Source organism: Aythya ferina (genome assembly GCF_964211825.1).
Source record: "Aythya ferina genome assembly, chromosome: Z".
Lineage (NCBI taxonomy): Eukaryota > Metazoa > Chordata > Aves > Anseriformes > Anatidae > Aythya > Aythya ferina.
Window position 1 is genome coordinate 33,992,239 of NC_140299.1, and position 72,089 is coordinate 34,064,327.

Here is a 72,089-nt window from a genome sequence, read left to right on the forward strand (position 1 = left end):
TGACCTTACTGGCCTTGGACATGCCCTTGTATCCCCGTTTCTTATTTTCCCATTCACAAATTTAGGATAATAACTCCTTTGTAAAAAAGTTTGATTGACTGATTAAATGTGCTATGTAGGATATTATTATTGTTCATTTAAATAATAAACAAAACCAAAACTGAACACCCCGCAAACACTGGGGGAAGACTGGAACCATATCTGTAATTGTGGTTCTGACTCAGCTGTAATTTATAAATTATAGTTGACATTGAACAGAGAAAGTACACAGTACAATGGTATATTCCACACATCATCCAAATTGAAAAATATAAGTGTTTTCTTTGAACTTCGCAGCTCTTCCCTCAAAAAGAGACAAAGCAGTGTTTTTGGATTCTTTGCTCTTCTCAGATAAATAAAAGGACACTGACCTGTTGAAATAACAAAGTTTGCAATCCCATATGTTCTCTCTGTGGAACAGTGCCCCACTGAAATTTAAAATTAAATTGAAAAAATGAGAAATAACTGTTTCAATTACAGTGACTGAGTAGAAGAATTAAGCATGAGCTTTCTAGTGAAAGACAAAAGATATCCAGGCACTCAACTTGCTAACTCTTGTGGAAGTCAGTGCTTAAAGCCTCCTGCAACTTTAAAAGTCTTCCCATAAGTGTGTCCATATTTTAAGCTCTGCCAATTTAATCCTGCTAATGACAGTTGTCTGACCCACAGGTCATGAGAACTAGGAAGCAGATCTGCAGCTGCTGAGTGCCCTCACTTCCAATTGACTTCAGTGTAAATTGCACAGTCCACCTTGGGTTGTACTCTGACAAGTCAGGGTGATCAGAAAAGCATTAAAGAACCCTAGTGATGGTTAGAAACAGATTCCCAGCAATGCTAGGGAACAAACTTGTCTTTTGTACAGTAGGCAAAAAAAATCTTTGCCAATTTGCCTGTGAAATAATTAATCATTCCTGACAGTTGATCAGTTTTGGTAGGAAGCAATTATTGCTGACAAGTAATAGAGGTGTATAATTCCTTCATGTTTGCTTTGGGCTGAACTTTGTTTCTAGTGAGAGTGAGACCCCAGTTAGCTTTACCTCCATTTCAGGACAGTCCCTGTGAGTTCTAGTTTCCATCTCAATACAATACAATACAATATAATAAGTAAAATAAGATGTTCAGGACATCAGGGCCAAGGCATCACTTTGTTATGAAAATTCATGAAAATAATGATATGTCATAGTGAGATGTATTATTATAATAAAATACAATAAAACAATGCATGTAATACAATATATATGCATCTACTAGAATATAAGTGCACATGAAACAAGTTTGAGAGGCTGTAAATCAAACAGTATCCTGGGTTGCATTAGGACAAGTGTTGCCAGTAGGTCAAGGGAAGTGGTCCTTCCCTTCTGCTTAGTACTGGTGAGGAGTTCTGTGTCCTGTTCTGGGCTCCCCATACAAGAGAAACATTGACATACTGGAGTGAGTCCAGCAAAGGACCATGAAGATGATGAAGGGACTGCAGTATCCCTCCAATAAGGAAATGCTGAGAGAGCTGGAACTGTACAGCCTGGAGAAGAGAATGTTCTGTTCGGGGGGATCTTATCAGTGTGCACAAATACCTGAAGGGAAGGTGCAAAGAGGACAGAGCCAAGCTCTTTTCGGTGGTGCCCAGTGCCAGGACAAGATGCACACACTGAAACATAGGAAGTTCCTCTTGAACTCTTCTTTACTACAGGAGTGAAGTAGCACTGGCACAAGTTGCCCAGACATAATAGAGTCTCCATCCTTCGAGCTATTCAAAAGCTGTCTGTCAAATGATCCTGGGGAACTAGGAGTGCCTGCCTGAGCAGGGCAGTTGGACCAGATGGCCTCCAAAGGCCCCTTCTTGCTTCAGTCAATCAACAATTCCGTAAATAATATATAATATATATAAAATAAATAATATAAAATGCAATATAAAATTAAAAAATAACATTAACATGAATGTGTAAAGAAATAAGATAAATCATGTATTTTTCCCAGTACACACAAGGAAGAAGGGAATACCTATGTAAAGGGCTTACACATAAATCCTATGGATAATTTAAGTCTCTTTTAGCAGGAAGAAGCAGTTAAATACTGCCTTGGTTTTGAGCAGCTCTCTGCAGAGGTCCTCTTCACCCTACAATGTTTTGAATTTCTCTCATACAGTAAATTATCTAGAAACTCTTCCAGTTGTTTTTAGAGTTGCTCCTGATATTCTGATATTCTGACTCTTCTTTATGTAAAAGCTTTTTTTTTTTTTTTATTTCCACACAGACACAACTACAAAATGTGCTCATAACATAGGTGAAAAGAATTATTTTCTGTGGCTTAAGCAGTACATTCAGACTAAATTTCTGGAAGAAGAAGCTGTACAACAAGCTGAAATAAACTACTGTTTTGCCAAGAAAGGAACAAATATTGGTGGACATAGAAAGTGGTGGTGAAGAAAGGAGGAGGAGAGGATGTGGAGAAGAAATTGAGCTTAAAAACTGCATACCACATGGGGTAAAAAAATAAAAATGTTCTCTATGTGAATTTCCTTTGGGATAGTGGTCCACCAGCCAATGTGAGCAATAAATGGTGGCCTGTTTGAGCCCTACTTCAAGAATTTATAGGAGAAGGTGTGATTGTACAGGGGCAACCCCTTTTTTTTCTTATCTACATTTCATTCTTCTTGGCTACAACACCTGTCGGGTGCAATTACTAAAACCCATCCATGCCTAAGAGAATCAACATCAAATATCTAGACAAGTGTATACAGTATTAATGTACATTATTTTTTGGGTTTCATTTATGCACAGTAAAGAGTTATGAAACCTTTTCATTTCAGTTATCTCTTTAACTAATGTAACAATATGGAGTAGTATGATTTATTTAATTTTGGCTTTCCCCTAGCCATCTTGGCTAACAGCAATTCTGGCTTTGCAGTTTTTATGTCCTGTTTGTGTTCTTTCATTTTCTTGCCAAACTTACTGTTTTCTTATATTGGACACCCTCTTCCATTCTCCATCTCATAACTACATGAAATATGGCAATTACCAGGTGCTGATGAAAAACAGCTTTGAAAAACAAATACTACATTTTAATACTGTAAAAGTTACACAAATGACTGTAGGAGAATATATAACTAATAAATCAGAGAGATGATGCTGCCCAAAATGTACAGAATTAGAGCATTTTTGATAGATCGCAAGTGTAAAGAAAAGCAATATATTGTAGAAATTTACTGTTGAAGACATTCATTATGAATTTTTTCTCTCTTGCCATACTCAAGAGTAAAAAAATACTTTTCAAGTCATTTAGAAGGCAATACTTGTTTTTCCACTGGAAGAAAAAAAAAAATCACAGTAAAAAATACTTGCTGGAAAATGTTAAAAGGGAAATTAAACAAGTGTTATGTCATCTTTATGCTACAGAGGAATGGTCCTGTTGTAACTTACTGGAATATAAAACAAGAAAAGCTTAAAATAAGCTTTGATTTTACATATTCAAAACACACCAGAAACTAATGATAACCTAATATAGTGTTTTAATATAGAAATTGGGCCCCAAACACTAAAGGAACCTAAACTGTAAGGTGCTGAGTTCCTGGGAGGTTCAGGAGTACTATAGAATTACAGAATTGCTTAGGTTGGAAATGACCTTCAAGATCACCCCATCCCACCATCAACGTGACGTACCAAATCTCATCACAAAACCATGTACTTTAGAGCCACATCCACACAGTATCTCCAGGTCTGGGAACTCCACCACTTCTCCAGGCAGCTCAATCCAATGCTTGACCACCCTCTCCATGAAGAATGTCTTATTATATTAACATGCTAGCAATCCAATCTAAACCTCCCCTGGCACAACTTGAGACCATCTCTTTACGTTTTATTGCTTGGCACCTGAGAAAAGAGACCAAGACCTTCCTATCTGCAATCTCCTTTCACGTAGTTGTAAAGAGTGATGAGGTCTTCCCTCAGCTTTCTTGTCTCCAAACTCAACCCCAGTTCCTCAGTTGCTTCTCATAAGTCTTGTTCTCTAGTCCCTTCACCAGCTTTATTGCTGTTCTCTGCACATGCTCAAGCAACTCAATATCCTTTTCATAGTGAGGGGCCCAAAATCTGAACACAATGTTTGAGGTGCACTCTCAGCAGTGCTGGGTACAAAGAAACAATCACTTACCTGCTGGCCACACTATTTCTGATGCAGGCCAAGATACCATTGGCCTTCTTGGCCACATGGGTAAATTGCTGGCTCATGTTCAGCCAGGTGTCAGCCAGAAAACTCAGGTCCTTTTCTGCAAAGCAACCATCCAACCACTCTTTCCCAGCTCTGCGCTGCTGCATCGAGTTGTTATAATGCTAAGTCAGGACCTGGCACTTCGCTTTGCTTGAATGTCTTGTGATTGGAGTTGGACCATTGATCCCTCTGCAAAGCCTTCCTACCCTCAAGCAGAACAGTCCTGCCTAACTTGCATCATCTGCAAACTTACTGAGGGTGCACTTGATCCCCTCATCCAGATCATTGATAAAAATGTTAAATAAAACTGGCCCCAGCAGTGAGCCCTGGGGAATGCCACTGGTAACCAGCTGCCAAGCGAATTCAACTCCATTCACTGTGACTCTTTGATTCCAGCCATACAGACACTTCCACCAGCAAGCTGGCCAAGACATGAGCAACCAGTTTCTCTAGGAGGATAGTATGGGACTGAATGACAAATGCTTTACCAAAATCCAAGTAAACAACAACCACAGACTTTTACTCATCTACTGAGTGAGACATCATGTCATAGAAGGAGATCAGGTTAGTCAGGCAGGACCTACACTTCATAAACCCAAGCTGTCTGCTTCTGATCACTCAGTTGTCCTCTGTGTGCCATATGGTTGCACTCTAGATGGTCTGCTCCATAACTTTCCTGGTGCTGAAGTCAGACTGAAAGGCTTGTAATTTCCTGGGTCTTGTCTTGTAGATTAGAGTCACATTTGCTAACCTCCAATCAACTGGAACCTTCTCACTCAGCTAAAACCACTGCTAAACTATTGAAAGTGGCATGTCAAGCACTTCCACCAGCTCCTTCAGCACTCTTGGGTGAACCCCATCCAGCCCCATAGACTTATCAACGTTCTAAAGATGTAGAAGGTCATCTAGAGTTTTCCACTGGATTATAGAAGCTTCATCTTGCTCCATGTCAGCCTCTCCCAACTCAGGGGGCTGGGTATTCTGGGAACAATTGGCCTTTAAGATTTCATTCTTGAGGAAGGCCCAGCTTTCCCAGACTCCTTTGCCTTTCAGAACCACCTCCCAGCCTCTCTCACCCAGGTCTCTCAATAGGCTAAAATCTGCTTTCTGGAAATCCAAGGTAGCAGTTCTGCTAACCTCCTCCCTTACTATACTAAGGAATAAAACCTTACCGGAACGTAAAACAAGAAAAGCTCAAAGTAAGGTTTTGATTTTATATATTCAAAAGACATCAGAAACTAGTTTTGACTTAATGTAGTGTTTTATTATAGAAATTGTGCTCTAAATAGTTAAGGATCCCAACCTAGAAGGTGCTGGGTATTTCTGGAATATTGTTGGCACTGTATCAGCATGATATATTCAGCAGGAGACATGTTTAGTTCTAATGATGGTGATTTTTCCTTATGCTGTTACTTAGTCTGGTTATTGGTAAAGCCAAGCTAGCCTGATACTTTGTTATATATTTTCAGTGTTATTAGTATGTTTTTAGACACAACATTTCTAGCTCATCCAAGCAGCACATTATAAATCTAAAGATCATTAACGACACCACTGTACTAAACAAAAATAGTGTAGTACAGCGACCAAGAAACCACAGGCATATATACAGTCCCATGATCCTCAAGGTGCATTAAATTTCATTATTTGTATATACAGATCAGGGTGAATATGGAAATATAAAATAATTTATTTTAGATCAGAGAAAGCATATTTCCTGCAGAGTAAAATGGAAAGGAACAATTACAGTCTTGAGTTTGCCAAACACTAATTTTCAGCAAAAGGGATAGAAATTTTAAAGCCAAGGGGAAAAAAAAAAAAAAAAAAAAAAAGTCATTATTCCATAAGCTACATGATACAGTATGTGATATATTTACAGTAGGATGTGAATGTTTGAGGCTGTAAGTTTGTAATGGGGAGACCATTTCTCCTTCTCCACTGATATAATATTTCAAACACTGGATTATAATTTTTGGATGCTGTTCAAAATGTACAAAATTCAAAGACTGATGACATAAATTCACTTAATCTATGGTTTCATTTAATAGGCCTTGGCTGTATTTTTTTTTTTATAACTATACTATTTTCTGCTTTATTGCCGAATGTTTAAGCTAGTACAGTTTATAGAAGATGTACCCCATTAGCATTTTCATTACTGTATAAATGAGCTATTGTGCTTTTGTTACTGAGTGCATGTCTGTGTATATGTACGTATCTATCTACACACACAAAATATATATATATTTGTCTCAGAACACTCATTGTTTTAAACTTTAATCATGCACAAAAACTGCAAAATGGTTGGAGTTTCAAATGCCTTCTTGAGTGCTACAGAAATAAAAGCAGAGTAGGTATGGCAGGATGTAGCATGGATCAAGTGCTTAAAGATGCAGTGTTCCATTTTGTTCTGTTAATCCCTTGAAATATAATTTCTATTCCAAACAAATTAAACATTCCTAAAAACAGTTTAGGAATATGCCAGTTCCAGGATTAAAATGAAGAGCAGAAAAATACGCCTCTGGTTTAATTCCTCTGGGCCTCATATCCACCTTCTGCACAGAGCCCACCAGCCTGCAGTGGGCTGTTCCCTGTTGCAATACACAATACATCAGAACAGACTATAAGTGCATCTCCTTGCTGTTGGCAGTCCACTTAAATCTCACGGTCTGAACAGCTTCATCTAAGTGCACATCGTGGAAGCTTGCTCAGGGACAGAAGATGCATACCACTTGTATCTCCTATACTTCTGTTTCAGCTTGGCCTACATTGCAGATAAAGAGACGTGGGACAACTTTTCTTTGGCACCTAATGAGAACTTCTGACTTGTCAAAACTACCCATGCATAGCTATAGCAAGGACACAGACAGGATTTAAGAAAAGCCTGTGGGCTGAGAAAGCTACAGTACTCAGTCATTTGGGGTCCCTCATATGCAATGGTGTCTCATAGAAAACAGAACAGGTTTAGATGCTTAAGTTTATTTTATCAAATATTTTAGTGCTTATATAACAAGCTCTAACTACTGGAGTCATTCTTTTGAGTATCTTGTCTTTCATTTGGTTAAAGACTACACAAGGTGTAAGAATTGGAGGCAATACAGTGAAAGCTTAGGGTGGCTGTTTTGAAAATCTACAGTCTGCAGCATCCATTTAATTATTTTGGTGGACTACTAATACTGAACAATGTTCAGAAATGATTCATTGTTGATTTATAAATTCTCTTTTGTACTGTGATGCATTCTCTTGATCCTGAAGCAGACTAAATGTTTTCACTTCCAGATGAATTCCTTCCAGAGGAAAAATAGCATTTTAACAAAGTTCCTTAAAACCTTCCATACAAGGTGCTGTTATAAAGAAAACATGAGTTATGGACTGAAATAGAGATTAATCTATATCTTGGTGATTAATTTCTTGGGTATTTTCAAACAGGGAAAGTAAGTAGTAGTTGTATATGAAGAGAAAGTTAAAGAGGAAAATTCACTGTCAATGTAATAATGAAAACATGGTTTATTATGCAGTATAAACTGTTTTTTGTTTTTTGTTTTTTTTTTTTTAAGGACATTTTTCCTTCAAATTGATCAGTAAAAATGGAAAATTAAGGCATAGTCAGGACTGTGTAAAACAGTAAAACACTGACCAAAATAGTTTCAACAGTCTTGTCTCAGAGATATAAATGGAGTGAAAAAAATAAATAAAGCATACTTTCATGATTTAAAATCATGTTATTTAGAATATGGGAAAGGGATGATTTTTAAAACATGATGCACACAGAAGCAGTTACATATGGAGATTTTTTTATAACCCTTACATGTGTGGCTTTAGCTATTATCTTTTGCGGGAGAAGCAAAGCAGAAAGGAACATCTTGTAACTGAGAACAGTAGGAATTTTTTAAAGGGCAGCAAACAACAAAGACAACATTCTGTACTCTGACTAGAAGGTGGCACACCTTTTCTTCAATCTGTAAGAACAATAACTGCTAAATGATGAACAGCAAAGTCCTTAGAAAAGTACTAAAGAAAAACTTCCCACCTTCTGCCATGTATATTTCAAAGTTTTGGTCTTTTGCTATTACATAAATAAGTTTTATTATTTTAGCTGTGTTTTCCTCATTATTAGGGAATTTATTTTATCTTTGAGATATTCCAACAGTAACCTACATATCTTACGAAGTTTCTTTTAAAACTTACCACTACCTGCACTTCAAGCAGTAATGTGCCTATACATGTTTTTTCTTGCCTTTTATAACCAATCTCAAGGAAAGGTACAAAAGCCATTTCACAAAGAAACATGAGTGGCACACTGCATTTGTGTCTTTAAGACTGTAAATCCTTAGCACCTCATATTTCCTGCCATGCATCTTATCAGACAGCAGCATAATAAGGTCCTGAACTGGTGACATGTCACACTGAAGACAGAGACCTGAGCTGGGGGAACAACTCTGTTCCCAGGCTCCGGACTAATGGGGGTGGGAGTCTGTAAAAATCAGCTTGCTTGTGGGTGGAACAAGGGGCATTAAGAAGCTGATGCTCTCAATCTCCAAAGGAAAGCTGGTATAATCAGGATACAGCATTCTCTCAGACAATCTAAGGCTTTACAAGGGAAGGACAAAAAAAACAACAACAACAAATAAAACAAAAATGCAACACACAACAAAAAAATTTTAGGTCATTACAGAAACATAAGAGGATTGTCTAATAGCAGGCAGAGGTCTATCACACTAAAATTATTATTCAAGTTTAAAGTAAAGCTTTGTTTAGGTTTTAATGAAAGCAGCAGAAATTTAACAAAAGAAGTTCTGTCCTTTATTTTTTTTCTCCCTTTCCACATTCAGTTCCTCTGCCCCTGCACCTGCTTCCAGTTTTGGCTTCTTGGCAGTGATGCTTAAAGAGACATCAGCTGGCAGTGGACAACTGTTAAAAGCTCCCCTGCAATGCAGCTTTGCAAATGCCAGCCATTTATTCACTGGTGCATGCCAGCTTAACACAAGATTTCATTCCCCATCTCTTCTCTGCTCTCAGGTTTCGCTTTTAGAAAACAGTAAAGGAACAGATTTATGGCCTAGCTCTTTGAATACCTGTTAAATGTGGTAAAATGTGGTAGTTGATGTTGTTGCTGTAATATTTAGATCTAAAATGTGTTGCAGAGAATTTCAACTGTAGCACTATTTCTTATCTGCAGACATAGCTGTTGGACCACAAGTTTTGTTCCATTTGGATGTTTTGTCCTTTCAAACAGATGGTGGGATAGTTAATCTGATAAGATTTTGGAGTTATTTTGTTGCCTTTGTATTTTTAGTCTTCTGTTTTTCCAAGTCCAGAGTGCTATCCTTCAAAAAGAGATATAGATAACATAGAAAAGAAAGAGAGTGACAGGCAGCGTAAGTATTTAACACAAACAGATTGTTCCCATGCTGCCCTAGAGATCACGGTTCAGTCTGCTCTCCAGTGCCCTAGTATAAATTTAGAGCTATTAACAACATCAGATTCATTAGACTGACTCCAGAATTCCGTGTGTGGTAGGATAAAAAATTGGCCCCAACTGGACATTTTTCAATGCACTGGATTGTTTTAGGAGAGAATGAGAAAGTGCCCCAGATGTGCAAGAATTCCACAGTATATTTTCCTTGGAAAAATTAAGCTTATCTCTGTTGTGTGTTGTCAGAATGTTCTTTCTAGGCCATCTGGGGAGATGATAAGGAATGTGATTTTCACAGTCTAAGCTACTGAAGCTACTTGCTGTATCCCAAATACTGTCTGCAGATGATGCTCAGTGGGAAAGGATTGATTCAGTGTTCTTAATATGGGTAGGTTAAAAAAATATATATATGTTTTGCTGCAGCAGCAGTTTAGCATGGGACAGGTACTGGAAGCATTATGGTTCTGCTGGCTTCAAGTCCGCTTTCAAAATAGGCTGTTTATTCCTGTTAGTTGAAAGATTTGTATTGACTATCACCAAGGTTGAACCAGGTCCTTCCTTGCTGAAAGCTACACAGTTCATGGAAGCAAGGAACTGAGCGGAGCAAAAGCATTTGCAAGATCACTGTACCCTGCCTGTTTGGAGTAGAGAACAGAGATGCTTCAGAATTGTTACAGTAAAGCCATGAGGATAGAAAGCAGTGTTGGGAGTGAAGAAATAAACAGCTCAGCCAGATAGAGCCAGTGTGAGCTGCAGCCAGTTCCACGCACTCTGATAGGTTAATATTTCCTAGCTATGAAAAAGGTAATGTGCGATCAATAGAGGATAGGTGAAGAGTAGGTGAAGAACAGGCATGTTTAGTACCTCTGAGGATATCTCTGTCAACAGATGTGTAAAACAACTGCATCCTAATACATACTTTGTGTTTGAGCAATTGTAGCTCTGTGGATGGTGCCTAGAAACTAAATGTGCTGGAAAAACTTAACACATGTGTCTTTCAACACCTTCACCCTGGATGTTAATGTTCATATGCCCATTTCAGCAGTTTACCAGATTTTCTCTCTGCTTTATGTAAAGATCAGCCATCCAGCTAGAAGTCAGTGACAGGGCTTAGGTTACAGTACGAGGATGAAGGACCATGAGCAGAATAGTCAGCTTACAAGCAAAAAAAAAAAAAAACAAACACAAAATGAAACAAACCAAAAAACATTGAGCTCTGTTAAGCATATTTACAGCTAAAACAAATATGGCCCTTGAATCAATTCAGGCACTGTCTGCTGCCCAGAGTAATAACACAAAGAGGTTTGGTGTGATTTCATTCCTTTAAGGATCAACTGCCTCACAGTGAAACAAAACTAAAAAAACTTGGAAAAAAAAAAAAAAAAAAAAGAAACATACAAAGCCTTATCCACAGAAATACTAACAGAATGGAAATAACAATTTTAAACATCATTTAGTATGAGGGGAAAGAGGTTTTAAGACATAAGCAAACAGCTACTGTCTGCTTGATTTCTCTATATTCATGGAAAAAGGGAATTTCTCTCTTCTTTGTAAATATGAAAGATTGCATTGAAGACATCTGGCTGTATACTACAGAACAACCTCCAATAACATGATTTTTGGCTAGGTGCTTGGGTCACAAGGGGAGAGAGGTAGGATGAGATCATTAAGCACATTTCTGCTTGCAACTTTGAATTTGAATCCAAATCCACAGTTGATTAACCCTAAGTTTGCCAGGTAACTGAGAAAAAGTGTGGGGAGATCTGCAAACACTGAGAAACATCATACGATCCCTTAAGATGTAAGATGGAGCAGAAGTACTCTAGCAACATTTTCATTTATATTTATTTCAGACATGTAGGTGCCCAGGAAGAGTGCAGTAGTAAGTGTAAGAATGCAGGAAAAACTACTGGTTTGGGAAATTTTATTTCATAAGACATATAAAGCAGATAATTATTTTGCTATCTTGAAAAGGAGGAATTGAATTCACAATAAAATTTTAGCTTTCCTCAAATCACTTGGTCACATATTGAATGTCTTAGACAAAACACATCCTTCTAGAGCTTCTGAGAGAATTAAAACCTTTGCAAATCCAGAGGCATCACAGAAAACCTGCAAGAATTGCCTGATTTTGTTTCAAAATGTCTTTATTTTACTGGCTTGGAACAGCTTCAAATGTTGAGTGGAAATTACAGGACTCTTAAACCCTGTGAACAGATGACTGAAAACAACTTAAGCATGTGGGCCACATTCCCCAAACTCACACAGTTTTCTTCTCTTCTGCCCATATCCTTAGCTGCTTATGCTCCTAGCTATTTCTGATCAAACAGTGCAACCTGGTTCCATTGGTCTGTGAAGCCCATTGCTGAACCCACATTTATCTGTGGCATTTGTGATAAGGTTGAGAAATCTGGACCACCACATTTTCAAGCTGTCTAATAACAATTTGAATAGTTACATTTCCTTCAGTGAAGGACATGCTTGCAGGCTAAGCTATTTATGCTGTACAATAGCAGAGTGTAGCAATTCTATTAAAGCTCTTCTTGTTGCTTTGGTCTGTTGTTTGTTTTTGTTGTTTGTTTTTGTTTTCAAATAAGAGTAAAACTTCATACTCTTAAATGTGCTCCCTTAGTTGTATGTATATATTCCAGTACATCCCAAATCCCAGTCTAAAATACATGTACTATCTGTATGCCTGAATATACAGTCTTTCCTATCTAGCATGTAAGCTTCATGTTCGTAATGCATTAAAGCAGAGAACAGCTGAAAGTAAAAATATCTCAGATAGATAGAATGCTTAAGTTTTGTTAATGCCAATTAATCTTAATGAAATTAAGCAGAATTTTCCTGGTGGGTGATCCTCTAAACTTGAAAAGTCAAAAGGGAAGAAACAGTCAGTTAGGTTCCAGTGGCTGTGATAGGCTAAAGAATAGACTTCAAGAAAAGATAAATTATTAAAAAAATTAGTGAGACCACACAGGGACAATCCACGTGAAATAAATAAATAAATAAATAAAAGACTTGGCAACGGAATGTTATTATCTATAGTTTGGATTTTGGTCTTATATTCTATGTATGGGGGCATGTACAATTATTTAACAGGAAAAAAAAAATCAGACACATGCATGCTTATATGCATGTGTACGTACAAATTCTTGGCAAAAGTTATGAAACACTTTCAAATGTCCTTCCAAAAACATTTTTATCTCTTTTGTTACTCAGAGTATTACTGCATCGGGTGAGTCAGTTATCCAGGGCTTCCCATCTATTCACTTCAGCTAACATACAAAAAGAGTAAATCAAATTCATGGTCATGGGTTTGAATGCAAAGAAAACTTTGGAAGACATGTTGAGTCTTTAATCTTCAAGCGTTACGTTTGGCAGAAGAAAAGGAAAGAGAAATTTGAATCAGAGCAGCTTCCAGAGCAACACTGAGATCCCAAAATGTTTTTAAAAAGATGGATCTGTAATAACAAATACCATTAATAGATAATAACATCTGAGAGACAATGTGCTAGATGAGTAGAATTTAAAGGAATGGGCATATATAGAATTAATCTTAATTTCTCACTGTCTGCTCAAAGTCAGATGCCTTCATACAGGAAAAAAAAAATATATATATATATATACATATATATAGTGAAGGGAAAGTAAAGGCTCAAATTGTCTCTCAGAAAAACATCATTGTGTTACAAGATTGGTAAATCCTCAGACCTGATCTACCATATTTTGTAAAATAAAACACTCTTTAGAAAACAAATTTGTCATAAAGAAAGTGAGGCTAAACCAAGACAGAATGTTTATCCATTCTTAGATCATCAGTGAAGTCACTTAGCTCTGAAGAATACTGATTCAACAATGAATCAGGTTTTATTTCTAATTTCTTAGTGAAATTTCAACATACATAGCAATATTTAATCTAAAATCATGTTACAGATTGAATCTGTATGTTGTGCTATTCACTTCTAATACAAAAGGCAAGGTTAACTGAGCATTGCTAAACAGCTGCCACATTTCAGCCCAGAGGTACAGCCCTTCAGAACTGGCTTAAAAGTGGAACATAATGCTTTCTGTGATGTTTATTTTTAAATTAGTGTTTTTAAGAAGGCTCATGAGAATATGCAATAGCAAGATGTCTTTCCACTACCTAGCTGGGTAGCTTTCCTGGGTACTAAATTGTTTGGATAGTTTGGCAATAGATACATCACTAATATTTGGAAGGTTGTTCAGAGAATGTTGATTAATCACATTCCATGTTTTTCAAGAAAGAACAAGTTGATATAATTCTAAACACTACAATATTTAATTTGCATGTGCATTCAGATAATATTTATAACTGTCCCACATTCACATAGCCTTTTGCTGTAAGGAACTTTGAAGTGCTTTAAAAACCACAGAAGAACTCATTGTGAGGGGAGCCACCCAAATGAATCTCCCATTTTCTGCATGGAGATGAGGAGGATGAATGGTGCCAGCCAGCTGTAAAGTGTCGCTTTTCCTCTCTGACACCCTGAAGAAGCCTGTAAAGGCTACATGGGGAGAATGTAATGAGACCCTGTGTTCCTTTCCTATGTTCAGTACTACATATTGGGCTACACTTTGATACATCCTCACTAGATATAAGCTGAGTTTTGGGCTGCCTGGGGCTCCAGATGCCCCCTACCCTGACTTTTACCTTATGTCCTGTTTTCCTTCCCACTCTGACCTCCTTTTGCAGTTGTGCTTCTGGCCAAAAGAGCAGACTAGATCAACCAGCTCTCCCTTAAATTTTCACCAGTGTGGAACAGCACATCCACCAGCTTCACTTCTCTCCTTCCAAAGACGTGGGGCCACCTGACCACAGACCAGGATGTTTCCACCCTTGCATGCATTCTGGGAATATATCTAGAGACAAGAAAAGCAGGGCAAACAGTTTTGAGAAGCAGCTACCTAAGCTCATTGACCTCCTTGGGCTGAATGTTACTGATTTTCCCCACCAATGACCGTAACCCTCATAAATAAATAAATAAATAAATAAATAAATAAATAAATAAAGATAGATGTCAGAGTTCAAATCTGGCACTGTAAAAGTTTTCAGACATTGCACATGGTTGGACTGTCAAGGCAGTTTGCATTTTGGTTTGTTTGTTTGTTTTCTTCCTCCTCCAGGAAGTCAACAGAGGCTGCAAAACTGCAAATATATATACTGGTGTGGTGTTTTAAACGAAGAATTTTTACTTTTTTACTTTTTTTTTTTTTATTACCAAGGATAATATTCTTTTAATATGTGTTTTATGTAGATTTGTGAATTCTTGCACTTCTGTGACAGGAACTGACCATTCCACATCTTTTCCTTTTAAATTTAACTTTCAAGCACAGTTGGAAATCCAGCTCAGCTCAGTTATAAACAAACAATCCATCATTTTTCATGTAACTAAAACAAAGTAAAGCTCACTGACCAAATGCTCCTTTAATCAAAATATCCTTCTTTCTGCAAGTGGGTAGTCTTTTCTGTGTTTATTACTTGCAGTTAAAGGACACTCTTATTTATTCTGAACACTTTTTAATCTGAGAACTTGAAGGTGAATTCTAGAGTGTGTTTGCAGTTTATATTTTTGGATGCAGTACTGTCCACTGAATGGACACTGAATGAGAAATGACCTTGCTCTCATCTTAATATATATATATATATATATATATATATATATACACACATTATTGTATATACACACAGTATACATACAAATGCATACTGCCCTATAAGAAGGCTTGACTTCTACGACATACAGAAATACATAAGTTCACAAGGAGGTAGAAATATAAACAAAGACAGATTTCATCATCAATAAAATGGGTTGCCTCAATCTTTACTGCAGTTCGCAGCTAAAATAATGATGGAATTCTGGGCAACCCCCACATATACAATACTTTATTTTGAAAGGAGAGAAAAGTGTTACTGATGAATAGCCATGGACTAATTTCCACCTAGTTACTCTACTGTATGTTTGGGGTGACTCCCTTAACATGAAAAGAATAGCACTTGGCTTATAAAGCATCAGACCAGAATAGGCTCAGAATCTCCTATTTTGATCTCCACTGATAAAATCCTAGAAATAGTATCTGCTTTGTTTACACCAGAAGATGCTGCCAGTGGCTAAGGATCTTGGATTTCCTTTCCTTTCTTGTAGCTCATCAACGGGCATTACCTCTGAAAGTCCTGACATCTTTCAGTTCCTGTTCCCAGGGCTGCCTGGATCATGCTACAGAATTCTGCGTGCTCAGGAGATGCACCAGATATCGATAATCTCAGACTTCCTCCAAAGAGAGGAGGACCAATGTTCTCTGAGTATTTTGGAAGTGTTCCAATGTCTGTGAGTCTCAGAAACCTGTATATTGAGGAAGTAAACATGGTAGCAACAAGTCCATAGGAGAAGAGAGGTGGGCAAGTTTTCTAAGATTTCTGTATTTCCCTCACTTTGAGATCTGAATTTAATTGATTTCCTTTGTTACATGTAATTAACATTTGCATATTGATCAGTAACCACTGGCACACATGGAAAGACTCCTACTGGTTTCAGCCAGCTCTGGATTGGCCAACTCTTTTGAACAGTCAGTTCACATTTGGCATCACACCTAGGACCAGCTACTCACTCCCTCATCACTTCAACACAATACAGTAAAGGGTATTAAAAAACACAGACAACCACTAGTTAAAATATGTCCCTTCAGGAGGCCCCTGATTCAGTCTAGATTTCTGACTGAATGAGTGAAATCAAGTGCTGACAGTAGCTGGGAAAGTACATATGCAATCTCTTGTACAGGTACACTCCCTGGGTTGGTATTAACATGAACTCTAAGCTCAGAACCTGAATAAACTGTTGAGCAATAGGTTGCATTTTATATTTATGGTGGTTTAAAATTATCTGCAAAGAGCTTCATCTATAGATGTGGCCACAGCCAACATAATGTTGTATATCCAGAAGAGCTAGACTCAGCTTTAAAATAAAACAAAGGCAAGGAAAGGGAAATCTGATATATGGACTTGAACAATCCATTACATTCCATAAATGTGGATTAACTTCCATCAAAATTATTGATATCTGAGCAGGAGAAACTTTGCTTTTTGACCTTCATCTCATAAATAGACTGTACAACTCTTTATAGAAATGAAACTGGTCGTGAGAACAACTGAACTTCATGACATTTGGGTTAACTGAACTTTAATTCTAAGGTTACTATCCCTGTTACCTGCAGAAAATGCTCTCTTGCACTTTTCTGCAGCTACAGAATATTCTGTGTAGGGAAAAAAAATATGGTTAGGGAGGGCAGTGACAAAGCAGCAAAGTGCTCTTTTCCCTGGCAGGACAGGAAATGCTCCCAACACCCGCTACACCCAAGAACCAGAGACTGGTTAAAGTCTCTACACTTTTCATAACTCAGTTCTCCCTGCTCTCCCACTTCTTATAGCAAAGGTCCCAGGTGCTTGTTCACTTTATCACTTTGCACTTGTAAATTTTTTCTTCTATTGTCAAACATCCTGATTGGTGGGAGTCTTTGTCCTTACAGTGACTAGAGACATGAGCAAAGCAGAGAAACAAGTCCCTGTTCAATTTGACATACATGTATAGAGAAACAGTAACTCATCTGTGCATTTACCACATGTTCCTATACACATATTTTTACTTTATTTAATCTGTTTTTTTTTATTTACATTGGATAGTGCTTCAGGCATGCAAATAGTTGTTTTAGATTCTGAGAAAAAGAACGGTCATGAAAAATTACTGGAAGGGATAAGAAAGTGATAGGTGGGAGAAAGAAGACAAGGGGAAGAGAAGACAGGACATCAGCCTTTAAGGAGACAGAGGGATGCCCACAAGAGGTGAAGCAAGGACAGCGAGTCTGCATGGCACTGATTACTTCCTTAGGAGAAGCTGGAGAAATGCCAAGGCAACCCAAAGCAGCATGTTTGTTTCTAAGACGCGTCTGTTATAAAGGTTTTCTTTTTTCTTTTTTTTTTTTTTTTCTTTCTTCCCTATTACTGCCTCTACCTCCTTCCTTTATCAAAGGAGTAGGCATATAATGCCAATTTTCACACCACTCCAGAGCTCTGTTTATAAAGACAGAGTGCCTTTCAAAAATTAAATCTTATGTTTGCATGTGCATACACATGCACAACATCTTCAGTCAGATACATGAGTAATTTTAGTTTCCAGCTTTACACACCCCATCCACCTCTTCATGTCCTGTGTCTGAGTTCTGCAATTCCATAGTTATTTTGTTCTCCCAGAGACTTTATGATATGCATAACCAGTAGGTGAAACCAAAATAATGACTGTTCTTTACTCTGTCCTAAAGAAAGCTTGCTCAGGGTGTTTCAGTGGACAGTCTGTGTTTGTCTTGCTTACGTACATCCTGCTTTGTAACAAATGAGCATCACTGCCCAGCTAAGCTGATTTAACATAGATTGCGTTTTCTCTTCTTCCCTGCTCTCTGTTTTACTTTCTCTCCTTTTTTTTTTTCCCATTATTTCCTCATCTCATGCACAGGAAAGGTGGGAAAGACAGGGCAGGGCAAGGAAAGGCAGGGCAGGGGAGGGCAGGGCAGGGCAGGGCAGGGCAGGGCAGGGCAGGGCAGGGAAGGGAAGGGAAGGGAAGGGAAGGGAAGGGAAGGGAAGGGAAGGGAAGGGAAGGGAAGGGAAGGGAAGGGAAGGGAAGGGAAGGGAAGGGAAGGGAAGGGAAGGGAAGGGAAGGGAAGGGAAGGGAAGGGAAGGGAAGGGAAGGGAAGGGAAGGGAAGGGAAGGGAAGGGAAGGGAAGGGAAGGGAAGGGAAGGGAAGGGAAGGGAAGGGAAGGGAAGGGAAGGGAAGGGAAGGGAAGGGAAGGGAAGGGAAGGGAAGGGAAGGGAGAGATGTCTCTAGGTTGCCTTGCTGTACATATTAACATGAATCCTTTTTTGTGGTGCAGGTGTGCAGGAGACCTCCTCTGTGTCATAACCACAGCAATCTACCCATCTAATCTTCTGAGTGTATATACATATGTATATACATATATAAAGTGTAAAAGTAAAGTGTATATATATATACACACATATACATACACATATATATATAAAGAAGCAGAAAGTGAAAAGCCATCCACCCCACTTCTGCTTCATCCATGAGCCCAAAAGTAGATTATCATCTTCAAACATTCCTCATCATTCCCCAGCCATCACCCAAGGAACAGCCACAAAGAGCTGGCCTCAGGGAGGGAAAGCCTTGCTTGTCTCAGTCACATTGCACCACTAACACCTGACATCTCCTTCCCCAGCCCCTCTCATGGCTCCCTACTCTCCTTCTTTTCCATACCCAACTGCTGCATGCATGTGCACGCAGACACACAGAGCATAGACCTCTGCACATCGCTTGTACCTTGCACCTCTGCAGTAGGGCAGAGTATGAGCACACACATTTCATCTCCCTTGATTTCCTGTGACCTCCTGTCCCAGAGCCCACATCGACAGAGGCCAACAGAGCATCTCGAATCTGTCATCACCCCAGTACCTATTCTAAAATGACCCTGTGTCCTTCTATTGTGGCTCTTTTAGTGTCTACTGTTGCCAGTAACAGGGTAAATGTTAGATCTAACTTTGTAAAGTTCAATGTCCCATAGGAAAAATCTAAGTTTTATGTTACATGGTAATTGTTGAGCTCACATGGCAGAGCAGCCAGAGGCTATAGTGATAAATGCTTCAGAAATGCCAGCTGGGGTCTCAGCATAATTATTTTGGTAAGGTTATATGAAGAGGGGTTTTTAAACCTTTGAAGATATTTAAATCTCCAGTCACCTTGCAGATGAGCTGAGCTGCTGGAAGTGTGTTTATCTGCTAGGGAAAATACTGGTGAGTGAGTTCTCCTTATCAAAGCTGGTAGTTTAAAAAGCAGTCCCTTGCAGTTTCAGTTATGACAGCTGTTTCTGGGATATGAAGAGGTTTTTCAGAACTGTGGGCTCTCTATCCCATGTATCCAGCAGTGAAAGCTCTCATTTGTCTTCCCACCATCATGTTGATGCAGCTGGGTTTGACACTGCTTACCTCAGCACTTTTTTTTTCTTTTTTTTTTCTTTTTTTTTTTTTTTGTTAAAAGGCAGAAGGCTTACTTGTGATCCCAGCCTTTTCCTATCAAATGACACTCAGCTAGTGGTTTTGGTGACTTATTTACTGGCACTAGCCCAGTAAAAACAAAAACGAACGTTCACAACTAATAAATCCTTGAGCCTAGATAGCTTCAGCTGCATTGGTAGAATTACATCAAACTGTCCAGACTGATACCAACACTCCCTGGGAACCTGAATCCTAGCAAAGGAAGGGGGGATGCCTCTATCTATTCTGTCATCTGTGCTTTCACATGAGCTGTACTTTGATCATGCAGCATACATAAAAATTACATGCACAATACAAGAAAGGGAGTGCACCTTGAAAAAGAGGTTATTTTATTCTCTCTTGCTTGTTAGATTTATTTGAACAATTGTAGTATAAACTAAATAGCACAAGAGTATAAATGGGTCACATAGCATGACAACATGAACTCCACCAGAGAGACTAGGCAGCTGAAATTTTCCATCTTTCTCAGCTGCAGTGAAGGACACCATTTTACTGCAGACAAAAGGCCAAAAATGTTTAGCTAATGAAACTGTATATTGTGCAGTGCTGTGTACTTATGTTTCTTGCTTTTACATTGGCAAGGGGGAAAAAAACCAAGATCACCCTGTGTACCAGTTAAGTGCTGTGAGACATAGAGGTGATGTGGTCTCCATGCTCTGTAAAGGCAAAACAAAAAATCCACTGTTACACAAAGATATCATTTATAGTCCTAACATTTGCCCAGAAATGCAAGAAATCTGAATGATAGCACTGCTATGCAGCAAGGTGTCTAGGAAAAAGGTAGGGAGAAGAAATGAGGAAGCCATTTGGTGCATAACCATCTTCTAGAACAGTTGTATGGGAGGTACATGTACGTGTATGTAGGGGAGGTTTCATTAAAGGGGAAACTACAGGAAATATCCTAGATCTGACACATTTTGTTAAAAAAAAAAAAAGTGCTTGATAAAGGAGGCATTCTGATGCCTTCTGACATCTACTTACATGAAAGAGTTAAGAAGAGAGAAGGTATCATGAAAACAATGATGGTTCTGCAGTCATGCTTGGCAGCCAGGAGGCTGCAATTCAATGCCAATATCTGCTGCAGGTTCTCTGCATGACCCTGGCTATGTCAAATCATTTGAACTTGCATTGCCTCCATTTCCCATCAGTAATGTAAGAGCAATTCTTTTCCAGACCGTATTTGTTCTTTTGATTTTAAATCGTAAACATAGCCATTTGTTTATTTAGACTTCTGGACAATGATTCATGTCTAAGTATCAGCACAGTGCAGTATAGATTGGAATTCTAATTTCCTAACAGATTTACACAGGATAGATATTTCAAATTTTAAAAGTAGAAAAGCTGTTATTAGTGCAGCAGAAAACAGATACTGTCCTGTAATAAAATAAATAAATAAATAAATAATAATAAAAAAAAAAAAAAAAAACACAATAACTTGAGGAGGACGCTTTTCTTCCACATGGTACAACTAAAATGTTTACAAGTTGATTGATTTCTAGGAATTTCAAAAACTGAAGTAAAGGTATAAATCAACAATCTAAAATCCATAGCACATGATGTAGAAGTATTTCTCATGCAATATATTCCTTAAATTTTCCTTCTTCTTCCAGCTCAACTTTCATCCAACATTTCTGTTGTCTTCAGGAGTCATCTTCCTGCAGGTAAATCAGGTTTGTTTACATTTAAGCAAAGAAAAAGTACTGAAATTTTAATTATTAAAGGAATAGAAAGATATGGTTTCATTTCTGGAGATGAGTTGTATACTGTTACCCATACGTCACTATTCTCATAAGGTGCTCAGAATAGCATGTTCTTCACAGGAGAGGTGTCTGTACTCCTGTGAGCACAACCACTTTGTATTTCTGCAGATCAGAGAGATGAATTTCTAATGCTAGAGATTCAGTCTTGCTAAAAGAACTTGGGAAAAAAAAAAAAAAAAAAAAAAAAAAAGTCTGTAAGTTCTCTTTAACATATATAATCATAGAATCATGAAGGTAGGAGTAGATTTCCAAAATCATCTGGTCCAACCCTCACCCTACCACCAATGTCAACCACTAAATCATGTCCCTAAGCTCCACGACCAACCTTTCCTTGAACACCCCCAAGGACAGTGACTCCACCAGCTCCCTGGACAACCTGTTCCAATGCCTGACTACACTTTCTGAAAAGAAATTTCTCCTTATTTCCTCCCCTGGTGCAACTTGAGGCCATTCCCTCTAGTCCTATCCCAATTATCTGTGAGAAGAGACTGACTTCCAGCTCCCCACAGCCTCCTTTCAGGTAGTTGTAGAGAGCAATAAGGTCTCCCCTGAGCCTCCTCTTCGCCAGACTAAACAATCCCAGTTCCCTCAGCTGCTCCTCACAGGACTTGTGTTCCAGGCCCTTCACCAGCTTCATAGCCCTTCTCTGGACACTCTCCAGGGCCTCAATGTCCTTCTTGTAGTGGGAGGCCCAAAACTGAACACAGTACTTGAGGCGCAGCCTCACCAGAGCAGAGTACAGGGGGACAATCACCTCCCTGGTCCTGCTGGCTACGCTATTCCTGATACAAGCCAGGATGCCATTGGCCTTCTTGGCCACCTGGGCACACTGCTGGCTCGTGTTCAGGCAAGCATCAATCAGCACCCCCAGATCCTGTTCCTCTGTACAGCTTTCCAGCCACTCTGCCCTAAGCCTGTAGCGTTGCATGGGGTTGTTGTGGCTAAAGTGCAGGACCTGGCACTTAGCGATGTTGAACCTCATCCCATTGGCCTCTGCCCATCAACCCATCCTGTCCAGGTCCCTCTTCAGGGGCTTCCTAGACTCCAGCAGATCAACACTTCCCCCATACTTGGTGTGATCTGTAAACTTACTGAGGGTGCACTCAGTTCCTTCATCCAAGTCATCAATAAAGATATTAAAGGGGATGGGCCCCAACATCAACCCCTGGGGAACACCACTGATGACTGGTCACCAGCTGGATTTCACTCCATTCATCACCACTCTCTGGACCTGGCCATTCAGCCAGTTAGTAACCCAAAAAAGAGTGTCCCTGCCAAGCCATGGGCTGCCAGCTTCTCCAGAATATTGTGTGAGACCATTTCAAAGGCCTTGCTGGTATCTAGGTAGACTATGTCAACAGCCTTTTCCCCATCCACCATGCAGGTCACCCTGTCATTGAAGGAGATGAGGTTGGTCTGGCAGGATTTCCCTTTCATGAACCCATACTGGCTGGTCTCCCTGGTTATCCTACATATGCTGCTTGATTGCATTCAAGATGGCCTGTTCCATCACCTTTCTTGGCACTGAGGTCAGACTGACAGGCCTATAGTTCCTCAGGTCCTCATAATTACCCTTCTTATAGATGGGTGTCACAATAGCAAGTCTCCAGTTATCTAGAACTCTGGATGACCATGACTGCTGATAGCTGATGGGAAGTGGCTTGGAAATCACATCTGCCAACTCCCTCAACACTCTTACGTGGATCTCATCTGGCCCCATGGACTTGTAACAGTCCAGGTGGACCAACAGTTTCTACCTGAACTGTGGGGGTTTCTTCTGCTCCCCATCCTAGACTCCTACCCTGAGGATAAGTAGTCTGACTAACAAAGACAGATATAAAGAAGGAATTGAGAACCTCAGCCTTTTACTGACATTACTCAGTAGTCATGTTCCCCCCTGCATCCAGTAAAGAATAGAGATTATCTTTGGTACCGCTCTTACTGTTAATATATTTGTTAAAACATTTTCTGTTATCCTTTACCATAGTGGCCAGGCTGAGCTCATGCTATTACTGTTTGTAACGTGTGCTGTATGGTATGCTACTGCAGAAATGTCAGCATATTTACTGAGCATTGCAAATGCCATTTCCTATATAAAAAGTGGTCTCATACTTTCAGTATCTGTCTCTGCTGCAAAAATATCAATTTATATTTTTATTTTACTGGCTATAGTAGTATAGCATAGTATAGTTTAGCATATACAGCTATCACTTACAGGATATACATATTATATATAGTATATAGCTGTAGTGTATATACAGCTGTCATGGAGACCTGATTCTACCTTTCTACTCCTTTATTATTAATGACATGAAAGAGGACAGATTCAAGTCCTACTTTCCTGTTATGAGATAAAGGAATGATGGTTTCTGTTACACTGCCAGTACTCCATCCGGAAGAGGGGAAAATGTTATATTTTTCTGACATCCAACGTTCACTTGTTTTCATTTACGTTATATTAGACATCTAGATAGACTAATGTGGAGCTGCAGTCCAACCTTTTTAACAGCCACGTCTTTATCCAGCAAAGAGTCTTTTTCTATGGTCAGAAGGGATCATTGTGTTCACCTAGGCTGACCTCCAGCCAAATGTATATCATTAGAATTCTCTAGAAGTTCTTGATTAATTGAAACAGGTCATGTGTTTGGGCTGAGGATAAGTGATTATGAAGAGCATTAACTTCTCCCTGGAAGACAGATCTTTACAATCTTTATTTAAACTGGAAAACTAGCTCTAAACAGTATGCCAAACAGATGTTTGTTCATCCTAGGAAGGATAGAAACTTACAATGTACTGGCATTAAATAGAATTTAAAAAACTCTCACCAAGCATATCTGCCTTTTGAAATTCCTTCAAAAGTGGGATGTCAAATTTTACAAATGTTTTGTTCCTCTTCTTTATCACAATCCCTTGATACATGATGGTATCCTTCACTCTTTGTTTCTCTTCAGTCTTTTGACTGTAGATTTAAGTGAGAACCTGGACATAATATTTTCTAACTAATATGGGATTTAATTGAGAGAGGGTTCATTAAAGACCAAGTGGGTCAGAGTCCCATCTAGTCCCTCTAAAGCAGCCGATGGGTAATACTCTTGGCAACAAGTTGCTCCAGACTCCCATCAGGTAATCTGTTCTTTCCTGGGCTGAATCAGATCAGAAAGAAACTGCTGTACAGAGAACTTTGAGGCAATTCCCTGAATTTGGAGAAATGTTTGCAACATTTTTGCATGCAAAAAATAGTAGTACATTAAGCTTTTCTGCTCATTCTTTCTGCGATATGCTAGGAAGAAATATGATTTATGTCTAGATATATGAAAATCACCAGTCATTGAACCTCTACTCCTAAATAAGTTACTGCACCTAAGTAAGCATTGACACTGTACTCAGCCAAGAGCTATAATACTGCACCTGAAGTCATCGGAGGTCAATGAAATGATTGCATTGCCTGGAAGCTGTTTGCTATCAATCATAGACACAGTGCTGCATTTTGTCCTTAAGTGCTTATTCAGCAAAAATACAGGTCCATGGAGCTATATAAGAATTTAAAGACATCGGTAAAATGAAAAAAATAAGCATAATTAAACAATAAAATACAGCACGATATGTGCAATTTTCTAAGCAAATTCTGAGAAAAAAAAATACACATAAGGGAAAAAGTCAGGATATTAATTGTGCCATCATTTTTTCCAGAGTTACGGAATCACAGAATCAGAGAATTGTAGGGGTTGGAAGGGACCTCAAGACATCATCAGGTCCAAACTCCCTACCAAAGCAGGTTCCCTAGACCAGGTTGCCCAGGTAGTCCTTGGTCCCAGACCAGGTACCAGGTTGTTCAGATGGGCCATGAATATCTCCGGAGAAGAAGACTGCACAACCTCCCTGGGCAACCTGTTCCAGTGCTCCGTCACCCTTACTGTGAAGAAGTTCTTTTGCACATTGATGTGGAACTTCCTGTGATCAATTCTGTGGCCATAGCCACTTGTCCTGTCCACACAAACCACTGAAAAGAGGTTGGCCAAATCCCTTTCTCCCACACTTAAGATATTTGTAAACATTAATAAGATCCCCTCTCAATAAACGCTAATAAGATCCCCTCTCAATACAATGCAAATACTCAGTGTTGAAATGTACATCTAAAGTATTAGGTCAAGGTAACTATCTTAAGATATTTTTATTCTTAGTAATTTTTCACTAACATTCCATTCAGCAGTTATTTGACAAATGGTTAAATATACAAGATGTAAGTTTTGCAAAGCTAAATGTCCCAGAACTGTTGGTATAACTGAATGGTTGATTGTCTTCAAATCTTTCCAGCAATGGAAGAATAAAAAACATCTTAAAGAGCCAAATTGTGCTTCTTAATGTGCCTTATTTCAGGAATTTAAAGGAGAGGCTGGTATGGATGTAAAGTAATGTAGATCTAACAACCATTTTATAATTCCTTAACATCAAAGTCACACAATGTCTGTCTACTGAGGTATCTACAAAAATAAGCATTTCTTCCCTGCCCTGCCAGTAATGTGTGAAAAATATAAGGTGGGATAGACACAGAGAGGTTTTACTGAGCACGATAATTTCTTTCTGCTTGTCTGGGGAGTAGAGAAAATTTATTTTCTACGTTTTTATTATTCTTATTTTTAAGCTGATGTTAATTTCTTTCTGATTGGACTTCATGCAATATGTGTGCTTCTGCAAAGACACAAGAATGATCTAAGATAAAGGAATGTTTTATTCCAAAGAAAATACCAAATCAGTAAACCCGTCAGAGCTACTCCCACACTTCCCACACTTCACCTTCTCATGCTATTTTTTATTATGGAGGTTACTATATAGGGCCACGGACATGACTTTGTTGACAAAGCTTGTGGCCTGACTGGGCCCTAAAGATGTGAATGGGGATGCTGCTATCACATCAAAGTAGTGAGTTGCCCTACCATTCAGGTAGAAGTGTATGTTTCCTTATGCTTACTGTAATACATTATGCTCTTTTTTTTTTTTTTTTCTTTTTTTTTTTTTTCCGCTGTACTTAACCATGGCAAGTTAATGTCACTAGCACTGGTCCAGCATTCAAAGTGATCTATTTTTCCAAATATCCTACAAACAGCATTCTGCCAAAAGGGGTTGGTCTCCGAGTCTTAATTCCTGTTGCATTTGCACAGCAGCTGGGAGTAGTCTGCTTTTTCACAAATTAGATGCATGACAAGAAGTATGAGGTGTTTACTATATTTGCCTCTCTAGTTAGAGCACCTTTGCAACACAAATGCAGTAAAGTAGCAGAAGAATTTAGGCAGAATGCCTTACTTTGCTTCCAACAGCTGCATCCTATCATCCTTGTATCATCTTGTCCATTAACAGGAGAAGAAAAGAAGAGCCCTTTATTTTCACTCACACGTTGTTGTTACTTTACTCTAGAAAAATGTCTTTGGACTAAGCAAACCATGCCAAGACATGAAACCTGTCACTTGTCTCAGATTCCCAAAGTGCATGTTCCACTAGTCTTCATTAAAAATAAAAGGAGACACACTAACATAACCCCTCATTTAGCTTGCAATTGCAATAATTCAAGCACAAACATGTAAGTTCCAAAATGTGCAAGTCATAAGTTCTTCTGTATCATGAAAATTTTATTAGGAACAGTACTTCACTCTGTATTCATAGCAATATCCTTAGGCATTCTGGAAAGGAAAATAGTTTTCCCTACTGTGAACTGCATATATTTTCCAAACCTGGGTTCTCAAAGGGAAAGTCTTCACCATACTGACCAGAGAAAGCAACTCTGTAATCTTCACTGGAAGAAGGGAGGTGAAAACTTTGCTTCAGTCATAATGATCAAAGGATCAGACTGCAGAAGGGAGGTTAAGAGGCTAATACAGAGGTAGAAGGGAGGTAGGAGCTAATTCAGAAGAGCATTAAAGTTTCCTCCTCTTTCAAATATATGAGCAACACCCATAACAGAATCTTCAAAACACCATCTGGAGCTGACCAAAGGCCCAAAATGATGCAGCTTTTGAAAAAATGCCTCAAATCTAGCCTTCTCTGCTGACCAGGCACAACATGCAGCATTTCATTTGAAAAGATCTTCCTTCTAACTGCTGAAGGCATGACATTTTCCTATCCATCCTCCTATGTGCCAGAGGCTAGGAAGCCCCTGAAGAGGGACCTGGACAGGATGGGTTGATGGGCAGAGGCCAATGGGATGAGGTTCAACATCGCTAAGTGCCAGGTCCTGCACTTTAGCCACAACAACCCCATGCAACGCTACAGGCTTAGGGCAGAGTGGCTGGAAAGCTGTACAGAGGAACAGGATCTGGGGGTGCTGATTGATGCTTGCCTGAACACGAGCCAGCAGTGTGCCCAGGTGGCCAAGAAGGCCAATGGCATCCTGGCTTGTATCAGGAATAGCGTAGCCAGCAGGACCAGGGAGGTGATTGTCCCCCTGTACTCTGCTCTGGTGAGGCTGCGCCTCAAGTACTGTGTTCAGTTTTGGGCCTCCCACTACAAGAAGGACATTGAGGCCCTGGAGAGTGTCCAGAGAAGGGCTATGAAGCTGGTGAAGGGCCTGGAACACAAGTCCTGTGAGGAGCAGCTGAGGGAACTGGGATTGTTTAGTCTGGCGAAGAGGAGGCTCAGGGGAGACCTTATTGCTCTCTACAACTGCCTGAAAGGAGGCTGTGGGGAGCTGGAAGTCAGTCTCTTCTCACAGATAATTGGGATAGGACTAAAGGGAATGGCCTCAAGTTGCACCAGGGGAGGAAATAAGGAGAAATTTCTTTTCAGAAAGTGTAGTCAGGCATTGGAACAGGTTGTCCAGGGAGCTGGTGGAGTCACTGTCCTTGGGGGTGTTCAAGGAAAGGTTGGTCGTGGAGCTTAGGGACATGATTTAGTGGTTGACATTGGTGGTAGGGTGAGGGTTGGACCAGATGATTTTGGAAATCTACTCCTACCTTCATGATTCTGTATAATGCAGTTGGAAATTTTTTTCAGATTTAAGAAGAAAGCTTGTGCTATGGTTTCTAACTTCATTACACCTTACCATGAACTCTTTTTGCTTGCTTTGTGCTGCTGTCCTTCTTTCCTGTCAACAGAAGCAGAGCTAATAAATAAATAAATTAATAAATAAATAAGATAAAACTCAATATGCTCTACACCAGAAGGAATTTTCATTAATCAGATGTAAGCATGGACACTATTAAATCACAGCAGAGAAAGACAGGAGAGGAAAAAAAATAATCTTATCTGCACTTTTTGATATTATATGTTATTAAAATGGAAGGAGATGTTCCACAGACAAGTTTATACACTTCTGATTCATTTGATATACCTTATTCAATTATTCCTGTGCTATATATATATATTCTTCTCATGCTTGGGTAAGAAAGAAGAGGAAAAACAAGGACAAAATATCAGTGATCTTATTATTTTAAAACGTTTTACAAGTCAAGTGGAAACAGATTTTCATCCCAAAGGTTACTGACATAATACTCCGGTTTCATCGTATATTCCTAAGAATTGTTCTTCTGAAAAACTGTAGTAGCAGATTGCTAATATATCCCATGCAGGACAATTCACAGCCCATGCTCCCCTCTGAGTGTATGACAGCATTTGGAAAGCGTCTCAGCTTACTAAATTTAAAGTTAACATTTGGCAGTTTCTTCAGGGCTCAAGTTTGGCAAGCATTCTATAATAAACAAAGTGGCATTATTTTTCATCATATTTAAAAATATAATTCTGTGAAGATTTAAAGGTGCTTTGGGGAAAGAGGCCCTGCATTAGTTCATCTTCTTTTTGCAGGAGGAGACACAGTTTATATAAATAGGTTCTATTTTAATTACTGTGTCAGAAACCCTTATTTTGACTCTGGTATTTCAGTTGTTTGCAATTCATTTTGCTTAAATTGTCCCTAAAAAGAAAATTCCAAAGAATTCAAAGAAAAGGGACTAGTCCACTACTTTGCTTTGAGTATGAGCTTTTCCAGACAGATTCTGCACAGCTGTCCACAGGGGAGCCAGTTGTTGAGCTTACTTGAATGTTTTTCAGCTCTAGTGTTTTCACCAGGGTTAACAAGACAGTTTGGTTAAAAATAGCCTTAAACACAAATAAGGGGAGGGAGGATGGGGGGATCCAATATTATTTAAAAAAAAAAAAAAGTTTCAGGGACTAGCTTGCACTGGAAAAGTCTACTTTGACTTTGACATCCAAAGTCAAGCTAGAGCTTCAACTCTCAAATAAAAACATCTTGGAAGACAAATAAAGGCACAGTAGGACAAGATGAGGACAATGTTGCAAGTTTATCTTTGATTCTCTGGCTTCAACCAGCCTGTATCCTTAGTGCCATGAAGCAGAGGAACTGTTAATGGCATTGAATTTAATGGAACAGGCACTTTATTTACATACAAAGATTTCACTTTATAGTGAGCAACTTAAAAAGCCCATATAAGAAAAAATGTCAGTGTTCATTATTCTGCAAGGTCAATATAAATGGATATAATAGGGACAGACAAGCCTTTTACAGTCCACATAAGTGCCGTCTTAAGTCCATGGTACATTGCACCTGGCCGTAGTTTGAAGGGACATCTGTTGGTACATCTGCATATTTAAAGACAGAAAGTGCTGAGCAAGTCTCGGTTCTATATTACACACACAGGAAATGCACTCTCAACATGAATGTACACCAGATCACACTCTTTGGACATAGTTCAGGTGCACTCACTTCTGCTAGGATCAGCTCTTTCATAAGTCTTATATACTCACCTATGCTAATGATGAGTTCTCTATAAAATTTAAGACATCTTAGCCCAAGGGAACGTTAACAATAGGTCTCCTGAACATACGTTTTCTGTGGTTTCTGTTATTACTCACTAAATATGCTCTCATTAAGGTTCTGGCAAAATTCCCTTAACTTTATATATATATATATATATATATATATCTATATATATATATATATCTATATGGACACACATATATACACACACATATATGCAGAATATGCAGACATACAAAGAATGCCAAGTGGTAACTTTTTATAAAGCTGTTTTAACACAGATCCAAAGAGTTGACATAACTTAGATAGGGATACTGTTTATCTTTGACAACAAAAAATCAGACAAAGATGGATGGCAAGTGCCTGTGCATAAAGGCAGCTCCTGAGCCCATGGTGAGTGTCCTCAGAGGGTGCTTCTTACAGTGCAGATGCAATGTCTTTGGCAAAAGCTGTTTCATTTCAGTGGTTTGCTTTGCAGCACATGATGAAATTACTTTGTACACACACCGTAAAACCAGCAGGTATATTCTTCCCCATGGAGCCTGCAGCATATATTGCCAGTTCACTGCAGCTGGTAGCCACTTTCATTTACTAAGGTTTTCTGGATCTAGGCCCTAGAAGATTTGAGAAGTACCTAAGCATCTGTGTTGAATAATAATAATACCATCTTATTTCAAGTGCCACAAATAAGCAGCACCATTACTTTGGTAGATGAAACTGTGAATCCAGCAGCCCCCAATTTTCTGGGCATTCCAGTTGCATCACTCAGAAGTATAAAACCTGGTCTCAGTAAATACAAAGTTACTCATAGCTAAACCACAATACAGTTTCCTCACCAGCAATACATGTCAGACTGATCATTCTACCCTAGTCCTTTTGTCTGCTACTTTTAACATGTCACAAAGCTTTCTGTTCAAGGATCACCGAACCTTTCACAAGGGCTACTGTTAGTCCTTGTACACTGCCTCCCTTCTTGGATCCAAGCCGTTCTTTAACACGTGCACATGCTGTTTTGTTCTCTATGCAACTTACACCCATTATATTATCTGAGGCCTGCTGCTGGGGTTTTTAGAGAGGGATTCCTTCCAGAACCATGGCTCCTTCTCTGCTCCAGCAGCACCTCTCTCTCTCTCTGTCTATAGGAGCAGCGTACCCATGGGGAGAAATGAGGAAGGCAAGAAGTCATGGAATTGGTTCCTTTCATTTTACTCCATAGCGGGTCAAGAGCACTTCCACTAAAATCACTGGTATGACTGAGTATATCATGCTCATACCATTCTGAGTTCTGGGAGGTCAGGTTCTGGTTTCCACACTCCTGTTTAGTGTTCTTGACAAAATGTTCTTGCAGGCTATGTAAGACACTGCTGAATAAGTGGCATTCTTTTCCTGAGAGCCTTCTGTCATTATTATTGTCAAGGTAGTTCTTTCTGATCTTGATCATATGGCAAAAAGTTGGCACTCATCTGTATAAAATTTATATTTAGTTCCCTTTGGATGATGAGCAAAAGGAAGCTAAAGGATGATCTACTGCAGCAGATTAAGGCATAAGTACGGACTGACAATTCCTTCAGACAGCACTTATTATTTTACTTGTTCCTGTTTCTGGATTTCTTTATCATTGAAGTTTTCAGCTAAAGACCATTCCAGAGATTCAAGCACATACTTTAAAACTATATAACATGAAAAATAATGCTAAACATACAGCATGACTTAATTTGTTCCAATAAAATAATTATTGACTTTACCCTTTATGGAATCATTGATAAAATCTGTTTCTTTTTCCTTATTAGTCCACTCATCCTCACAATTCTTGTTCTCCCTGATTCCAGCGAAGGTATTTCAGATTTAAATTACGAAGTACAGTCAAAATGCACTATCTACATATATTTTTGCTTGGATATGATACTAAGTTGACCAGATGCACTGCATGGTCTTTATTATCAACAAGCTATTATGTGTGCAGTGCTTTTGTTATGAATTTGCTGCACATGCATAAAGCACAACTTATAATGGGTCATAATTCATTCAAGTCAAAATCTTTTTTTTTTTTCCCCCAAGTGGAACTCTGAAGAAATCCTAATCTATGAAAACAATGCCCATTCTGATTTTTTCCCCATGTTATGCACTCGCAATAGACCTTTTAGAAAAGAACACTGCAAAAATGGATATACAAAGATAATGTGTGTTGCTTCTTTTTTACTGTGCTGTACTCAGGTAAAATTAACTTGGTTGAACTCTGATTCATTACAAAGGCTTCAAGTAGAGAAACAGCCTGGAAAATTTGAGTTACGGTCCCAACATATATGAAGAGTATATTAAGGCTAGCCTTGTAGCTGATATCTTCATAAATAGTTTTCTTATTTCCACACAGAGAAACTGCATCTTTTCACACAATGCTTATACCTATTGTTTTATTCTGCTAATTCTCATCCTTTCTGGTACTCCGCAATCCCAGCCTCCCCATATACTTGATATATAAAGTAATAATAATAATAATAAAGTAAAAAGTAGCTTTGTAAACTACATGAGTGGACTCTAAGTTAAGTCCCAGTTAATCAGCTTAGAAATCCATATGGTCCCCACCACCACAGATCTGAACATCTCGCTGTATAATATACCTCACAATCTAATACAGGTTAATGATTTGCTGAAGTATACCATTTCTAGTTTACAAATGGGAACATTACACCTGCACAGATAAAGTTACTTGTCTAAATTCAAAAAGGATGTTTGCAGGCAGTAGCATAAGGCAAATCTTGCCAACTGTAGAACAATGTCTTAGCTGACATGACCATCCTTACCTGTATTCAGTTGAGGTCAAAGTCTCTATATACACACAACCTTGTTCTGCTCTTAAAGAGCAGAAAATTCCATCAGTTTCCATTCCATTTTCTTCTCACAAAAACCTTTTAAATCTTGGGTTGGACAGTCAAAGTAGCAGGGTTGAAGATCAGAGCAAAAGCACCTCTCAATCCTGCTTTGTCCATGTGGAAGACAGTCAAGTAAACAGCTGCTAAAGACAGGAATTTCAAGAATATGTATGGAACTCATTAACCACTCCTGTCCCAGTAACACTGTAAGCAGCAAAATTGGATGAGTTTCTAAACTAGGCACATCTAATTAACTCATGGATTATTTTGTTTTAAGCAGCTGAAGTCCCAGACCTTCACTCTCAAATTTTGAAATTAAAGTGAGACATCAACACTCATACATACAAAATCTGAAATGCACAAGTCTTTGTGAAACAGATTACTTACACATGAAGGTTTTTCATAGCACAAGAATAGAAGAACAAGGTAGGAATTACAGAGCAGTTTACTTCCCATGACTAAACCACAAGAACAAAATTACAGGAAAAGAATTATGACATGTCGTGTCTCAGTACATGTGCCATCTATATCCAACAGAAGAAAGCAGTTTGTTTTACAGTTTGTTATACAGTTTGTGTATTACACTAAAAGACATCTTTTTTCTATTTTGAGTAAGCATCGAAGCCATTGACACACTTTTCCAAGGAAAAAAGTTTCACCCATTTTTATTTAAACATCTCACTTCTGAAATATTTTGTGTAATTAAGCATGGAAATAGAATTAGCATTTCTAAATACATCACTTCTGGAAGCCATCTTGCTGAAAACTGACCTTGGTATCATTTATTCTGAATAGTTTAGTCAGCTGCGTAGGATTTATAAGGTTCATTATACCAAAGTGAAAGCATAGAAGAATTTTCAGGCCAGATTATTGTACTTGACACACTGGATAGCACTTTTCTCTACAAGCAGCTCCACCAATATTGAAATTTAAAAACTAAGATTAATACAGTAAAAAGAAAGCTGGGTCACAACATAACAAAAAGGTGTGACAAACATAAAGGATGAGACAGAGGCAGAACCTAGGACCTGTAATGATGACATTGAAACTTTCCTTGAATTACAAGCAGTATTCTTAAACTGTCATTTAGTCAAAGTTTATCATCAGGTAGAGTAAACATCAGTAAATTGGCAAGGATAAGAAAGACACAGGAGTTCAGGACAAGGCATTTGCCTAACATTGCCCTAACATGGTTTGCAGAGAGTTTTAAAAATTTTAAAAGAATCTTAGTAATATGCCTGAAAGGACAAACCAATAGGTATCCTAACTCCAAAGTTTGCACGTCTACTTTAGTAAGCACTACATCTGGATTGCATCCTGGAGTGGATGGGGAATGTACAATGAACCACAAATCATAAATCCAGAGCATATCCCAGAAAGAAGCTATATACACGCAAGAAAGTAGGAATGGTAATTTCCAGATGGCTCTGCATATGTCCTCCAAGAGTTTCAGTGACTGTCCATTCAGTTTAGCAAAACATGTTGATGGGCTATCACTTACATGATAAAAGCTGCAAGTGACTTACCTTTTTTAAAAGCACCATACAAAAGGCTGCTTTTACTTCTCTTGTCTACAGCTATTGCTGAGGGGTATCAGCTGAAGTGCAGGTACTATTGTTCTTGTCTGCACTGAGTTGTTATAATCAACAAAGAAATGGAACTCCACATTGTGCCTGGATACTAAAATCACAGTAGCTCTCCCTGGTCTTCTTGTCATTTTCCTGGAGTACTATAAATGCTCCATTTGCTTCCAGATTACAGACCTTGTAGATCGTGCAGTTAGATAAACATGCTGTCTGTGGTTAACCTTAAGGAATGTGCAATTAAATCCATCCAGTAACAAATTCCCTGGCTGTTTGCTAAAATAGTTATTACAACTGGAAGGAAGGTGTAGTGTTGCTGCAGGTATTCGCAGTGAATGCTGCTGACCAAAACCACAGTTACTGGTAGGAGTACCATATAGTTTGGTTTCCTTAATTAAGTTGATTTAACCAATCTTGAGCTTTAGGTGGAGCATTTCTGTCTTTGGGTTCAACCAAGTTGCTGTTAAAAAACTGTTCATCAGGGAGACAGATAGCTCTTTATCTCTGTAACAGCCACAGCTATTGGAACAAAAAGTAAATAAGATGGTAGACATGTTAAAATGCACTAGGAAAATACATGGTAGGAATAATTTGGTTATAAAGCACAAGATAAGCATAAACAGAGTTACACCACCCACAGCGAGACCTGGATGGGATCACGCACAGATGTTGATGGAATCAGGAATGACCATAAAGTGATATAAATCTGCAGAGCACCATCACCTGCTTAGTATCTCATGCATACGTTGCCTTTCATTGCTGTGAGTTGTGTTGTGTCCTTTGTATTTTTTCAATCATACTATTTCTAATGAGAAAAAGAAAAAAGAAAAAAGAAAAAAGAAAAAAGAAAAAAGAAAAAAGAAAAAAGAAAAAAGAAAAAAGAAAAAAGAAAAAAGAAAAAAGAAAAAAGAAAAAAAGAAAAAAGAAAAAAAGAAAAAAGAAAAAAAAAAAAGGATTGAACTTCAGAGAGGAAAGGAATCTTATTTGCCTTCCTTTTTCTTTTGCATGTCATTGTAAGTCAAGTTTGAAGAAAATAGCAAATATTAAAATTTTTACTCTAAATAACAGATGAAAAGCTCACATTATAACTGAACCTACCAGGATATTACCAGTATTAAATCATTACACAGCGCAGTGGCAGTAACAGCCCTGGAACTTTTTTAAAAAAAATTATACATATGCATATTATGTCTTCAGAGGTGTATTAAAACAAATAAACACAACAACAACAACAAACAAGTTTCACTTATGTCCCATATTTAAAACAAAGGAAAAAAAAAATAAACTCTGTTGTTGGGAAACCATAGGATTCAAATATGAGTCTTTTTTTTCATCTCTGGAATTCTGTTGTTACAGAAATGCTTCCAGCTCCCTGTCACTCCTGCTTCTGAGTTATGTTATGAGCAAGAAGCATGGTGAAACTTGTGTAGTTAGTAGAAAAAAATAATTACCCCCCCCCCCCGCCAAGCACACACAAAACCACTCTTCTGATCCACAATTCTATGGCAATTCTGAATTGAAGCCCAGATATATCTGTTATGAAAATCAGATCTAAAATCTTTGACTCATTCGAAAACATCTCTGAAATGAACATTTTGTTCCAACTTGTATTCAGAATGCCCTTCCTTTTCCATATCAACATTGTCATACTTATAAAGGATCACTGAGAGTTTGCACTCAGCAAAAGAGAACTTCAAAACAATGAAGTACAGAGCATAGGCCCAAATTTGTCTAGATATTATTGTAGGAAGGGAATATCAGCTCAGTCAGCCTGATGACTCCTTGGGAGCCATTAGCAGATGACAGTGCATAGGGTGGCCTTGCTCTAATCTCAGCTAAGGCCAACAAGACGTCAGCTGCAGGCTCAAGGCATCATAGCAAGTTTTCCTCCCCTCCCCTCCCCTCCCCTTCCCTTTTCCTTTCATTTTTCTCCCCCTTTCTGTCTCTTCTCTTTCCTCTTTCTTTTTCTCTTTCTCTCTTTCTTTCTTCCTTTCTTTGCATGCTTGCTTGCTTTCTCTCTTTGCAAAAAAAAAAAAAAAAAAAAAAAAAAAAAAGAAAAGAAAAAAGCAATCAAACAAAAAAAACAAAAACACTCTTGTATCTTTATGGAGAAATAAGAGAATTTTTATTTAAAAGAAAATGAGTCATCTTCATGTGACCTGACGCAGCCTGCACATGTGAGTCTACTGTGCTGCATTCTGCTGACAAAGGGCTTGATAAATGCTGATATGAATGTAACAATCATTGCCCTACAATACAAAAATAATTTGGAAAAATGATAGGAAAAAGATAAATAAATAAGTAGTTGCTCACCATTCTGCTATCTTACTACAATTATATCCTTTTTCTTCCTCAAGGTGTGAGATATAATTTCATACACAGAAACTATTCCGAATGGCTACACAGTACCAGCTGACAGACAGAGCAGTCTGGATTCATATCATCTCATAATGTTAATTGATATCTTGAAGCTTTTTTCTTAGAGGAAACAGAAGAGAAAACAAACAAATAAAAAGGCAAACAAACAAAGATGAAGTAGCAGCTGACACATTCATCCAACTCACTCAAATCATCTAGTTGTTTAACTTACTATATTATACCCAGCTGTAAAACACTGGAGGATGAAGGCATACTGAGAATGATAAAGACAGAAGGAAGGAGAGGTTAGATAAAATACTGGGTGGAAAAACATTGAGAACCCAACTTCTTACAACTCTGGTAAACTTTACCAACTTTCTTTTTAATATCCCAAATCACAAACAGACAAGAGAAAATACCGTGAAAAAGATTGAACTTCCACCTTAAAAGTAGCAGAAAAAAAAAAGGCAAAAATCTAGTGAGCAGAGCCTGGGATAGCAATACTGTGAGAACTATTTTGAGGAACTGAGAGGTCTGGACAAATTTCAGAAGTGCTTCTCAGATTTCAAGCGCTTGTTTGAACCAAGTCAGGTCTCCAAAACTTGAAGTACACACCTTGCAACCCTCATTTCTGTGCTAAAAGCTATGGTCAAGAGGAAAGCAAATTTTGCAAAGTTAGCATTCTGCACATATTCTCGAATAACTGTCAATTGTTTTTCCTTCTCAGTCCAAGTAAATTTTACAGCTAAAAGTAGAATAGATTCCTCTACCATCTCTACCACTGTTCAGCTTAAAGACTAAGTGAATCCACACAAGAAAAGGGGTCCAGAATAGGGGAATTTTTCCAGCAAAACATACTTAAACTGTATCCAGAGTTCAGAGAGGCAGGAAAACAGACATACTTCTGACCATTCAAACAGGAAAATCTAAATCCCATTCCCCTATGGGAAGTTCAACAGTTTAGAAAAAGATCTAGTAAACTTAATTTAAATATTGCTTTTAAAGGTAAGCACTAAATTTCAAAAAGAGCTTCCACTGACACAACAGCTCAGTTTTCCTATTAAGTGCTGGAGTTGCTCTCTCAGGCAATTTTTTTATGGTATTCCTTTAACTTCTCCAGAGCCAGTGAAATCTATCATAACATAGCTGGTAATTTTCAGGAATATAATTGACTATAAACATAGCTGCCTGTGTGAAGGGAACCCAAACATTCAAGATTTCTGGGGGAAAGTATGGTATGTGCATGTACAGGCATGGTATAAAATTGCATCATTTCACACTGACAGATATTTTATTTTTGAATGTCATCTGCTCAAGAGTTCTGTTTGCAATCTACCGCATCCCAGTTATGCTACAGCAACATTTAATGCAAATTTACCAAGCTGAGAGTAAACCTAAGTGCTGAGCACCAGTTCCTTTAATTTGTAATCTGAAATCTTACATCTTCTTTCAAAGGCTGCAGCTCTCAGAATTAAGCAGCTGTACAGGAATCTAATCTTTCACGTGCATTAAAGTAACTGTCTAACATTTACAACTGCAGAAAGAAGCAGAAAATATTTAGCAAGACTACTTCAAGCTGCTCAAAGTAACAAAACAAATTTGAAATCCTCAAAATGCACTTATATATTTTGGGAAAAATGTGTGCTGTGTCTACCTCCTGATTTTTCTGTGCTTGATGTGGCAGTACTGGCAGTACTGCAAGTGTGTCACCATCCCCTGCAGTTGTAGTGTCATAACGAAGAAGCCCACTATAAAGAAGTCAGCTTTAAGCCATAAGCCACTAAGCCCATAATGAGTCAAACACACCTGCACATACCTCCTGAATCAGGGTTGTCTAATGACTGAAAGTGAAGGACTAGAGGCAGTTTTTTACAATACAATTTGGCATCGTGTCAGAGATCCCAGGTTGCTTCTGGGCATGCTCACACAATTCTTGGAGTTAGCTGAAGTACAGTGCAGTTGATGCAGAAGTGTATGGTGCCTGAGAGGAGCCAGGGAACACTTACACAGGTAGCTCTTGCAGCCTTCTCCATTTCACAGAAAGTCTCAAGAGTCACCATTAGAGCAGAGCTGGTCTTGCCACAGACATTCAGGAGTGTCACCGTGCAATTACTAGAAATAGGCATAACAATGCAAGGAATGATCTGCTGGCAAAATGTAGTTAAAATAACCTCTGTGGCATTATTCCCAAATGCTTCACCAAAAAACACTTTTTTTTCCTAAATAAACCTAATTCCTGATGGAACACTCTCTTTCTGATAAATCTGTAGACGGAAGATTTTCTTGAGGGACTATAAGAAGAACGGCTAAGCAAAATAAAAAGACTTTCCCAGCCATTAAAATAACTTTAGTTCATCTTTACATAACTTCTATCAGAGGTAAGGGTTCATGAACCCTGAGCTCCATTTGAGTAGAACTGGGCATTTAGTTTCCAGTTGCTGTCCAAAGCTGTTTAGTAACCTTTGGCAAGTTTTTCCAACAGGAAAATAGGCATAACATTACATAAATCTCAGGGTACTTTTTGTGAGTGTTAATAAAAAATTTTGAGAATTTAAACAGCATTGATAAACAGCAAAGAAAAGGAAGTGAGAAACAAATGAAAATAAATAAATAAATAAAAATCATTTATATATTTATTACAGGATACAAACAAAGCAAACAAACAAACAAAACAAAACAAAACAAAAACAAACAAACAAAACAAAACAAAACAAAACAAAAACCAACCAGCCAACCAACCAAACAGAAAACCAACGCAATCAGTCTAACGAAAAATCATAACTGTTAGAAGGAGAGGACATTTTTCTCCAAACGAGGAAAAGGTTCTGGAAAACAAAGTTTACAAAAATCTTTTTTTTTTTTTTTTTTTTTCCAGAAACTCTCACTTCATTATCCTCCTAAAAAACTTAAAATTGCTGAATTACCTTCAGCTATTGTAAGTCTGTTTAGTTCCAGCTGCAAGCTGTATAGAAATGCACAGTGTCCAAGACTTGGAATTTATTAAAAATTGGTTAAAAACAATGTGAATTCCAGCCAGTTCAAAAGAAAAAGAAAGAATTTTAAACTGGAAAATATTGTTATTCTGACCTCTCTCAGCATCACAATTTCAATCCGTTTATTTACAGAGACCTTAAAGAGACATGAAATAACAACCTTTGTGCTGCGGTACTGCTGTCAACTATGCTCATCTGAAGAGCAGATACATGTTGGGGAATATTTCTCTCTCATGGTTGCCATATGGTGTGGAACAGTCACCTCCTCCTCAGGCTCCTTTCTGGAGTGGTTGGTGGAGGGAAAGAATATGGGGGAGGGAACAGTGCAAGGGGAGGTTTAAAGATGAAAATCACTTACTCTTTTTTTTTCTTTTTTTAATATACAATGTATATATTTTCCAAGTGCAGCACATAAGGCAGCACAGTAGACCAGTTTTATAGATTCAAAACCTGTATCTATAAACTTCTAGTTTGGCAGTATCTTCTTGGAACAGGTTTTACAATTAGAAATGTAAAGGCAAGACATTATGGAGATCTTAGTGCCTAAAATGTTCATTTTGTTCATTAACAGGACTGATATTGAGGAATAGGGATACTTTCAATTCCAGTTAAGTCCTCATTTTATTTTTATTTTTCTGTAATTGTGCTTAAAAGCATTGTTTTTTCTCAAAGATATTTGTCTGATAATTGCTCAAAATGTTATTTTTTTCCACTTAGATGTAAACTAATGCTATTATGTGCTAATTATGTGCTAGACACAGCAAGTGACTTAGATATATCTTCAAAGGCCAAGTGGACATTCAAACTAAAATGGAGGATTCTCTAAAATGCAGGTCTTCCCCTAAGATATTCACATGTACACATGCTTCTTCCTTAGTAGAGTTAATATTCTATGAACTGGAGACTATACCAAAAAATAGAAGAGAGAAAGTATAATTAATGTTACTCTTGGAATCATAGCTTCAGAATTTTGTGACCATGTGATTAAATCCATTACCTGGAGTAATGGCAATTTTTGTAACCTATTAATGCTATTGAGCATAACAGGAGACATACTTTTTTTTTTTTTTTTTTTTTTTTTTGCCTTTATTTTTTTACAGATAAAACAAACAAAAAACAAACAAGCAAAACATAAAATATGTCCACCGGAAAATTCTTTTTTTTTTTTTTTTTTTTTTTTTACTTACTATATGGAGGATGCTGACAGGTGGTGTACCTCAGGGGTCTGTCCTGAGACCAGTACTCTTTAATATCTTTATCAATGATGTAGTCAGTGGAATTGAGTGCACTTTCAGCAAATTTGCAGCTGTCACCAACCTGAGTGGTGTGGTTGATAAAATAGGAGGAAAGGATGCCACCCAAAGGGAGTTGGACAAGCTCGAAAAGTGGGCCCACGTGAACCACATGAGGTTCAACAAGCTGAAGTGCAAGGTGCTGCACCTGGGCTGGGACAATCCCAGACAGGAGCACAGACTGAGGAAAGAACTCACTGAGAGCAGCCCTACAGAGAAGGACCTGGGGATTCTGGTTGGCAAAAAGCTCGAAATGAGCCAGCAGTGCATGCTTGCTGCCCAGAAGGCCAACTGCATCCTGGGCTGTGTCTGTTGAGGAGTGGCCAGCAGGTGGAGGGAGGGGATTGCTCCCCTCTGCTCTGCCCTCGTGAGGCTCCACCTGCAGTGCTGCATCCAGGTCTGGGGCCCCAAGCACAAGAAAGATATTGATCTTTTAGAGCAGGTTCAGAGGAGGACCACAAAGATGATCAGAGGGCTGAAGCACCTCTCCTGTGAAGACAGGCTGAGAGAGCTGGGGCAGTTTAGCCTACAGAAGAGAAGGCTCAGGGGAGACCTTATTGCAATCTTTCAGTACTTAAAGGGAACTTATAAAAAAGATGAAGAGTGACCCTTTGCTCAATCAGGTAATAACAGGACAAGGGGGAATGGTATTAAAGAGCAGAGATATACATTAGAGAGTAGGAGGAAATTCTTCAGTCAGAGGGTGGTGAAGCTGTGGATGCCCCATCCCTGGAGGTGTTCAAGACCAGGTTAGACAAGGCCCTGAAAAATCTGATCCAGTGTGTGGAATCTCTGCCTATAGCAGGGTGGTTGGAACTAGATGATCTTTGAAATCCCTTCCAACCCGAGCCATTCTGTCATTCTATGATTCTATATCATACCTTTAGTACATGTGGTTTTGCACTTCTTATTCTGGAACTGCTCTATTCCATTTTCTTTCTTTCTTTTTTTTTTTTTTTCATCATCACTCAACAGGAGTGATGCCATAATGACTGTCAGCTACAGAAACTACCTGTTCAAGATGAAGGACATGAGGTCCTCTTTAGACAGCTTTAGAAAGCCTCATGGTTGCAGGACCTGTCCCTCATAGGACACTTGAATCACTGTGCTATCTGCTGGAAGGACAGTCCAGCAAAGCAACAGCAACCAAAGAGGTTTCTGGAGCAAACTACCACTGCATCCTGATATCAGTGATGAAGGAGGCAGCAAAAGGGAGGTGTGCTGCTGGCCCTGATACTGACGAAAAAAGAGAGGACCTTCTCCTGGTCAGAGGAAGACTTGGCTAAGGTGACCGTGGGATGTTGGACTTGAAGACCCTGAAAGGAGGTATCAGGACAAAAAGCAGAATCACCACCCAGGACTTGAGGAGAGCACTCTTAAAGACTTCAATGCTCCCAGACTTAAGTTTTATTTTTTTAGGTAGTCCTGTGGGGAACCAGGATTCGGACTCAGTGGTCCTTGTGGGTCCTTTCCAACTTGGAAGGGTCTGCGATTCTATGATATACTTCTCAACCAGCTCCCAAGGGTGCACCATACAAAACAACAACAAGAACAACAAACAACAACAACAACAAAAGCTAGATCAATTTCCACTGGATGATCATAACAAAAATAAAATACGAATGGTTGATGAAAAAGTATATGTGGGTGAAAACTCACTTAATTAAGGAAGAAAAGATGCTGCAAATGGAAGTAATTTCATAGAGCACTACTTATAAATAAAAACCAGCTAAGTATTTTCAGTGCCGTAATACAAATAATAAAGCACTTCATTTCACATGCAAGCAATAAAATACATATATTTGGTAAAACATAGTGTTTAATATTTCACAGAATCACAGAATCACAGAATTTCTAGGTTGGAAGAGACCTCAAGATCATCGAGTCCAACCTCTGACCTAACACTAACAAGTCCTCCACTAAACCATATTGCTAAGTTCCACATCTGAACGTCTTTTAAAGACTTCCAGGGATAGTGACTCCACCACTTCCCTGGGCAGCCTGTTCCAATGCCTAACAACCCTTTTGGTAAAAAAGTTCTTCCTAACATCCAACCTAAACCTACCCTGGCGCAACTTAAGCCCATTCCCCCTCATCCTGTCACCAGGCACGTGGGAGAACAGACCAACCCCCACCTCTCTACAGCCTCCTTTAAGGTACCTGTAGAGAGCAATAAGGTCACCCCTGAGCCTCCTTTTCTCCAGGCTGAACAAGTCCAGCTCCCTCAGCTGATCCTCGTAGGACTTGTTCTCCATTTGTTTAAAATATAAATGTTTGGTGAAGTATAGTGAATAGAAGTCTGTGCTTTCACTGTAGAAATGCGACTAAACAAATTTTTAATTTTGTTTTAGAATATGCACAACATATATATGTATTTATACATATTTTTACATTTCCTCTCTAGATTAAACATACATGATGCACAAAAATATGCTTGGGTGGTGTTTCCAAGTATATATTGTGGCTCAAACCTGTGAGTTGCAGCATCAAAAAACTGCAACCTCTGCTTTGTATCCACATTTTCAAGCATGGTATTAACAAATATAACATGAATTTTGTCACTTGTCCTTGTCTATGACTTGAAAGTGACAGTAGATCATTGCACCTGGACACACCACTCTCTAGCAGAGTAAGACATTAAACAAGTCTGCTCTGTTGTACTATATTAAATATGGCAATTTTATAATACAGGCTTCAGACCACTAGGAAATGGAGCAGAAAGCAGAAGCTGTTCTAATAGTCTTTGAAAAAGACCAATTCCTGTGTAAACTCTGTTTGTCTAAGGGATGATAGGGAAGGCAGCCATACAATTAGTTTGTGACACTGAACAGTTGCAGGCATAGCGGTTTTATGATATATAATTATTGGGGTTGAATTCTGATATGGTAAATTACATGGATGATAATGGATTAATCACAGTAAAATTGTTAAAATCAATAGGAATTATAATTAAAAAGCAAACAAATAAACACACACAAAATCCTGTATATGATACATGTTTAAGGTCAAGACACCATTTGACTTCGGATTGCATTTGGATCTGTACATTGCATTGGATCTGTACAATCTTCAGATTGTAATAGCTCTCTTGCTCATTAAAACACCCAATTTGGGGCTATGAGTAAAAATACACTACTAACCTCTGAAACACATATCTGAATAGAAAACATATATGTTAGAAAACAGCACCGTTTTTCTGAGGTGTTTATAAAGAGATGGTTGTCTGACTGCCTTAAGAAAGAACATCTCAGATTGTTGTCACAAAAATAAAAGCATGTTTTGAATACTCTGTAAGGTTGATACTCCAAAACTTTCAAAAATTATAGATCTGTTGCAGAGTAACCATGAAACTTTTAGAAACAACACATTCACAAGTCTCTCTCTTTCTTGAGTTTTGAATTGATAGTACTCATAATAGGACCTTTCTTAGGGATAAATCCCTTTCTTAGGGATAGAGACTAATTCTCTAGTAGAAGTTGGATCATCACACCGCTTCAGGATATAAAACTTTACGGAAAAAAACTTACCAAAGTTACTGTGAGTTTCACAATTCAAAAAAAGGATGAGCATTCATAGGAGGAGGAAGAACTAAACTATCTCAATGGGTTGCTCTTTATTTCCAACGAATTTAAAGGTTGTTTCTCAGAGGAAACTAAGGGTGACCCACGGCATCCTACCACAGCTCAGCCTGCAAGGTGCAGGCCCTTTTATACTCACTGGTGATATGTGTATCGTATTGTTCAGTTTATCACAGAATCACAGAATCACAGAATTTTCTAGGTTGGAAGAGACCTCAAGGTCATCGAGTCCAACCTCTGACCTAACGCTAACAGTCCCCACTAAACCATTTCCCTAAGCTTTACATCTAAACGTCTTTTAAAGACCTCCAGGGATGGTGACTCCACCACTTCCCTGGGCAGCCTGTTCCAATGCCTCACAACCCTTTCAGTGAAGAAGTTCTTCCTAACATCTAACCTAAAACTCCCCTGGCTCAACTTAAGCCCATTCCCCCTCGTCCTGTCACCAGGCACGTGGGAGAACAGGCCAACCCCCACCTCGCTACAGCCTCTCTTGAGGTACCTATAGAGAGCGATAAGGTCGCCCCTCAGCCTCCTCTTCTCCAGGCTGAACAAGCCCAGCTCCCTCAGCCGCTCCTCGTAGGACTTGTTCTCCAGGCCCCTCACCAGCTTCGTCGCCCTTCTCTGCACCCGCTCAAGCACCTCGATGTCCTTCTTGTAGCGAGGGGCCCAAAACTGAACACAGTACTCGAGGTGCGGCCTCACCAGAGCTGAGTACAGGGGGACGATCACCTCCCTAGCCCTGCTGGTCACACCGTTCCTGATACAAGCCAGGATGACGTTGGCCTTCTTGGCCACCTGAGCACACTGCTGGCTCATATTCAGCCGACTATCCACCATCACTCCCAGGTCCTTCTCTGCCTGGCAGCTCTCCAACCATTCCTCTCCCAGCCTGTAGCTCTGCTTGGGGTTATTGCGCCCCAGGTGCAGGACCCGGCACTTGGCCTTGTTGAACTTCATGCAGTTGACCTCAGCCCATCGGTGCAGCCTATCCAGATCCTCCTGCAGAGCTTTCCTACCCTCAAGCAGATCGACACACGCACCTAACTTGGTGTCATCTGCGAACTTACTGAGGGTGCACTCGATGCCCTCGTCCAGATCATCGATGAAGATATTAAAGAGGACCGGCCCCAGCACCGAGCCCTGGGGGACGCCACTAGTGACTGGCCTCCAACTGGACTTGGCTCCATTCACCACGACTCTTTGGGCCCGGCTATCCAGCCAGTTTCTAACCCAACGAAGCGTGCGCCAGTCCAAGCCAAGAGCAGCCAGTTTCTTTAGGAGAATGCTGTGGGAGACGGTGTCAAAAGCCTTGCTGAAGTCAAGGTAGACCACATCCACAGCCTTTCCCTCATCCACCCAGCGCGTCACTCTGTCATAGAAGGAGATCAGGTTCGTCAGGCATGACCTGCCTTTCATAAACCCATGCTGACTGGGCCTGATCGCCTGCTTGCCCTGCAAGTGCTGCATGATGACTCTCAGGAGGATCTGCTCCATGAGCTTTCCTGGCACTGAGGTCAAACTGACAGGCCTGTAGTTTCCCGGGTCTGCCCTCCGGCCCTTCTTGTAGATGGGCGTCACATTTGCTAGCCGCCAGTCGATTGGGACCTCCCCCGATAGCCAGGACTGCTGATAAATGATGGATAGTGGCTTGGCCAGCTCCTCTGCCAGTTCCCTCAGTACCCTTGGGTGGATCCCATCCGGCCCCATCGACTTGTGCACATCCAAGTGCCGTAGCAGGTCACCAACCAGTTCTTCATGGATAATGAGGGCCACATCCTGCTCCCCATCCCCTTCCACCAGCTCAGGGTACTGAGTATCCAGAGAACAACCGGTATTGCCGCTAAAGACTGAGGCAAAGAAGGCATTGAGCACCTCCGCCTTTTCCTCATCTCTTGTAACTAAGTTTCCCCCCGCATCCAGTAAAGGATGGAGATTCTCCTTAGTCCTCCTTTTTGTGTTGATGTATTTATAGAAACGTTTTTTGTTATCTTTAACGGCAGTAGCCAGATTGAGCTCCAGATGAGCTTTGGCCTTCCTAATTTTGTCCCTGCACAGCCTCGCTACTTCTTTAAAGTCCTCCTTAGTGGCCTGCCCACTTTTCCAAAGCTTATAAACCCTCTTTTTCCTCCTAAGATCAAGCCACAATTCTCTGTTGAGCCAGGCCGGTCTTCTTCCCCGCCAGCTCGTCTTTGGGCACATGGGGACAGACCGTTCCTGCGCCATTAAGACTTCCCTCTTGAAGAGCGCCCAGCCTTCCTGGACCCCTCTGCCCTTCAGAACCGCCTCCCAAGGGACTCCACCAACTAGTGTCCTGAGCAGCTCAAAGTCAGCCCTCCGAAAGTCCAATACAGCGGTTTTACTGGTCCCCTTCCTGGCCTCGCCAAGAATAGTGAACTCCACCATTGCGTGGTCACTCTGCCCGAGACAGCTCCCGACGATCACGTCCTCCACCAGTCCTTCTCTGTTTGTGAAGAGAAGGTCTAGCGGGGCACCTCCCCTGGTAGGCTCACTAACCAGCTGCGTCAGGAAGCTATCTTCCATGCTCTCCAGAAACCTCCTAGACTGCTTTCTCAGGGCTGTGTTGTGCTTCCAGGATATGTCAGGGAAGTTGAAGTCCCCCACGAGTACAAGAGCTGATGATTTTGCAACCTCTGTCAGCTGCCTGTAGAATATTATGATAGTCTTGTGCTTACCTGCAGCTGATAGTTTCATTTCACCTGGTTAAAACACTGCTTATTTTATAAAAAATCTTCTTCCTCAGTATGTAGTGGCACTGTCCTCCACATATTTGCTTGCAAACTTTTTATACTCAGTCCTGATCTGAACAAAGCAAGCCCAAACATTTCTTCCTGTCTCTCCTACAAAAACGCATTGCCTTTCCTCCTCATTTTTGCCTTCAAAAAGTCTTTGCTTTTCCTTAAACAAAAGACTAAAATACTAATAAATATTAATATTTACATTAATGTTAATGGTAATAAAAACAGCAGTAGCAAAAGCCTAAAACATTCCTCTCTAGAAGAGCTAAGGTAACATTACTCTGCCAGCTGGCCTCAAGAAACCTCTGAAGCTCAGAGAAGTGCCATCTTAGGTTCTCCAGTTTGTTATCTCAAGAAAGGTCCACTGCGTCACACTGCAGGCAAAAATTCATACACAGACTGGCTGGGAGAACACTTTTGAATTATGAGTGTGTTAGAGGTAATGCATGAGCGCATTTTTTTGTTTTTCCTACTAACTATCGTGAGCTGTGCAGGCCACAGGAAGGCCTCACATGAATACAAAAGAGAGAATCTTTTCAACTTTCTGTTATTCAGACACATACTAATAAATAAATAAATAAATAAATAAAATAAAAATCTGGTTTCCAGTAAAGGATTATAGCTTGTCTTTTTTCTAAATCTCACATTTTGACTTGGATTTGGAAGGTTTCTGAAAGTTACCTGCAAGTATTTTCTGAGCTAGTTTATGTGTTTTAGTAGCCATTACCCCACCTAAAAGGTAATAAATAAATAAATAAATAAATCGTGTCATTCTAGGAAGAACAATATATATATATATATTGGAAAATGTCAGAAAGATATGGTATATATTGTTCAATATATTACACTAAAAGCCAAACCTTTTTTTCCTACTTACAACCTCTTCTCTGTCAACTTATATATCCATGTGCTCCTTTTGAAGGAAGCTCTATCAGGAAAAACAGGAAAAAAATGGAATACAGATCTCAACATGTATGAAATGTCATATGAGGACAATTGGGGTCAAAGAATAAAATTAGAGAAATATAGACAAATATGCTGTGTGAGAAAAATGGAACCAAGAAGCTCAATAGCCAATATAGTCAATATAGTTTAAAATTGGTCAAGTCACAAAATTCTTGTGAACCTTCCCCAGTCCCCACCATCTACCCTCAAAATTTCTTTCCAAACTATACTGCTGTTTTAAATGAAAAGCATATTTTCTCATCAAGATTAGCATATTACTATTAAGTTGTTTATCAAGTTCACTATTAATAAAAACATTTTGGAAACCTACCGTGGTCCCTAGGGTAGCCTGAAGCATTCTATTCCAGGATGTTTCAGGAATGCTGGCTGGCTGCAAAGCTGCAATGAGAGAGAAAACTTCTGGCACGCCCGCACGTACCACAGGATTTTCTCCCTAGAGAAACTGTTTAAGAACATGCTGTATTATAAAAGCAATGCCACAAGTGCTGTGAAATCCAACTTTTAATTAAGGGCCATCAGTGGGATTTTTATTTAAACATCATCACATGAGATTTCTTGACTGAAGACAATTGTGTCATCTGCCAGTTGTAATACAAAATATGAATTTATACCTAACAATTGTCCTTACTAGCAGAAATAATGCTATTTGGTAACATAAGGGAGTATACCTGAAACTATGAAACATCACATCAAAATCCAAGGTACCATAAAACATAAGTCAAAACAAAACATGAGTGTGTTTGTTCTTTATGGAACAATTGTTGGAAAGACTGATTTCATTTTCCCATATTTAAATATACTGTAAAAATAATCTCCCTCAGAGACAAATTAGACAGTTTTGAGGTCTTATCTGTTTTAGCTAGGTTTAAAGGCCAGGGGAAAAAAAATAAAAATAGAGAGAGAGACGAAGTCCAAAACTTTCAGATCAACAAGTTTTTAGAGACTTTTGTTACTTCCTACATCTGAGCAGTTTGATAACATGCAGAGAATTCAGTTTTTCTCGAGTTTTCCTCAAAGGATTCTGGCACTTTGATTAGACATGAAATGCAAACCAGAGACTAAGAAAGAAGACAGAACATTACAAATACCTCTGTTTAAAAACTGCATGCCTTTGACCTCTGTTAGAGTAAAATTTGTACTTCTCCAGCTGTGCAACATATATGTATATGGTACATGACATGAATCCAGGATCCTTTCTCTTTAACATCATTTTGACCCTGAATTAATTTTGTGTTCTATTCTACTTTATCACAAAATCATCTTAAAACTTTCACTTCAGAACCAATAATGCTATTAATACTACCTGCATGTAGAGGGAACTGGCAAGGTGAATTTTACTTGGTACTACTTCAAGATAGGGAGAGTTAGGATATCAACCTGAGGTGAGTACAGCCAGCAACATACAAGTCTAGTTTCAAATTAAACATTGCACAGCTAGCCAGTTAGAAGGGGTGATTCTTCCACTATATTTAGCATTGGTGCGGCTTTACCTTTAATGTTGTGTGCAGTTCTGGTCTCCACAGCACAAAAAGGGTGTTCAGGCACTAGAGGGCACCCAGAGTAGGGGAGCAGGGCCGGCAGGAGGCCTGGAGGGCATGCCCCCTGAGGAGAGGCTGCGAATACTTGGGCTGTCCATCCTGGAGAAGAGGAGGCACAGAGGCAACCCCGCGGATCCCTGCAGCTCCCTGAGGAGGGGAAGCAGCAGGGAGGTGCCGGTCTCTGCTCCTGGTCACCCATGGCAGGGTGCACGGGCACGGCATGGAGCTGCGCCAGGGGAGGGCCAGGCTGGGCATTAGGAAACATTTCTGTGCAGTGAGGGTGGTCAGGCACTGGCACAGGCTTCCTAGCCGGGTGGTTGGTGCCCTGTGCCTCTCGGTGTTCACGAGGCGTTTGGACAATGCCTTCAGTAACATGCTTTGGCTGTTGGAGAGCCCTGAGGAGGTCAGGAAGGTGGACTCCATGGTCTTTGAAGGTGCCTTCCAGTTTCCCTTCCCTTCCCTTCCCTGCCCTGCCCTGCCCTGCCCTGCCCTGCCCTGCCCTGCCCTGCCCTTCTCTGCCCTTCCCTTCCTTGCTCTTCCCTTCCATTACCCTAAAATTCTGGTTCAAAACCTGGGCTTTTTCACTATAGTAGACAGATAGGAGATAGCAAAATAAAACAAACAAACAAAAACAGACTTATACTTCCCCAAGCTGGAGGTTTTAATAGAGACCTCTGTCCAACATTTTTTCTCAACAGTTTACACCATATTAGGAATAGAGAAAGAGTTCTTGTATTTACAGACGTATGTGTAGCACACAGAGAGTACCATGTCATGTTCATGCTAAACTGGAAGTTAAAATTAACCCCATAGTAAACAAAGAGAACACCACATTTGGACCTTGTCAGGGAAAAGAAAAAAACATCATCTAAGTTCAAAGTTATTAGTCCACAGAAGGAACATTATAATTTATTATTATTATATTTTTTTTTTTAATGAATGGGGCTTCTTAAGACATCTATCTGCATAGAATAATATATAGAAATTTCAGTATCAGCAAACTTCAGAGACTTTTTTTTTTCTAAATATGAAAATCTGAGCTAAGAGAGACTCAGTGAATTCTGATGTTTGAACCCATGACAAGATTCTATGTTTCTCAAAAGAAATAACACTCTACCGTGTTGCAGGTCACTCTTCCAGTCACATCTCTTTCCCTTCCTTCTCAGGCAAACAAAAACTATTAGCATATCATTCCTAAAAATAAATATATAAATAAATAATGAGGAAAACAGGTCTTCTAGACTCCAAGCAAATAAGAGTTCTAAGGAAATAAGAGTGGTTTTGGTTTTAGGCCAACTAAAACTGAGAGCAGATTATCTTGTTTTGTTAATCTGACTGTGTTGTGGTATTCCATCATGACACCACACCAGAAGACTTTATAGGTGTCTGCTGAGCAGAAGGAGGGTGCTGAAAGAAAAGTAAGACAATGCCTCTGCTTTCCCTCTCAGGCAATTCCTGGAATCCAGTCTGCATTGGCATTATCTTCTCTCATAGCATGAATTACCTGAGTCTGTGGCTCTCAGTCACCTCTGTAAAGAATCATTCTATTTTAGCAATTATTCCTAAAAAACAGAAATGATTATATGTTTCTGGGTGAAAACTATAATTTGTATATGGCTTATGGACCAAGCTACACTGGAGGGATCTTGACACAACCACACTGGGTACAGAAGACAAAGGTAGATTTCATTAGCCTTAATCCCTGTGTCGGTATCTTAAACAAGTCCAAAGCAGAGTCCTTGGATCTGGTCTAACCAAATCCCTGTGCATTTGGCATGGAGGATCCCACCACAACTCATGCCCTTTCTGTGAAACCACCTGCTGCAAGATAGGTATCTGTCACTAGGGACAGATGTGATACAGGTTTCATTCATGCTGACTGTTCAAGTTATGTTCCATCTTGAAAAGTCTTTTCTGTCTTTTCAGAAAAATATTCTGACATGTCTTTTCAGAAAAGACAGAAATGGCTTTTGAATGTTCTATACAGCAGTTGAGATACATCCAATCAATTCTGTCAACATAAATCAAGTAGGACTGTGTATATTTTCTATCAGAAAGAAGCAGCTGTCCAGACTTGTGTATTTAACATATTTAACATGTTTGTAAGTGTGTGTGTTTCTAAACATACATGTAATTGTGTATTCCATCATTAAAAAATACCAACAACACCTACAAAAGCTGTGACGGAACAATTTTTAGTCTTTTTACAAAAGGCTATTTTCTCCTATGTGGCTGTTCTAGAGGCAGTAATGCATATCTTCTTCTATTTACTACATGTATATAAAAACATGACCTGGCTTTGGAGCCATTTCACTGAACAAGAAAAAACAGGGCAGAAGGAAAGATAATTCTCTGTTTTCCTCACGTGTCACCCACTGGTAACTGCAGGTTGTAATTATGTGAATTAATGATTCCAGAAAACTCCAGTTTCCAGAGGCCAAGAGGAAAACAGTTTGCTGTCTTTTCCTTCCAAGAAGTCTTTGTTCCTTACACCCTTCTCAGTCTGCAAAGTTCTTTTATAGCCCTCAGCTCACCAGTGTGACAAAATTTCCTATGTACTTCCCAAGCTGAACAGGTGACTATTAGTCAGATGTATCTTTAAAGCAATGTAGTGCAAAGCTGCACCTTTTTTCTTTTCACCAGTGAAGTATACAAGCTTGCTCTTTAACCTACTTAACCCAATCACTTTGCCAAATATGGCTTTTTTCCTTTGTAATTTGAGGATGATGAATACTTTGATCCTTAAAAGCATTCTGTTGTTTAAAGATCACCCTTTCTCTGAACATTTTTACTTCTTATTGCTCCCAGACAGCACCTTTGTGTCCTTGATGATTCTTCACCTTATCACAGATTCTTCCACATCTAGGCAATTTGCCCCACTGTTTATATGAAAGTTTCCTTTCACTCTGAAAAGGAAAATGAGATTTTTAAAGAAAGAATATTTGACTTTAAGACTTCAGTGATTGATAACAGACTTTAAAATAACTGCAGTTGTTAAACTGAAACTTTTTTCCAATTCTATTCTTTTTTTTTTTTTTTTTCCAAGTTGACTTGATTCCAAGCTGATGTGTCATTTTAACAGATTTACTCTAATTATGTCTCAATTTTAAGAGGACATCTAGGTAGGCAACCAAATATTCAATACTTCAGTCTGTCCCTACTGAAGTTACTAGAAGATTTGCACTGACTTTCCTGGGAACATTAATCTTACCCTTGAAATATTATCCAGAAATGTGGGGTATTCAGATTTCACAGGCATAAAATTTATTTAATTCTCGTGCTCACATTTTCCATCTTTCTAGCTGCATCGTACTTTTTTCTGCCCTGCACAGCCATGCAGGAGAGAAGCAAGGAAAAAACATACTCTTTGTTTTCTAATTTCCAAAAGGTTTTTCTGTGAAGAAAGTTGATAGTGTTCTGCTGTGGTATCTGGGTGGCATTGTTTCTTTTGAAGCAGAAATGCTTCAAAATGTTCTTCAGGGAATGTATAATATGTGGTGACACTGAAAAGAGATGGTTGAGTGTGCTGCACTCACTGCAGTCACTGATTTAAAATGACCAACTAGAGGGCACAGTCATATCAGGAAAACACATGTTATTCAACCTATGTATCTTCTGGGCACCACTGTAGTATTGCAAAAGATAAAGGAGAAAGATGCCACCATAATCCTGTAACCTTTGCTGTCACTTAAACTGGGGTCAATTCTGTGTTCTCACTCTGATACTATCTTATGCTGTGAATTGTCCCTCAAAAACTGGAGTATTACTTAATTGGTAAGGCATCGTTAATATAGCAGAATTCTTTCACCTCAAAATTTAATTATTTCTGAACATCCCTAGTATAATGACATCAACAAATTCTACCCAGTGATTTCATTTGTTTCACTGATTTTAACAGCTCCAGCTATTCTACTGGCAGACTGTCCACTATCCTAGAGATCTTCAGGAAGAGCCTGCTTCTGTGGATATCTGTATGTCATCTGTGTCCTTTACTTCCTCTAACAACTGTGTTGCTTTTGGTTGACCTATTTTTGTTTGTTTGTTTGTTTGTTTTTCTGTGTGTGTATCTATCACTTGTTAAGAAAAAGCTACAACAAACGTGTACGGGACATCTAAACAAAAGTACTAAGGACCAGCACCTACTTAAAATTCAAGTGCAGCAGCAATTTAATAACAACTCCTGCAGAATGTGGCCATAAGGAAAGAGTTTGCACAATCTGTTCATCTGCATAATTAGTAATTGAGGACCTGAGAACAGTTGGAACATTGCTGTAGGCAACCCAGGACAGATCACTGATAACATAAATAACAAAGATTCACATTTCCCAAAACTGCAAACATCAGAATGGTAGCTAACAGCAACCCTAATGAGCACACAAAACAAACAGAAAGAAGGACAAGTCAGAAAGCCAAGAAAGGCCTTAAGACTATTGCAAAAATCAACCAGTATGACGTAATTCTGAGGCATATATGTAGTTTTAAAAACAGTAAATTTTTTCTTGCTTGTCATTTACATAGTACAAGTATACAAATTTTACTTATGCCAGACATGTATTTGCAAGCAGTCCACCTGATCACTAGAGAAAATAATAAATCATATTATTTATACCCACATAGTAGCATGACTAAGCATTATCAGGAGCAAAAATTCTTGTAGCTGCAATGCAATCCTTTGCTTTCACAAGACCATGGTGAAATAAACAGAGTGTACAAAGCACTACATAGCCAAGTGATCTGTTTGGGTGATGTAATACAACAGAGGTGGTGATGCTCTAATAATCTGAAGATTCATTCTTTCCAATTATTTGGTTTGCTGCATTTTCATTAGACGCTGACAAGACACTATACAAGGGTAGGCCCTTGCTAGATCTAAACATTTATATTTATGAGCTTCTAAGAACTTTCGTTTCTTATTAATGGTGCAAAAGCATCATCAAAATGAAACGGCTATCAACATGTAGTTTATGTGTATTTATTTATTTCACCCTAATGGCTGGCCTAAAATAATGGCACAGAAGTCTGTTGATTTATACTGGCAGAAGGCCAGAGTTTTACCACATGATACTAGATCACAATAACATATATTTATTTTTATTTTATTTTATTTTATTTTATTTTATTTTATTTTATTTTATTTTATTTTATTTTATTTTATTTTATTTTATTTTATTTTATTTTATTTTATTTTATTTTTTCCCATCAAAAATGAAAAGCAATTTATCTGTTTGGGTCGTCATTACTGTTTGATTAGTAGAAATGCTCGAGGACCTGGAATATCAAATAAAGCAAAAGAAGAATCTAGGATCTCTACATTTACAAAAATTAAGATCAAGTTATCTCAGAAATGACACCTGGAGGCAGAGCTACCTTTGAAATTCTGTTTCTTGTAAGAAAATCATGTTATTTGCTATGGGATTAAGATAGTGGTTGGAACTGTAATGCCTTTGTTACTTCTGCATGTAGGGTAGAAAACTAGGGTAAAGGAGGAAGACAGAAATAAAAAGTAGCATAGAATATCCCAAGTTGGAAGGGACCCACCAGAATCATTGAGTCCAATTTCTGGCTCCACACAGGACCACCCAAAAATCAGACCATGTGTCTGAGAGTGTTGTCCAAATGGTCTTAAACTCCATCAGGCTCAGTGCCATGGAGTTTCCCTGGGGAGCCTGTTCCAGTACCCAACCACTCTCTCAGGGAATAACCTTTTCCTGACATCCAGTCTGAACCTCCCTACCAAAGAATATAAAAATTTGACATTGGTAAAATCACAGAAAAAGAAAGCATAGAACAGAAACAACATAAATAAAACAGTTACTGCAAAGACAATTGGGTTTCTTTTAATTACATTAGTAACCTTAGAGATATGTTTCTCCTGGAATTGAAAACATTATCTGGTACGATCTGCTAATAACTTTTAATCTACAAGGTCCATATTATTATCCCTGTCTTTTGGGCAGGGACTGGAGGTGAATATATGAAAAATGCAGAAGTGACTGAAAACTGAAAGGTGTCCTGGTCTTCAAAAAGGGCAAGAGGAAGGATCCAGGCAACCACACACCAGTCAGACACATCTCCATCCCAGTAATGGTGATGAAACAGCTCATCCTGGATGTCATCTCCAAGAATGTGGAGGATAAGGAGGTGATCAGGAATAGTCAGCATGGATTCACCAAGGAGAAGTCATGTTTGACCAATCTGCTATCTTTCTATGATGACATAACTGGGTGAGTAGATGAGGGGGGAGCAGTGGGCATCTAACTGCAAAAAGGAGAAGGAAGTCATGCACTTCTTTCTAATGGAGGTAAAATAATTACCAGTGACTCATAGGGAAACAAACAAAGAGCAACAAAAAACTGGTATGGACAAAGAGAACATGAAAGCTTTTTCATCAGGTTCATTGTGCCCTGTAAAATTAACACTTAAGCTATTGCTTAAAATGTAGTAATCTAGACTAAATGTAGTAATCTAGCTACAGATTACATTTTATTGAGGAAAACTTGACATGGTTGATGCAATTTTTTAGAATATGCTATTAGGCAGAAATAATGAAGTCTCCATCAAACATTCATCTCTCTTTTGTTTAAATGTAACCTTCTCCTGGACTGTCAAGGTCCTTCCCACAGTTTGGTGAAGGAAGATGTCTGAAATCATTTAATAGGTCTTTAAGGAGGTTTCATCTGATTTCTGAAACATAACATTTCTCAAAGTAGACTCCCTTCTAAATATCATTAATTTAACTGTCACATTAATCTTTGCTATTATTTTAAAAGAATACAATTTTACAGGCACCAACCATCTTTAAATACTTTTCTTTACCTCCTCCATATTTACACTCAGGGCAGCATGGTATGATCTCTGATGCTGCTTGACCAACTTGATAATCTATTACAATGAAGGCTCTCCTCATTTGTGGAGGAACAACTCCAGGTATCAGTACATGCTGGGGACATAAGGCAAAGTGTTAGCAGCAGGTCAACGGAGGTAATCCTTCCCCTCTGTCCTGGTTTCAGTTTGGACAGAGTTAATTTTCTTCCTAGTAGCTGGCAGAATGCTACGTTTTGGCTTAGGATGAGAAGAGTGCTGATAACATGCCAATGTTTTAATTGTTGCTTACACCAAGCAAAGGACGTTTCAGCTTCTCACTCTGTCCTGCCAATGGGCAGGCTGGGGGTGCAGCAAGAGCTGGGAGGGGACAGACCCAGGACAGCTGACCCAAACTAGCCAAAGGGGTATTCCACACCATCTGACATCATGCTAAACAATATATAGGGGTGGCTAGCCAGGGTGGGAGGGCCGGACTGCTTGGGGTTAGGCTGGGCATTGGTCAGTGGGTGGTGAGCAATTGCATTGTGCATCACTTGTTTTGTACATATTATTAGTAGTAGTACTATTATTATCATTATTGTTATTATTATTGTTGTTATTATTATTTTCCTGTCTTAATAAACTGTCTTTATCTCAACTCACAGGCTTCACTTTCCGATTTCTCTCCCCCATCCCAGAGAGGGAGGGGGAAGGGTGAGCAAACAGCTGTGTGGTGTTTAGCTGCCGGCTGGGTTAAACCACAACACCCTCTCTGCTCAGCACTGCTGAGGCCATGCTTGGAGCAGTGTGTCCAGGTCTGTGCTCGCCAGGACAAGACAGTTATGGACATACTGGAGTGAATTGAGTAAAGGGTTTTGAAGATGGCGAAAGGACTGAAGCATGTCTCATATGGGGAAGGTTTGAGAGAACTGGGACTCTAACCTGCAAAAGAGAAGTCTCATGTGAGATCTTATCAATGTGTATAAATACCTGACAGGAAGAGGCAAACAGGATGGAGCCAGGTTCTTTTCAGTGGTGCTTTGGGCCATGACGAGGCAATGGACACATGCTGAAGCGCAGGAGTTTCCCTCTTGTCCTGGTTTAACCCTGGTAGGCAGTTAAGTAACACATAGCAGCCCTCTTACTCTTCCTGAGTAAGACTGGGGAGAAAATTAGATGGATAAAAGTGTGAAAACTAGTGGATTGAAATAAAGACTGTTTAATAGGTAAAGCAAAAGCAGCACACACAAGCATATTAAAACAAGGAATTCATGCATTAATTCCCATCAGCAGGTGGATGTTCAGCCTTAATCAAGAAAACAGGGCTTATCATGCATAATGGTTTCTTGGGAAGACAAACACTGTCAGTCTGATTGTCCCATCCCTGCCTTCTTTCCCTCCCAGCTTTTATTGCTGATCATGACACTATATAGCACAGGGTATTCTTTTGGTCAGTTGGGACCAGATCTGTTGCTTCCCAGCTTCTTGTGCAGCCTCAGCCTCCTTACTGGCAGGGTAGTGTGAGAGACAGAAAAGTCTTTGACTCTGCCTAAGCAGTGCTCAGCAACAATTAGAACATCAGTTTGTTAACATTGTTTTCATCACAAATCCAAGACACAGTGCCATATGAGCCTCTAGTAAGAAAATTAGCTGTATCTTAGCCCATATCAGGACACCTTTGAACATCAGGAAACACTTATTTACTGCGCAGATGACTGAGCACTGGTACTACATTGCCCAGAGAGGTTGTGGAGTCTCCCCCTCCACTGAGATCTTCAAAAACCACCTGAATAGGGTCCTGGGCAAATGACTCTAGGTCGTCCTGTCTGAGCAGGGTGGTTGGCTCAGATGACCTCCAGAGGTCCTTTTCAACCTTAACCATTCTGTAGTTCTGTCGTTCTATAAAATGACTGGCTTGGTAGATAATGGGAGAGCAGTGGATATTGCCATATTGGCTGCCTTAACTTCAGTAAGGCATTTCACACTGTCTCCCATAGGAACCTCACTGGGAAGCTGTTGAAATATGGACTGTATGGGCAGACTGTAAGGTGGATCAAAAACAGGCTGAATGACCTGGCCCCAGGCTGGTGATCAGTGGCACAAAGTCTAGTTGGAGGCTGATAACTAGCTTTGAATCCCAAGGATCAGTACTGGGTCTAGTCTGGTTTAACATGTTCATTAATGATCTGGATGATGAGGCGGTTTACCCTAAACAAGTATGCAACTGATACAAAACTGAGAGGAATGGCTGATATGCCAGAGGGTCCTGCTGCCATCCAGAGCAACTATGACAGGCAGGAGAAATGGTCTGACAGGAAACACATGAAGGTCAGCAAGAGGAAGTGTGAAGGCCTGCACCTGGTCAGGAACAACCTCGGGCATGAGTAGATGCTGGGGGCCACATGCTGGGAGGAAAATGAGCAGAAAATCACCTGGAGATCCTGTTCAAACATGACCCTGAGTTAGCAGTGTGCCCTTACGGCAATGAAGGTGAATGGCATCCTGGGGTGCATTAAGCAGCCTATGTCAAGGGATGCCACTGTCAGCTTGTCAAGGGATGTGATCGTTCCCTTCTCTACTCAGCACTGGTGAGGCCATGCCTGGAGTGCTATGTCCAGTTTTTGGCTCCACAGAACAAGAGAAACATGGACATACCAAAAAGAGCCCAACAAAAGGCCACAAAGATGGTTAAGGTACTGAAACACTTCTACTATAAGAAAAGATAGAGAGCTAGAACTTTACAGCCTAGATAAGAGGAGTCTCCAGGGGGACATTATCAATGTGTACAAATACCTGAAGTGAGGATGTGAAGAGGCTGGAGCCAGGCTTTTTTTCAGTTGTGCCCACGCCAAGAGGCAATGGACACAAACTGAAGCACAGGAAGTTCCATCTGAACTTGGGAAAGCACTGCTTTACTGTGCAGGTGACTGAGCACTGGCACCAGGTTGCCCAGTGAGGTTGTGGAGTCTTCCTCTTTTGAGATCTTCAAAAGCCACCTGGACAGGGTCCTGGGCAAATAGCTCTTGGTGGTTCTGCTTGAGCAGGGTGGTTGGCCCAGATGACCTCCAGAGATCCCTTCCAACCTCAGCCATTCTGATTTGGTGATTCTTAGAACTGTGAATAATGACTTCAACTCTTCTGAGTACATGTAATCTGTAAATTGAGATAGTAGCCAGTGCACATCTCTATGAGAAAGGGAGCATTGCAGGCAAAACAGCCATCAGTCTGAGCATAATGGAATTAAGCTTTGCAAGAAGAAGTAAGAGACATGGTAGCCTATCCAAACCCAGAAAACAGCTTCAGAAACGTATTTTATTGGAAAACACACATCATAACTTGAAGCATTCTAAACAATTCATCATTGCTCACAGATGCAGAACCTTCTACAGATGGTAGTATTGTAAAAACATCTGCATCTTTAATGAGAAGACCAAAAACAAGAATGACAGATATTTTCTGAATATTTTTAAGATTTGGTTTACTTCCATGAAACACCACAAGCAGCATTTTGATCACCCTAAAAGGTATCTATACAAAGGAGAAGGATGGAAATGGAAGGTGACGTTTTTTGTGCTGTCTTAAACAACTCTTCTGGGCACCTGTGACCCTCATAAAAACCCTAGCTAAAGGGCTGAAGATATCCTACCAGGAGGTGTACAGTGCTGTAGACATTAAAGTCTAAACAGAAATTGAGTCACATCCCATTGGGACATATTAGTAGTAGGTATTAATTTATTGGAGGAAAGACTGAAGAAACTGGTTATGTCTTCCATTCAAAAATCTCTCAGTGGGATCATACTGTCTCTGATATGGTTTGTTACTCAAGTGATAGACATCCATAGGTCTTCAAAGCCAGTAAAAGGGAAGTTTCACCAGCTCAACTATCTATAATTTGCACCATCATTGATATTTATAAAGCATTTCAGTTAGTGGACAGTTCTTAGAAGAAGTGACAACTACATAAAGAAAACAAGCCATCACCACTCCATCATAAAAATTTGACTTTAAAAGCTTTTTAAAAAGTTTTAGAAATTGTGAATACTCATCTTTCCCATATAAATTCTTATTTGAAATTTTAGAATATCACTTAGTAATATAAAAAAAGATTTTTAGAAAACATGTTTCATGAAGATCTTATCTGCTTCAACAATAGCTATTGTTTTAAGATTCTGCATTCTACAGGCAGTACAAAGTAGCAACCCATATCTGCTATGAGATAGCCTACACCAAAGCCCACATCTAAGCAGTTCACAGTTCTAAATGGACCACAAGATTGATTGTGATGGTCTGCTTCCCAGACCATAAGTTATCAATGGCTCCTTCAAGCAAAAATTTATGGCATTAGTTTATTTTGATGAAGACTGTGAGCTATTCTCATCATGTGTCAAGTATATTTTGAACTCTGTATAGAAAAAAAAAGAAAAAGAAAAAAAGAAGAAGACACTATTTAGTGAAAATTGTCATCAGTGCTATAGTTCTTGCTTACAATAATGACTACTAAAAATCCTTCTAACTACAAAACTGTAATCACCATTAGGTCCACACCACCTCATATCTTTAGACTCAAAAAAGTCCATAAATATGAAGGTATTATTAGTGATTTGAGACAAATCTAGCATGTCACAATCTTTCAGGAGAGGAGTAGTAGTCACCTGCAATTTCTTTGAAACACTTTTCACTTTAACAGGGCTGTAACAGCCAGAAAGGGCACTAGTAACCAGCTGTAAGCAGGATTAAGTAACAGGTTTTTTTCAGAGCATTCAGTTTGCAAGAAAGATAGTTCCTAAAATACCCAGGGTATGCCATGCCCCATCTCACTTTCAGACAGCAAAAGCTACAAGACACAACTAGGAGAGCATAGCTGTGTGTGCTTGCTTTTTCACTGCATAGTTCGTCACCTAGATCATGTTTTGTGCTTCATTACTAAATTGTAAAGATTTTAGATAGGTGAATCCTAATAAAAATCAGTGCATATTTGTTCTTACACCTGTTTTTGCTGAAATCTCATTAATAGTATATGACTTTCAAAATCTAATCTTGGGTACCAAAGGATAGTCTATACTCCCTTGAATAACATGCCTCAGTTAACTAGAATAAACTGAACTCAGCACATTTATTCATGAACACGGTCATTGGTCTGTTTTTGGTTTTGGACATCATTTGTTTGTTACAATTCTGCCAGATCCAGCCATCTGTGATCAAGAAGACCTATCTGTCTGGGTGGATGGATATGATGGTACACACACATATCTATGAAGACTCACATGTGTGTAGTATACACAGTGGAGATCATGGAATAGCTTACTGATAATTTGTAACACACACAATTCAGAGTCAGGTGCATAGCCAGTATAGAAAGCAAATGAGAATATGGGACTACTGTACTTTACATAACTCCTCTCTTCAGTCACCACATTTAATTTTTCCTCCTTTCTTCCTACACTGTGGGCCACATTCTTAGTAAAGGAAACGTATATAGAGACAGATGTCAATAAATAAAAACAGTGAACAGTTCTGGTTGTGAAGCATCCAATGAATGCTCAGAACTCCTGAAAGATCCATGTGTTCAGAAAGTCAGAAATTTCTTTTTTGCTGACTTTTACTCAGCCCTTCTGAGTCTGAAACCAGTGCCCATCTCTCCCCATGGTAGAGCCTAGCCTTCAGTGACAGGCAGTTTAGAAAATGGCTGTGTCAATGTATTATTGGGTTGTTTACTAAACCTGAAGCAGGGTAAAAGTAGTTATGCTGAGCTAGAAAGCATACCAAGATATTTATCATACAGGGTTCTGGAGGAGTTGGTGTTCTTGGCATATATCAAGGACCACAAAGCATAGTTTGAAGTGGAAAAAAAAAAAAAATCAGGTTTGATATACAAAAGTTCAAAAGTTGTATTGCTATTTCACACAAAATTATCTTGAAAGAATTTCTTTAGGACAGTGAGAATCACAATTACAAGTTTGTAATGTTTTGGAAAAGCTATCAAAATCTCAATATACAAGGAAACTAAATCAAAATTAACATGTAAGATGTTGGAGGTAAACTAGATTGTCTTGGTGCTGTTGGTCTCATTGGTGAACAGGTTCTCAGCTACTGTTATTATTATCACTGATGTGTCACTGGTGGGAGCAAGGGGGCATCACCTGGCCTTCCACTATATGTTGTTGCATTGGATTTTTGTGGCAAGGTTTTGGTAGTGGAGGGTCTGCAGGGGTGGCCTCTGTGAGCAGAGCCCAGCAGCTGCCCCATGAGCCAGCTCCAGAAGGCTCCAAAAGGGAACCACTGCTGGCCAGAGCCAAGCCACGGAGCAACGCTGGGTAGGCCTCTGGGAGAGCAGATTGAAGGAAGGGAAAATTTGCTATGTGACAGCATCTGGGGTACAGTAATGAGAAAAGGTGATAGAGGTAGCCCTGCATATAATAAGGTCAGTCTAGCAGGAGTGCAGGAGGTGCTCCAGGCATGCAGCAGCAGTTCGCCTGTGAGCTGTGGAGAGGCCCCTGGTGGAGCAGGATGACCCCTGCAGCCCATGGGTCCCACATGGAGCAGATCTCCACAGTGCAGCCCATGGAGGAGCCCCCGGTGGAGCAGGTGGATGTGGCCTGGAGGAGGCTGTGGCCCATGGAGAGCCCCTGCAGGAGCAGGCCCTGGGTCGGAGCTGCAGCCTGTGGAGAGGAGCCCACGCAGGAGCAGGGGTCTGGGGGGAGCTGCTGTCCGTGGGGGACCCGTGCTGGAGTAGTTTGCCTGGGGGATGGATGGACCCCATGGTACGGAGCCGTGTAGGAGCAGTGCTTGAAGAGCTGCTGCCTGTGGGCAGGCCCCACAGGCTCAGTTTGGGAAGGACGGCATCCTGTGGGAGGGACCCCATGGGGAGCAGGGGCGGGGAGGGACTGTGAAGGAGTGGCGGAGACAAAGTCGCAGGGACTGACTGCAGCCTCCATTCCTTGTTCCCCTGTGCCGCTTAGGGGGAGGACGTAGAATAGGGTGGATGGGAGGAAGGTGTTTTTAGTTTTATTTCAGTTTCTCACTCTGCTAGTCTGCTAGTGATAGGCAATAAACTATATTAGTCTCCCTACACTGATTCTGTTTTGCCTGTGACAGTAATTGGTGAGTGATCTCCTTGTCATTATCTCAGCCGTTGAGCCCTCTGCATCATATTTTCTCCCATTATCCTTCGAGGCGGAGGAGGGATAGAGAGGTTGTGGTAGAATTTAGCTGCCCAGCAGGGTGAAACCACCACAGTAGTACAGATATTAGTGGAAAAAAACACAGAAACTTAGCATTCTATTTAAAATAAGAAAAATGTTTTGTCACATCCATCAGCCAATGGCTTTTGAACTCAATACAAACTTAAGGTCTTGAGCACCTGTGATTGCTAAAATCCCCCAATTTCAGGAATGGAGAAAGTTAGCTTCAGTGTCCTGGCCAGCTTTCAACAAGGGTAATTATACTCTGCCAACATAATTTCCCTTGGAACTGCAGTTGGAACAGTTATTTTTCACTTCCTCCTCCTAAAAACAGTGTTTTGTTTTTTCTGGAATGGAGGAGTCACAGTGTTTCACCTCAGAGATGGTTGCATTTCAGTGGTGGTAGAATGGATCTTTAAGTGCATACAGCTGGTAACATACTTGTAGTCCCTTCTGGACTAGAAGGTATTTTGTAAGTATAGAGTAGTCTTATAAAGGTAGCTGAAGATGATATATTAAACACCAAAATCCTGACTCATTTCTTACTCTTTCAATTTGAGCAGACCAGCCATTGAACTAGATTAGGATAAAAACATATTTTGGCCCAGAATAGTTACTACAATTTCTCATGAAGTTGTTTCGTTGTTGTTGTTGTTGTTGTTGTTTGTTGTTGTTTTGTTTTGTTTTTCTCCTGGGAGATAATATGCTACATATCACTTGGTAAAAAGTATGTGAATTCAATACTCTTATCTTCACAGAATGTATCTATCTGACTTCCTTCTGCCTCTCACAAATGCACACACTATGTATTAAGTAAGAATGACCTCCTTGACTTAAGAGACAGACTTGGTGGGTGGCAATTTTTGAAGTAGCTTAGCACAAAGCACACAACAGAACTGTAAAAAATACTCTGGTTACACTGTTTGGCACTTAATAGTTTGTATCCATCCCAAAGCCAAGCCACTGAAAAAAATCCTCCCACTCCAAAGGCTGCACAAGGTGACAACGCCTCCTCTAATAACATAAACTTTACTCACATGGTTTGGCCTGCCAATTGTTCTCATCTAGTAAATCACGTATTCTTCAAATGTGCTTTGGGACTAGCCGGGGGAGGAAGTGAGAAAAGTTGAACTGTGTGGCTGATGAAGGAAGAGCTGGTTCTTCGAACCAAAAGGCTGAACACACAATACAGTAAGTACTCTTTCAATATTGTGCTCATTTCAGCAAGCAGCACCAGGAAAAATCATTTTCCAATTAGTCAGCATGTTTCAGCATCATTAACTTCTATATCAGATTTTCTACCATTCAAAAATGCATCAGGAGACAAAGCAGGAAGAGTTAAGTATCTTTACTGGAATCTGAGGTCTGTGAGGAGGTGAAATTAGATTAACTTCATGGAAATGGGGACGGTTTACATTACCAGAGGGGCCCTACCTGTCTCTAGGCTTAACAATGAACAACGCCTTTAGCATATGGCATTACAATGGATTAGTGATCAAGTGCAATTAATCCTGATATATCCTCTCTTGAACCTCAGTTGTTTATTAGGGAAAAAAAAAAAAAAAAAAAAAAAAAAAAAAAAAAAACAAAAAACCTTTCCTGTTCTCAAAGTGTCAGGAAACTCCTGTTTGAGGTAGGGCTACCATGTGGATCTGTGCCTCCATCTGGTGACTCCCTTTTGTGATATTCAAACAGAAGGTGTTTTAATGAGGCTTTTATAGCAGGCACCACCTGCCACTGATCTTCCCTCTTAAAAGGTATAATTGAGGGTTGGTTTTACAGTATGACTTGAATCTTAACCTTGGGAATTCATCAAGAGATGTAAATCTGGGAGGATATTGTAATTCTAAAATGCCATTTTGGCTTTTGGTTTAGAGTGAAGTGGTTAGAGAAAATTGTGGTTGGCTAATTGCATCCAGTTACATGGTAGCTTCCCTCCTTTCAGATGGATTAATAGAAGTGTCATCTCAAAATTAAATATCCAAGCTGATGGTGACCATATGTCTCCATTCAGACCCCTGTATATTAGTGATATAACTAAGCTATAGGAGCTCTGAGGACAAAATGGTTTCAGCACTACTAATGTTTACTTGGTTTTGATTTTGTGACTCCTTATAATGTTATTAAATCAATATTCAAAAATGACTGTATCACATAACAGTGGGGAAAGCTGAACCAATCCTATTTTTCTTATGAAAAATAAAAAATAAAAAAAAAATAATAATAATAATGTTGAGATACAAGGAAAGCAGTGTGTATCTTCCACTGCCATACATTTGTTTTTAAGTTTTGGACCTGCTAATGCCCATTTGTGGATTCTTCAGTGAGTGCACCAACTATTTTATTAAGGTGCATGCAGTACTTTTTGGTAGTACTTTACGTATTGAAGCTCTTGCTGGCAGCCAAAGGCATAGAATCATAGAATATCCTGAGTTGGAAGGGACCCATAAGGATCATCAAGTCCAACTCCTGGCACTGCACAGGTCTGCCCAAAAGTTTAGACCATGTGACTAAGTGCACAGTCCAATCGCTTTTTAAATTCAGACAGGCTTGGTGCAGTGACTACGTCCCTGGAGAGCCTGTTCCAGTGTGTAACCAACACTAGTGCATGGCACAAACACTATCTATTCCTGTTGTTCTTGAAAGGGCTATTAACTCCTCTTCCTCAGGAATTAATTCTTACCTTAATTACCTGAATAATCATCAATGAATCCCAGAAGAGTGTCGCAGGACTGAACTAGGATTATTTTGTGAAGCTTGTGGTCAATGTCAATTCTGTCCTTCCTTCAGAACATTCTAACCCTTTTATGGCAGAAATGTGGACTCCACATACTATTTCATGGGTAGTGCTAAGTCTGTGCCTTTCTTGGTCCCCATTCTTGAACACTGCTCTGCTCAGAAGTTCAAGGACAAATCCTTTTCCCATTAAATCAGACAATTCAGCATGATTTTGAATAAATACACTTCAGAAAATCCCCTGTGGGGCAGGGAAGAGGGAAGTGTACTGTTGAAGAACCTTCATAACCAAGGAAATAATGAATTTTTAACCATGCCTGAGCTTCAACAATCTTGCAGTAATCACCCCTAAAGAAACAGTGGGATAGCAATTCTGTGATGTTTAAAATGTAATATACTCCAAAGTAAAGGAGAAGAACTGTCCTGTGCATCACGATGCCTTCAAGTCGTAGCCTGAGCACAGTTTTGCCTGAAGGGTGCAGCAGACTTTCGTACCATGCCCTCAGGAATGAACAAGATGAAGGTCCTGGCTTTGCCTCACAGAACTTCTTCACACTTTCACTACCCAACTAAATTAGCTTCATATGTACATGCAGCACAGCATTCCTCACATGCACGCAGTATGAGCTGACTGGGAACTGTGTGTACAAGCAGCAGCGTTGAATGCTATTCTTAGAGCTTCAGAGTTCAGTCAAATCAAAGACCATTTTTCTCTTCAGGCCCCCACTGGCCCTTCCACAAAAACTGTTTCCATGCCTAAGGTTTGTGACAGAAAAAAAAAGTAATTTATTTTATACACATACAGCCTTCCTTCTGATCTATGTGTTTTTCAGAAGAAACAGAGACTGGGGAGCAAAGGCAGCAGGCAGGGTTTTGGGGAAGAAAAAGAGGAAGAAAATTTTTTATTCCTTTTTTTTTATTTCAAACAAAACTAGAAGAGCTAAAACATGAATGTTTCATCAAAGTAAGTGACTGAAACAGTAGTCTGAAGCAGAAAATGTTACTGTTTTAGCTGCGGAACTAATGAAAGCCTACAGGATGCATATTTGTGCATGGAACCGAGTTACTGTAATCGGTTGATGCTCTGTGAAGGGGAAAGTAAGGCTAACAAGTGAGAACATGAGTGCTGTTCTACCCTGCTGCCTGGCAGGAAGGGTGAGCTGTCTGCCCTGTGCTCTCAGCTCTTTAACTGTTAGGGTCTGACAGCCAGTAGTGGTCCTCATCAAACTGTAGGACAGAAAACAAGATGTTATCATTATCTTTGTTGTATATTTTACACAAGTTATACTTAGCTGTAAAAATGCCAGGTCTTTGGATGTGAATTTGTTACCCATGAAATGGAATAGTAGATAACTGTTCCCCTGGTCAGTGTAACATTTAAGATTCCTTTCAGAAAACAAATAAAGGCAAGAATTACTTTGAATAAGACTTGTTTCTGTGATATGTTGCCCAAAAGGTAAGAATTTGCATAGCTTTAGTGCTGGATTTAGCCTGAACCTTTAGTAATAGGAAGTTAGCCAACTATGCCATGGAGCAAAGCAAATTACTTTCACAAGGCTCGTAACATGTCATTCATTAAGATGACTCTCTTGGCATCCAGTGTGGGTGTCCGCTTGCTCTACCATAGAGCCTGGGGGAATATGAAAGATGCCAAGCCACTAAAATAGCTGAGCAATAGAAGCCACTGTGGTCACAGGGCTAATGCCAACACCAAAGGCATGTTCCAACCAAACTGCAGATGTTAACTCTGGCTATGTAACTCAGCATGTGGGCCTTTCAGATTAAATGAGCTGAAAAATTACAAAAGTTTCATCCTCTAGCTTGTGTGCGTATGCCTAAGTAGGCCTATAATTCACTATTGCCCAATGTAATCTTGATTTTTTTTCCCTTTCACATTCATTTCTTCTACCCAGCTTCCTTTAGGCAGATTAATTTTTTACTGGCTACTGTGAATTTCAGAAATATTGTATTAGGAATAATCTCCTGTTTATATGAGAAAATATTCTTCCAAAATGATAGTGAAGATCTGTAAACACAAATCATTATGGTCAGTAATGCAAATGCACCAAATTATTTTTTTGTATCTTTATGTGTGAAGCACTTCAGACCTGTTGAAAATTATTTGCTGTATTGAATCTAAAGAAACTGAAAAACTGGATGCTACAGAAATTAGTATTCAGATGCCTGAATTGCTTCTAGAAAAATGACCAAACTTTCAAACTGTTACTTGAGGCCAGTGTAAAACATGAGTATTTCTGCTAAATCCAATGGATGGCACTAAACTAAAAGCTGAATGAAATAAAATAACTCCCTAATCTCTAAAGTATGACCAAGAAGTTTTCAAAACTCCTCGGATCAATTGAACAGTTTTCAACCAGCTGTGTAAGCAATATAAATTTAGACTACTAATGGAGGTGAGGAGAGAGAAGAGATAAGGAGTTTATATTTTAAACTTTTAAGAGACAAGGAGCTATATTTTATTTTTGCAGTTCAACGCAACCTCATCAGCTATATTTGTTAGGATGCACTACAAAGGCTGATCCTGTTCTTTGACTGGATGAATGCACCTACATGTCCACCATCAATTGTCTGTTATGCGAATTCAGAATACGATTTATGCAAGTGCGACTGTTTCTAAATAAACTTGAAACCTGAGGACATAAATGTGAACTAAAAGTGAACCTAGAAACTTTCTTGATTTTCCATTGAAAAGCTCACTTTAAATAGATGACAGCTTAGAAAGAAACCATTCCATATTATAGGACTTGGTAGTATGTATCAGAGCAGAAGTAGAGGTAAACTGTCAAGTTATGAGACACAAGAATTATACTAAACACACTCACTGATGAACTATGTTTGCAAGACAACTTTCTGGTACTCCATTTACAAACTGACATTTGCAATCTGGGAAAACAGAATTCAGGGCTGAACACTGAACTGTTTTTGAAGCTATACTGGAAAGATTTCTGCCTATGAGCTACTGTTAATCTCTTAATTGTTCTTTCTCTGCATTTCACCTTTTCTCAGGCAACCTCTCCGTCTCAGAATATCAGTCTCCTTTTCTTCTACCTGCCCACACATATAAAATCTTCCAGGCCCAGAAACCTTCCCCTGCAATCTGGTACTGATAGCCACAGGAATGCTTCATTTCAGGAGTCTGTGTGCCATGATCTGTGCTTCTTCGCTGTCTGCTGTGAACTATTATGCTGTGAAGGGTGTAAGCTGCTGGTAGCATAAATCCACCCAACCTTGCCAACTCCCACAGTTTTATTATGAATGTTGCAGTATCTGTTCTTAATTAAAGTTTCACATGATACTATAATTCCTGACTTTGTATGTCCTAATTTTCCTTTATCCAAAATGTCAGCCACGGTCTATTTCTGTTAATGAGGCCACATTTAAGATGTTCTTCCTTTTTTGCAGCTTCATGAATAGTAGTGGGGCTACACTTCCTAAAAATGGCCACCGGCTCCCTTTGTTTTCAGCTTTAGTGTGACTGGGACTAGCTGAGGCTAACCACAGAGGAGCAAACATCTGCCTCATCACAGGAAGCCTAATAAGAGGCAGATGATGAAAACAGCTGGCGAGAATATTCAAGCCCAGGAGGAAAACTTTGAAGGATGTTGAAAATAGGGAGTGGAGAGAAGGGAGGCAAATAAAGTAGCACCAGGAGAGCCTGTATATGACCACATTACAGAGATGACATATTCCTAAAGCGCCAAAACCCTAATTCTATTCCAGAGTGCCTCTCTTTTCCTATCTCTTGCTTTTTGCCTAACCCTATTAAAACACAATAGTGCCGCTCCTTTGTAATTGTCTGGCAAGGAGATCCAAAATTATCTGTTAACAACTCCTAGGACCCACTGGTGAACGTAGAACAGCCACAACATGAACTAGAACCATGCCACTGTTCCCGAGGATCCAGGGTAGAATTTTCTTGGAGTCAAGTGATAAAGCTGCATTTTTATTTCCAGTGGCAGGCATCCAGCACCAACACAAGGTTGAGAACAAGAGTCACAGGGCCCTCAAAGCTCTGTTCACAAAGCTCTGTTGCACTCTGTTGGGTTACTGCATACAGTAGTGCAGCTGGAAAGAGTTTTGTCACTGTTGTGCCCTGGGTCTGTGGTTGGACTCCAATTCCTCAAAATGTAACTGAAAAATGTTTGCATTTTAACCATAATATCCAACATGAATTACACTTTGCTATCCATCTCCAGCACTGAAAAGCTCCAGACCCTAACTGCTGAGCTCAAACCCAGATGGCAAAGGGTTCCATCATAACAAAAAACACCCAGTCACTGCAAACAAACATCTCCTCAAACTTGTCATAATGTTTGTTGTGTCTGTGGGTGGGAGAGGAAGGGAAGGGGCTGCAGGCTGGTTTGTTACTGGGGAGAATTCTTACAGTGGGGCAAGGCAGAAACAACAACTGAGGAAGGCCCTCAAAAAGGGCCTAAAATATAAAAAACAAAATCTCATCTCTAATATTGCTATTCCTTTCTTTTATAAAACTTTTTATCAGTACTTGGGTCATCTTGAAGAAAACCACTGACACAGGAAGGAAGAAATCCTTACTCTACACCAAACGTAAAATCTGTTTGAACAGGTTTTAGTAGAAACATGGACTCTTTTTCTCTTTCACTAGACAGTACAATTAAACAAGCTGTCAGTATTGAGGTCACTTTTATGGAGCATAAGACTATAAAGACTATGATAACCATGCCATTACTGCTACTTTAATGTCTTGCAAATTCTTCTCATCCTAGCTATTATAAGTCCCTTATCACCATAACATCCAACCCCTCCCTGTTTTTAACAGTCATGGTAACTTTTCAAAGTGGAGAGGACTGGCAGGAGGGAGGGGAGGCACCAAGGCACTGGTGCTGGAGGCCTTGCCCAGCTAGGCAGTGCTGCAGTGTGGGGCCAGTTCAGCCAGCAGAAAGGGCAGCTGAGGGGACACCCAGCAGCAGCCCTGGCACTGCCAGGAAGGGACGGAGGAGATGCGGCTGGGCTCTGCTCAGTGGTGCCTGGCGGGAGGGCAGGAGGCAGGGCACGGGCTGAGACATGAGGGGCTCAGGATGGAGACGAGAAGCCTTTTCCTCACCAGGACAGCCCGGCCATGGAGCCAGGGCCCAGGC

At 39.6% G+C, this 72,089-nt stretch overlaps 1 long non-coding RNA gene across 1 annotated transcript; it reads right to left on the reverse strand.

The window, feature by feature from the left end:
• Window positions 1-21,355: 21,355 nt before the first annotated feature.
• On the reverse strand, window positions 21,356-49,035 carry LOC311427403. The gene is made up of 3 exons (XR_014687339.1): window positions 49,003-49,035; window positions 28,563-28,604; window positions 21,356-21,424 (listed from the first exon to the last, which is right to left on the reverse strand). It is a non-coding gene; the product is annotated as an uncharacterized lncRNA (long non-coding RNA).
• Between the last annotated feature and the right edge of the window lie 23,054 nt (window positions 49,036-72,089).